Source organism: Carettochelys insculpta, chromosome 18 (assembly GCF_033958435.1).
Source record: "Carettochelys insculpta isolate YL-2023 chromosome 18, ASM3395843v1, whole genome shotgun sequence".
NCBI classification, from domain to species: Eukaryota; Metazoa; Chordata; order Testudines; family Carettochelyidae; genus Carettochelys; species Carettochelys insculpta.
The window spans coordinates 28,542,450-28,614,206 of record NC_134154.1 but is presented as its reverse complement, the minus strand read 5'-3'; the positions used below and the strand labels follow the sequence as shown (position 1 = coordinate 28,614,206).

Here is a 71,757-nt window from a genome sequence, read left to right as displayed (position 1 = left end):
CACCAGGCTTTTAGGCAGAGGGTTACACGCTCCATCATTCAGCTGGGCAGTTAAGCAATCTCAAAGTGGGGTAATTAGGTTGAAGTGCAATGTTCCCAGTAATCTTTTCCATCCATGTGTGGAATATGTTTTTATGTGCGCCAAGGCACGTGTGAACGCGCACCGCTAGGAGTAACAAAAAAACCTAGCTGTGGGCTCTCTGGGGTTTGATTCTCTCCTGAGCGGCTGCCATCTAGCTATGGGAAGTGTTAACACAGTTATTTCAGCTCACCCAGCAAGTGCCTACACATTTCCCAATAGTTTATTATAGGTGCAGCCTATTGTTATGTCCTCAGACAATGAAATCAAACCACTGGCTCACCGACCAGCTCTCAGAAGGTGATGAGATGCGTTCTGAAGAGCACTGTCAATGGAGTAGCATACTGCTGTCCTGGCAAACAATACTACAGACCGGAAAGTTGAATGACTCCATTGGTCTAGCTATAGATGCAAATGTGTGTCACTGCAGCTGTGGTCTGGATGGCTGTAGATGATCCAGAGTTTGCAAGTGGTGAGGGCAGCTGAGAGACATGCCTCATGCAGAGACCAGCAGATACAAGGAAGCTCCTTTTGATCTGGTTGGTGTCACGTTCATCCAAAAACCACTGCATCTGTTTTAGAGATGCACTCACAAAAGACCCAGTCTCTTGACCTGCCTTCAGTGTGTTGTGAACCAAATTGATTCTCACGGAATATGTGATAGTGGGGTCCAGCAAGTGTTTTCTGTGGTACATGTACAATGCAAGAGGGGATTGTTCTCTGAGGCAGGCTTGCACGCCACAGGTCTTGCATGCATCTTTCCAGCACCAATGTTGCTGTGTCCAGTCAGTTTGGAAGGGTGCAAGTTGAGATTCTGCAAGTGATCCAGAAGCACATGTTTAACATAACACCTATCACGCTGATAGTAGCAACAAAAGCCACAAAGTTCTGCCATCCAGATGATGAGCGGTCCCTACAGTGAAGAACCTGAGGCATTTGTTTCACGTGAAGCTAATGTCAGTACTTTGACATCCCAACAAGAAGAACCACTTAATGTTGCTGCGTCTAAGGCAGATGCCATCACAAACTGACTCGCTGCACAGGTTGATAACTTCCTTCTGTGTCTTGTGGCTCTTGTCCCTTGTAGACCCTTACAGTGCTGCAGTTAAGGCCTAATGATGTAATTAAAGCCAATTAGACTTCCAAAAATTCCTAGGAACCTGGAAATTCCACAAAAACTCCGGGCTGGCTCGCCAAACCTGTTGAACTGGGTGAAAGGTAGCAAGATGTGTAGGTATATAAATTTGGGAAGGCTCGCCAGTCTGACTTAAAGTGAAGATTATAGGTTCGCACCTCCCCCGAGTTAACGGTGAGATCTGAGGCAAAGCCTCAGGCCAAAACCAAAGGTGAGTTTTCAGGATTCCCAGTCACAACACAGACAATGATCTTAACAATATCTATGCTTTATTTAATAGTACAAGAGTACATATGCAGCACTTAGCCAAGACACTACAATAAAAATATATTGCGGTTAGTACTCAGATTACAATCAAAGATCCTACTTTACAATATTACTAAGCAATACCTTTTGTTTTACTGATTAATCTTATGGTTTTAGCCTATGTCTAGCAAACAGGATGCAATTTTCACAGTGGTTGGAACCAAACAACTATATGAATCTGAATCCAGTTTCTCGTCGGGATGCCCCCTATAGAAATATTTGTTCCATCCGTCCACTGACTTCTTTTGAACTTTTTAGAAGCAGAGACCAGCTCGCTTCCACCTGTCAAAAGGGAGTTATTGCAGTGGTTCAGAAAAGGAAGAGGTTAACTAAGAGTTCTAAGAAATAACAAGAATAAAATATAACAAGTAGAGAGAGACAGAGAGAGAGGGAGAGAGAGAAAGAGTTGGGGTGATAGGCACCCCGTTGGTGCGGATCCGTCTGGCACAGCTTCACATGTGTTGCTTTGGGTGTTCGCTACCTGCCCTTCTGTTCTCCCAAAGGATTGTTTTATACCCTTTTTCCCTTGTGCTGACTAAATTAGGGTCTGACATAATCGAATCTTGAATACCTACAGAGACCCCTGAATATATCGGATGACCTTCTATTCTTTCCTGTAAGTGAGAGATGCTTTGGGCATATTTTGCTATTTGAGAGGTGTTTTTAGATGGCCCAGACTGAAATGACGCACCATTACTGACCTGATCTTAAAACTACTTATAAAAAATACTTTGCCCAAGCTTTTCCCCCTTCATGCCCTACTTACTGGGCAGGCCCCTTGCATTTCTGCTGACAGGAAAGAAAGTAAGCATAAATTCTTCTAGGCCTCAATTAGCCAAACTATCATGGCTTCCTTATATCTACCCTAATTCTAATACTATAAGCTAAGCACAGGCAACAGTCCCCCCCTTGATGGGGTGGTTAATCTAAAAACTACTCCGTCATTCTCTAATTCTTAAAAGAGGCATGTTAAGTGGACGGAGGGAACGAATATTTCTATAGGGGGCATCCCGACGAGAAACTGGATTCAGATTCATATAGTTGTTTGGTTCCAACCACTGTGAAAATTGGTTTTCTAAAAAAGAAATTTTTGCCTTTAAATAAACAATGATAATTATAACAATCCCAATAGCTATTCCATGAATTATGACACCAATTCGAAAATTAAAGGTGTTTTCAAAAAATCCTAACTTGGGGCTGTCTTCTTCAAATAATTATATGACTGCCCATTGGGCTTTATTCATAGCATTAAGAATCTGGATTAACTGAGTATCTTTATGGCTTAATAGTTGTTTCGTTTCCAAATTTAGTGGGGGAATATGAACTAAGAAGGTTGGTGTGTTTCGCACCACCGCATCCTGATACAAAAGATTAGATGCAATAGTTGTGGTGTTTTCAAAGAGAGGGACAGGAAAGATTCCCTGAGCACCAATTGAGGCAACATGTCTTGGGTCGAAACAAAAATATGGATTTGTGACCGAACACTCCAGAGAGCCATATTGGAAAAACTTTCTGTTTGTGACCACACAAAAGGTTTCATTTCCAGCATAGGTCACCCTCTCCTTCGGTGTTTTCCACCGGGTAAGTTGAACTGTGCATTCGACCGCCTGGTTACGTGATTCTCCCTGTAGACCACAGAGGAGAGTATCCGCTTTGAACACACTACACCTGCAGATAAACTGAGGTCCCTTTTCGGAACAACAAGCCGTCTGAGGCACCTTCCATGTTTGAGCGTCCGGGTAATATACGACCAGCGGGGGCACGTTCACTCGCTCCTTGCAGATGTCATCTTCGAGGTGACCTATTGACTGGACTGCTGCCAATCGATCATAAACATCTCTTATAGGGTCAAACACAGGCAGTGAGACTGTGAATGATACATATAAAGATTGGGTCACAACACAGGATTTTTGGATGGAACAAATGTCCCGAACGGGGTGTGGGGTCACAGAACCAATCCGTCTCATAATACCAAATGAGGTCTGAGGACAAATGGCCAGGCAAATAGTTCGCTCTTTTCATCGTTTTTGAAAACACTGTGGACAATACCAATTTAACAATTGTTCATCCTTAATTAAATTGGGAACTTTTCCTTGCATTAGGGCATCCAATGTCTCAGTAATAGTGTTAATTACATATTCCCCATAAGCGAAACATATAATTTCTTTCCCCAAAGACAAATCCTGTTCTTTATCATTATTCTGGAAGATCAGCTGGTTAAGCCGATGTTGGGTCTCATTAAAAAGTCGGGCTATATCTTTAAGATTAAAAATCGTAAATCGATCTTCCTGAGACAATCGCTTGATACCCTGGAACATAGGGCTTAGGACATTATTGGCCTCCTCTTGAAGGACCTGATTTAGGTGTTTACAAATTTTCCAAAGGTCTACACGATTCCAAATTGACATGCCAGAGCCGAATAATCCAGAGATAGTGCCTAATGCCCCAAGGGGGTCTATACTACGTTTATGTCAGAATATAGGGGACTTTATCGGTGGATCAATAGAACTGGTCATTGTTAAATCTCGAACCCGCTGCTGATCAGTAGTGATTTTATCCATTAGGAGTACCGAATAGAAAGGAGACACTTCGGAATACTGACAATAACTGAACTCCCCCACCTGCCAATTAGACAAATTGAGTACCACAGGGATGTGCATAAACTGAACTTGATTAAACAGAACACCAGAGATAGGCATGGTTGTGAGACCACTTGCTAGGCTAGGTCTACTTATAGGGCATTCTGAGTTTTCATTTTCAAAGTCACTATAATCACAATCTACGAGGGGATTGCGCACCTTTAATCTATAATAAATGTTGATTGCATATCTTTTAACCCCTTTTCCTGTATTAAAGGTGGCTGTAATACACACTTCATATACCCCTTTATCTTCAAATTCTAAGTGATGTAAAGTTAGACTTCCCTCATCTATGGTATTCTCGCAGTGAGCTTTCCCTTGCCAACTTCCATAGGAAATCCCATGGATTAAAGGAGTTGAGTTGGCTGACACAAAGCAATTGCACCCTGCTCTCTGGGTATCTTTCTTTGGGGTTTAACTCTTACCCAACCACTGGTTGGCAATGAGGCTATCCCTTTTAGTTGGTATTTAAAAGTAACTTCCTTCCCCCTGCTACCAGTAACATTCCCGATCGGCTGATTTATAAATCCTGGGTGAGGACCAACTTTGGCGATTTCTAGGTCCTCCTTGCTTAAAGTCTGAAGGGTATTTCCCCTGCGTTGGACACTTACTGCAATATGGGTTAGCCAAATACAATTTAAAGGGGCAATACATATCCCAGCACGATATGTGCCACTCATAAAGCTGGGTATGTCATCAATGTTTAAAGATGTTTGGTTTGTCCAAACAGAGAATTTTACCTCTCTTTTTACCACAGTTCCCAACAACTTTTACCAACCTGTCTTTTTACACCGTTACCAACAACCAACAACTGTAGACTTACCAAATTTATATGCCTACATGTCTTGCTACCTTTTGCCCGGGTCAGCACCCTGGTGTTCACACGTAATCCTGCTTCCATCACCATTGGCCAGTTGCCATAGGGCGTACGCTTAGGCGAGTAGCACTCTGTCTCAGGAGAACCCTAAATATCACTCGGGAGGGTAAGTGCATGAACACGAGCATCCTTGAAGAGTCGAACGTCGAAGCTATTACCATTCACCAACAACTCTGCTGGAGGGGTCATGTGGTCCAAACGCCTGAGCAGCACCTCCCAAAACAGATGGAGTCGGAAGAGGGCCAGAGGAAGCGATATAAGGACATGCTGAAGGCCCACGTGGAAAGGTGCAGCATCAGTGTCAATATGTGGGAGAACCTTGCCCAGGACTGACTCTAGTGGAGAGCGGTGGCCCAGGAGGAGGTGGCACAGCTGGAGAGGTCCCACCGCAGTGCAGCTGAGGAGAGGTGGAGAAGGAGAAAAAGCAGCAAAACCTGCACCCTGTCCCTGCAAACAGCTACCAACACCTGCCCCTTCTGGGATCCGACCTGCGGCTTCAGAATCAGGCTGGTTAGCCGTCCGCAGACTCACAAATCGGAGGGAGACATGAAGACGTTCTCCTCGTTATCGAGTGACCGCCACGTGAGGGACCTGGTGCTGCACGATGCTGACCGCAAACAGCTACCAAATCCTCGATTGCTCTTTGAGCTCACTTACTGCAACCTGCATACTCCTGTTGGACATTATGCAAAGTGCTAAGTGTGGGCTCTTGCTGCTTATCGCAAGTGCGTGAAAATGGAGCAGCATGGTGCTAGGGATGCAGACGTGGTTTGGTCGTAAGGTGTTTTGAGATACTTTTCTTGGTGTTGCTCTAGTCCACAAGAGGCTGGGATCACAGTCCCGTTTGTCCTGTTCCGTCAGACACAAATCTCATACAGGCAGGACAAACCCTGCTACTTGCTTCACCGTATCACAGGGCCGGGCATAAGGTCTCATGAGTGAATTCATCTAGGACTCACTATGGCTTTCCAAGAGGTGTGTGGAACAGGGCTGCCCATCTTTACTTGGCTGGCATCTGTTTCAAAAGCACTTCATGTGATGAAGTTGGATGCTATTTTACGTACGCTTACATAATCACCACAGCTGAGCTGTCCTGCTGTTTGCTTGTCCGCAGGCCAAACTGATTTCTTGCTGAGGCATCTTGACCCCCGACCAATCCTTGTCTTGCAGTTCAGTGCAGCTAGAGCTCCCTCCAGGAGCAGAAGCAGAGCCCTGACATCCTGCCAGAGAGGCTGGAAATCCATGAGGACAGGAAACAGCACCAGAAAGCTTGTCTGTGTGAGACATCGAGGCAAATATTGTTGGCTACAGAGTTCTGGGCATTTCGGAGAAGCGTCTGAATGTTGCATGCTTATCTGAATTGAATGTGACCCACCAACCTCCCCCCTCTCCCCCACGGGCACTCACCTTCCCTTTCTCTACCTCTCATTGGCTGCTTGTTGGTGGGAAGGAAGTCACGGACCAAAGTGAAGCTGGTGGTGGAGGTGTCCTCTCCGCTGCACAGAATCAAAGAGTAACGATAAATCTTCTCGGTTGCAGATGCTGGCATCTCTGCTGTCGTGACTGCTGCCCTCCTGTAATCTAGTTATCTGCCATGTTTCTCCTTTTAACCCTTGGAGCCCAGCTATGAGTAATTCATTCAATTTCAACATTGATTTAAGCTTTAGCGTGTGGTCAGCAGCAGCCAGCTCCTTAGGGAGCACTGGGGCATATGCTTCCTAGGGAACAGAAGCTGCTAACTGAGACACAGGACTCTAGCAAGTGTAATTTGCCTTGAGCTAAGTTATTAATCCTGCATAGTTTTTATAGCCATTGCACTTGAATCACTTCTACTAGGTGCTGTGGTTTGCATTCCAAGAAAAATACGTCATTTGGTTTCAGGATTGATGTATTTTTTAAAAATATATATTGTCTGTATTACAGTAGCGGGGGTCAGCACCACTACGCTGGGTCTACACTACAGAGTTCTGTTGACAGAAGAGGCCATGCTACAGATGCGTTCTGTTGCAACTACTCTGTCAACAGAACACAGCAGGTTTTCCCGGCATAGTTCTGTCTTGACCATTCGAGGCATAATACCTTTGTCGACAGATTGTGTCAGCCACCTCTGTCGACAGAGAGGGCTTCTAATTCACCGGGCTTCCCTGTTTGCAGAGCTTCAGTTGGCTGTTCTGTAGACAGAGGGCCAGGCAGTCTGGCTGCTCTCTGTTGACAGAGGACATTGACAGGGGAGCCTGTATTAGGTGTGGATGTGTTCTGTAGACAGAGGGTCTGTTGGAAAATATCTGTCGATAGTGACTTCTGTTGACAGAACTCTGTAGACACAGCTAAAGAGTTTACAATACAAGTTCAAGGTAAGAGACAACAGATAACTATAGATAGCCTGGCAGGAAACAATGAGATATTGGTCAGCATAATGCTTTCAGAACATCAGCAACCTCACCTTTGTCAGTATTTTTGTAGGCATCGTGGAAAAGGAGAGTTCAAAAGAAGATTTGAAAAGCGCATAAAGAGTTCGTTTTGTGGGTACTTCTGGGGAGCTAGGAATTCAAAAGAAATAAAACACTGTTGAAAGGAACACATTCAGGGGTCTGGACTTGATGACCTCTCAAGGTCCCTTCCAGTTCTAGTATTCTATGATCCTATGCCTGGCTAAAACCTGCATGTGCCAATGCTGAAGCATGTGTCAAATGAGCCATGCTGTGCCCAGGCGCGAGTCATTTGAGAACCTATTGGTTGCAAAGTCAGTAATATCTTAACAGTTTTCTGGCCATTGCAAGGATCAAGCTTGTTTGAATTATTTACATGGTGTTTGTACTGTTCGCTTGCTGTTCTCAGGCAGTCTTATGTCACAGATCTTTGTGTAGTTCGCAGTTTCTACCTGCTGCATATTTCAGGGTATTTGTTTTAAGCTGCCTGTCATGTTTTGAGCAAGAGCCAGGGAGATACAAGAGCTGAATTAGAGAACAGAAAAACCCCAAAACACTGCCCTTACTGCTGACTTCCAGAGGAAGAGATGGCTTCCACTGAGTTTAATTGAAAGAAGTCAGAGCTAATTCCAGTCCTCTCTGCCTTCACGTAGCTTCACCCGGCAGGGCTCCTTGCAGGATCTTTGGGGACGTGTAGTGGATGGTTAGTTAATGTCTGTGAAGCACTGTCAAGATGCTTAAGGGCTGAGTCCAAAGGGGTGTTATTTAGTCTGCAGTCTTTAGCCAGATCTTCCACTGGGAGTTTGCCTGAGCAAGAAGAGGATCAGATGCTTTTTGTCATCACCAGAACACATGCTCATTGGTGGCACACGAGCCTGTTATTATCTGCCGTGGAAGCAACAACCTTTAGAATAGAGAACAGCAATCGAAATGATATTGTAGGATTAAATATAAATTATGATCATTGTGAAAAAATCCCATGGTTCTTGTTCACATTACTCACTAACTCCCACTGACTTCCGTGAGTATTTTCTTGGTGTAAGTTGAGGTAAAATTATAGTGAGAAAAAACCCTTCATATCAAGCCCTTTTATCTCAGTAATTTCATTTCTGGTTAGGAATCACCTCTGGAAAGCCTTTAATTTCTCAAAATTGTTCCATATGAGTAATTATTGACTGGGTAATTTCTGTGAGTATTTCATGGCCTGTAGATAGTTGCTGATCTCTGTTTTTACTTCAAGGCTTCGTGTTGTTATTCCATAAGTATAAAGAAAAGGAAATGGAATCTGTTCCAGTACTGTGAATATTTTTCTCATAATTACTTAAAATTCACAGTTTCATTTCAAAGGAACAGATACAACAGAGTATTCAGAACAAGTGCATAACATGATATTTGGAGTCACAGACTTTAAAGAGGAAGTGTTTATTTATTTAAAAATACACTAACAGAACACCACCACCACTACCACCAACAAAAAAACACCACAAACAAAAAAGTTTCCACATGGCTTAAATTCCAGCTTTGTCTCCTTTGTTTACCATGGATTACACCATGTCTGGAACTCTGTATGGCACACAGAGGTATCTAGTGGCTAAATAATATATGGAAAGTAAACAATATTGCAGAAAAAGAGTGCAAACATGGGCAATGTAAACTGAAAATTTTATGTGACCAAATATTTGAAGAAACTGAAAGAAACTTGCCATTTGGCTCTTTTTTATAATCATCTACTTCAGCTGAAAGTTTAGTGCTCTCTCTTGCGATGCTTGTGCATTATCTTGGACCCGCTGCTGAGAAAAGTTTGCTGAGGGAGCCAGAAACTTGGTAAACTTCTGCAGTGTAATGTGAAGCTTCTGGGTTTTTCTTTCAGGGCTGCAAGTAAATATATCCTAGGGACAGACAGTCCATTAAAAAACAAAGATAACAGAGGCACTCAGTGCATCTATGCTGGCAGCAGTCTGGCTTTCTGTATTTACTTGATAACATGATGGCTAGTGCAGCAGGCACAAATTTCTAAAAATAAATGAGAGTGCCTTTAACTTGGACTCTGGTTTGAGGAAAAAATGATGCATGGCCCAGTTGGAGTAAATCAGGCCTTTTTTTTTTTTAAATGTAATGTACAATTTACAGTAGTAGGCCTGTATAAATAAAGTGCAGCCAGTAATAAGATATTTATCACTTAGCACATCACGCAGTAGTTTATTTTCCATATATTCTGCCGGGGGTGAGCAATTTCTCATCACAGCTGCAGCTCCAGGTCTGATCATTTTCTGTGGTGATTAGATTTTGGTTCCAGTGTGCGCATGGGGAGAGTGTGTATGGGAGTAGTTCTCTCCTACACAGCAGTCAACACCTTCTTTGTGTATCCCGGTGCTGCTGTCCATCCATCCTAGATGGCAACATGATGGCCCGAGCACCTGCAGGATGGCTGTAGGTTTGTTACTATGCATAGCGTTGGCCTTTTGGGGACTCGCTGAGACATTCCACAGTGGGACTTCTCTGGAGCAATTTCTCACCATCATTTTGCCCAGACGCAGCCGAGAATCCTTAGCTGCAGAGGTGGTGTGACAGAAGTCCTGGCTTGACAAAGTCCTGGCTGGGATGATTTAGTTGGGGTTGATCCTGCTTTAGGCAGGGCGCTGGACTCAATGGCCTCCTCAGGTTCCTTCCAGCCCTAGAACTCTATGATTCTATGATTCTAAGTAGAACTGATATGTTAGGAATATTATAGGAAAGTGCCATTCAAGAATCTCAGAACATGGATACCTCACTGAGTTGTTAGGAGAGCATGTTAGCTTAGGGCAGGTCCACACAGCAGGTTGAATTGAGGTACGCAATTCCAGCTACATTAATTATGTAGCTAGAGTCAACGTTTGACCTTGATTCAGGATTCGGCCCAGTCTCCATGAAGACAGGTCCATGCTGCCCTGCACTTCCATTGAATTCCCTTATTTCTAACAGGGACCAGGAATACCGTGGTTGACCTGAGCGCCCTATAAATTCAAGTTAGCACATCCCCGGAAGGCACGCTAAATCATATTCCGGAAGATCAACCTCAGCAGGGTCGATCATTACTGTAGACAAGCTGCACCCTTGTACTGGGGTAGCAGAATGTTTATTCCATAGCCAGAAAGCTTGGATTTAATTGAGGCTGCTGCACGAAGATCAGATAAAGAGGCAACACAATGGCTTCCCACAGAGGACCATTTAGGTTAAAAACTTGAAAGACAATGAGACAAGCTACTGGTGTCAAAGATCCTGTCTCCAACCCTATCTGGCCAGAACTGGAGTTACCAGCTCAAAGAACTACAGACAGTTAAAAAGTGTCTTGATTCCTGTGAAAGGATTTTGTCAGCAGCTGCCTAGGCAGCATGCGTCAGCAGGTGTATTGTTTCTACGACCTAATTTCTTTGAAATGAGTTTGTTCTGAATAAATGGCACTTTGCTTTCAGGAGACCGTTTGGTCCCTGGTTACTATTGACTTCGCTTTGAAGGGAACAGACTTGCAAGGACTGCATGCAAGTAAGATGTGGTGAGGTGGTAATGGCTGATTCATGGGTCCTGTGAGATTCCAGTCCCGCTGAGAGATGACAGCCTGAAGCTGTGAGGGATGGTCTCAGAGAGAACGGGATGGATCAGAGATGCAGTTTCCCCGGTAACTGTGCCAGGTTCCATGGCAATGAGTATGGCATAAAAAGCTCGCTAGATCCTTTGCACCGGTTCCAGGAGCTCGGCAGGAGGAGGCTCTAGGCACCACAGGCCAGCAAAGGATCAGCTTCAGGGCCAGTTTGAAAGCTCTGAGCACCAATGGCAGCTGCCTCCATTTCAGCAGCAGATGGAAATGAGGCACTTGGGAGCAGGTTGTTGGTTTCTGACTTGGGGATTATGCCTGGAGGTGAATGGCAAATTCCCAGTGAAAACTGATGCTAGCTAGTACCCACGTGTTCCTCCCTCCATTAACACCTTGTGTGAGGGGACACATACCAGTGGAGCTCAGAAGGGGCTTATTTTTCAGAATCTCATGCTGAATGTCAACAATTATTCAGTGGAAAATAGGTATCTTCACCAACGAAGTCTGTGGGGGCAGGAGCCATTTCTGACTGGAATTTGGTGTCAGAGCGTCTGTTTTGGGCTGGAATTCGACGGTGGAGAGCCTGGTTTTGGTTGTAATTTGGGGGTGGAGCACCCACTTCCGATGGGAGTCTGGTGCTGGAGAGCCCATTCCTGACTGGAATTTGATGGCGGGAAACCAGGGTTGACAACCTTCCAGACTCCAGGATTCTGGTGTCTCCCAGGATCAGCACTGATCCCTCGGCGAACATTTAAAGCAATCTAAGACCTTTTGATAGGATATTTTAAGAAAATGGCGTTATGTCATATTGGGGAAGAAAATCTCCCAGAATAGCTTCAAGGTTGGCATTAATATGGGGAGCCCATTTCTGACTGGAATATGGTGCCAGAGCACCTCTTCCTGGCTAGACTTTGGTTGTGGAGAGGCCGTTCCTGACTGCAATCCCAAGCTGGTCTGTCAGTGCTGTCTCTCACAACCTGGAGTGTGCTTGGTGGGCTGTCCAACGCAACTGCACAACTCCCAGCCTGACTAGCACTTTTCAGTCCTTATAAGCCTTTTTCCTGGTGATAGTTTCAAGATCTCTATAGAGCTCCGTTGACTTCAGCATAGCTGGAACCATTCCCACCGGCGGAAAATCTGCCTATTGTCTGTTTTCCCCTTGTTGGTTGTAATGCTTTCTCTAGTGGGCTCCGGGGGCAAATGAGCCTAAGCAAACGTGCATGACAAGTTTGGTGTTTGTGGGCTGGGAACTCCCGTCACCTCTGACTGAAGCTGTTCCAGGAAAGTATCAGAGAGGTAGCAGTGTTAGTCTGTATCTTCAAAAACAACAAGAAGTCCTGTGGCCCCTTATAGACTAACAGATATTTTGGAGCATAAGCTTTCGTGGGCAAAGACCCACTCATGCATCTGAGGAAGCGGTTCTTTGCCCACGAAAGCTTATGCTCCAAAATATCTGTTAGTCTATATGGTGCCACAGGACTTCTTGTTATTCCAGCAAATTCCCGCCTCCCCCCACCCCTTCATATGACTTATCGTCATTTTCTTAAAATATCTTATTCAAATCCCCAGGACTGATTTCAACAGTCACCGGGAGATTGATGCTTATTCTGGGGGACTCCAGCCCAATCCTGGAGACGTGGCAACCCTCAGAAGCCCCTGCAGGTTCTTTCTGGATTCCTCCCCAGACAGTTGGATGGGTATCCTGGGAAGGCTGGAATGGAATCAATTGCTTGGGTTCTTCAGGTTCGGTGCAAAAGGTCTTAACACTTCATCCTCACCCCTCTTTCTGGTATGACGTGTCTTTGGAAACAGATAGCATCAGTCAGGTAGGCAGCAGCCCTGAACAGGAGTAGCAGTGCTGTTTTACAGAATATAAATTAGGACCATAAAGTGGTGGCTAAGCTGAAATGTACAGTACAGTCTAAAGAGCGTGAAACAGCATGATGTAGTAGTTGGCAACATCAGTGTAAGAAGGAACAAAGGTTACCAGAGTGATTATCTGCCAGTGCGTAAGGAGATTAGGATGTACAAGAGACAGGGCAGGGTGGCTTTCTGAGATGATGTCCTGAACCCAGTTGCGGTTGACAAGAAAATAGAATGAAAATGGGTTCATCTTTTTTATACTGCAGAATCTGCTACATAACGCAGGCTGGGGAAACCCTGCCTGTAGGCACAACAGTCAAAAGTCAACGCTACTGGCAGCAGGGAGGCTGCATTGTTCAGCAGTGTGTGGGAAAGAGAGATGCAGCCTTTTATTTGTAGGTCACAGGTAAAAATGGATGGAAGGGGTTGACAAAAGCAGCCTAAACCTTTTTCCTCTATCTTTCTGGTTCCTTTCTGTCCTGAAGGCGTGATGTGGCAGGGAAGGGGTGGCTTTGCAAAGGTTGCTGGGACAGGACAGAAGCCTTCTCATGTTTATCACTATTTTGTGCATATTAACATTGATGGCTTTTTATGCTGAGACGTTTGGAGAGCTCTGATTCTACATGGCACTTAAACACATGCTAACTGGGGACCCCATGCCCTTGAGTTCCAGCTGAATGTGCTATTCAGTGCACCCATTCATTCTGCAAGCCAGTGGGGGGTGGGAAATCACTCTCAGAACCTAAAATTATCCTTTTTCTTTCCTCACTTTCTCCAGTGCACCTGCACCAGCTTTGTCCATTTGTGAGAATTTTATTAATTTGCAAGAATGAGCTCAATTAACACAACCCATTTATTAAAGCAAATTAACTCACTTACCTCCTTTATGTAAGCCCAAACTGCTCCATCGTTTTTTAAAAAAGTCCCTTGCGTTTCTCTCTGAACTGCGTTGATAGATTTTTTCTCCCCTATTCCTCAGAATAGAGGACTGAATGTTGATCTGCAAAACACAGAGCTGGCACTGCGGGTGCTGAGCATTCATACTCTTCCTAGGCAGCCGAAATAAATTTTTCTGAAGGAAAAGGGTAAAGAAATATTTCCATGCCAAGCCACTGGCTATAAATTCAGAAGACTGGCAAAGAAAGCAGCATGTTTGTAGTCCTCAAATTCTTTGGCAGGGGCATAACTCTGTTGGCAGCTCTGCCAAAACATTAGATGCAGGAAAAAAGGTTGGGAAGGCCCCCATAAATGTCTGGGTCAGAACAGGCTTGGGCTTGGAGAAACCATTTACAGAGGAGGAAGAAAGGAGGCTCTGCATCTCATGCAATTAACATGCACAGGGTGGATTTAGGATTCTGCAACCTGCCAATAATTTAGAGCAGCATTTTCCAAACTAATTTGGCCATGGAACACTTTTGGAGTTGGAATACATTGAAGGAACACACACATGCTGGTTAACGGGTGGGGGGTGTTTCATCCCGAAAAATTGCCACATGCCATGCTTTAAAGTTGATTTAAAAGAGTTAGTTTTTTTAGATGTCTTTTATCTTACAAAGAACAAAAAATAGCAAGAGAAAATCATCCGAATGAACAACTAATGTCCATGTAATAGGAGAATGATTAGCAACCCAATAATTGAGTATAAAAGTTAAGTACAAACGCAAAACAAAACATCACTATAACAGCCGAAAGAAGGATGGTTAGTGCCGTTCTTTTGTCCAAAAATAGCGTAGTATTTTTGATACACACACCATTTCTTATGTAATATTTTAGAAGGAAAAATTCCACTAGCATTGACATTTTTTCACAGAACACCCATTCACATTGCGCAGAACACCAGCGTTCCACGGAACACGGTTTGGGAAACGCTGATCTAGAGACGGGGTGAAAATTTAAAAACATCTTTGGCAGACTGGTACCTCCCACCATTGTTTTTCCATGGGTGTTAGCAGTCTAAATGCTCAAAAAATGTTCCTGGTGAAATCTGGAGTTTTATCAAAATCAAAGTTTTTGAGAAGAAAGTATCAATTTTTGACCAGAGTTTCCAGTTTTTTTCCTAATGGGATAATTCTCAGAGGGACGTTTTGCTGTGATTACAAAATGTTTCTTTTGACATTTACGAATTGCAATGTTTTTGGAAACATTTTTGTGCTGACGTTTCTGATAGTTTGAATGTTTGTCCTTCTGGGGGAGAAAAATAGGAATTGAAATTTGTCTTTGCTGGAAACCCCATTTTTTGACCAGCTCTATTAAAAACCAACGTTGTTCTCTGGGAAACACAGGAAGACTGTTGATTAAAGAAAACATCTGGGAGTTGCCCAGTTTGCTTATGGGCAACTTGAAAAGAGGAAGTAAACTATGTATGAATAATTTTTCGCCTTGTGCTGTTTTAGAGAAGAGAACCTTTGAAGACACCATGGACATGTTTCTTAAGGCTCAGATTCGCTCCAGGCAGAGGGCCAATACAGGATCTACACAGCACGCAAGCTCTCAGGTTGGTTCATTTGTCCATCACGTTTGTATGGCTACCCTGACCATCTAGTTGGGTGCCTCACATCACAAACATGAATAAATTTATCTTTATAATGCTCCGGTGAGGCACAGATGGATTGTTATCCCCATTTTACAGAGTCCTGTTGGAGGAAACTGAGACTCGCCCAGAGTCAGTCACTCGAAGAGTCCAAGCAGCGCTAGGAAACGAACTTAGGTCTCGTGAACCCTGGTCTGGAGCTTCAGCTTCTAGTCCAGCTTTCCTCCCTGCTGCTTTTCCTTCTCCAGTCTCTTTGGAAAGGGTCAGCCATTTTTAAAAAAGAAACCCCACCCCACTATGGGCTCCAGGGACTGTTGGACAGGACAGTTTGCTGGTGTCGTAAAATCACGTAGGCCCTGCAGATGGCAGTTCTCCAGAGTGGCACATGCAGAGCAGCATATGGCTGGAATGGCTTTGCCAGCCAGATAAACCCTTGCAGTTGTGTTAGCTAGTGAGGGAAGTTGCCTTTAAAGCACCCACTGCGAATGTCTCATCCAGGATTTTAAGATCTTTCCCTCAGGGTACATCTACACTGCAAAACTTGAGTTAGCAGACACTGAGCCTGAAGCTCTACACTCATTTGTAGGGCTTGCTGAACCCTGGGTCCCAGCCTGAACTTTCAGTGCTTACACTGCTCTACGCAGACCTGAAGCCACCCACCTGTACCCTAGATTTCTGAGCACACCTCCCAAAATGCAGGACCGGAGGAACGTTTTGTGGTCTCAGCGCCAAACACATTCAGTGTTATTATTGGCCCCTTTCAAGTGTGCGCCTGGTTTTGCAGGGCTGCAGTATACCTGGTAATGAGTTTCAGAGGCATTTTGCGTTGCACACCCTTGCATGATTACATGTACCACTATACACAGCTTCCTCAGCCCCCTGCCTTTCTCGTTGAGCCATCCACCCATGTGTACACGGTAAGCAGATGTTTCATAGTGATTAGGGGAAACGCTCCACAGATTTAACTCCTTAATCGTCCAGAAGCGCCACAGCCAGGACCCTCCCTATTTCACCAGTCACAGTATGTGGTCCTGGTCTCAGCTCAATAAAGTTCCACGGCCAGCAGCTACCTGAACAATTTTGACAAGTCCCTCCCGCCACACCACATCCTGCCATGTGAGCAAGCCACTTGTGAACACCATTTCCTCAGGGTAGGTCTTGGGAACCCGAACTCACATGTCCTCCTCTTGTTGCTATCTGCTTACTAGCCTACTACCTGGTCACCACCACCTCTCTCAATACCTGTTCCCCTCTACCTTGGACATGTTCTCTACCCAGGAGGGGCTGTTCTCCCACGCAAGCCTGACCTGCGTCCTCTTTCCATGTTTCCCTTGACATGAGCTATTCTAATTCAAGAATCTGGTGGCAAGTTAGAAAACAGCTTGTTTAATCTGAGAGGGATTGATCCAAACACATCTACAAGTGAGACTAAGTGGGAGCCACCCAAGTCACCAGCTAATTCCATTGGTGCAGAGCAGACCACTGTCCGTAGAAATTGGCCCAAACCAGTCCCCAGTGGGACATTCATTGACAGTGGGTTTGTCCAAGGGACCAAAAGCCTGGAGTAGTAGATCATCAGACTGATGTATCATTGGCTGATCAATGATCCTGAGAGCAGAAGGGTGCCACCCACTGGCACTGGGCATCTGATTAACCCTTTCTTGAGTCACATCCACCACAGAACTCGGTCCATCAGTTAGATCCATGGTGTCCAACACACTAGCCATTAGCTATATATGGCTATTTGGCTGGTTGAGTGTGGCTAGTTGGCTTGAACAACAAATATATTTTCAGAATAATACGGATACTTCTTCAGAACTGGTTGGACACCATGAAATGAGACCATCAAGGTGTCCACATCTCCTTGTAGGCAAGGACAAGCTCAGCCTGCCACTGTGCATAAGATTTACCAGACAGGAAAAAAAATGTGTGACCATGGAGATGATTTTGTCTGCCCTATGGTAGCCAGGCACATAATGGGCGCAGACAATTTATGGAGGCTGGACTTTCTGCACATCATTTTAGCCAGGGCTCAAACTGGGATACCTATGAGTCACACACAGAGCAGAAGTACTGCAGCCAGAAAACACAGCAACGAGTGCGAACAGGAACACGGCTGAGAAGAAAGTGCCGAGTAAACACTCAAGATGTGAGAAAAAGTGAAAGGTCTGGATTTTATTTCCCCAGAGTTAGAAACTGAGACATTGCTAGCGCCACCAAAGATCATTCAGTTGGTACCTTTTCCGTTAAAATGGGTCATTTCAGAGCAAAAGCCGGACCCTTTTTCACAGTTTAAACTTTCAACTTTGAATTTGTGCACACGTCGGATGCAGAAACAGCTGTTATTTGTTGCAATTAGTGGAAAAGCAAAATTTGAAGGGCACGTGAGCCATAGGAGTGAAACAAGAGTTTCAGGGGTGAACTTCATGGGCTGTCTTTCACCAGGTCAATATGCAATAAGTGACAAGCCAGTACGCTGAATGTTGGTGCCTAGATGCTGTGGCCATGGGTGATTTGGAAACAGCGAGGGATCTCAGTGGAGACAGCATCCCTGAAAGATAAGTGTGACTTCATACAGCCCCCCGAGCAGTGGATAAACATCAGGGCATTGGAGTGGCGTTAATGAAAACAATCAGTAGGGGAATAATAGGCTGAAGATCAGTAAAACAGGGCATGAAGACTGAATGATTCACTCCTCTTTGGGGGAAGGGGGCAGAAAACCTTAAGAAGGGATGTGCAAGGATCATTAGGAGCTGATATAATGCGTGAACGTGTCCTCCTGTTTCCTGTGCTAACCGAGTCCTGTGACTAAACAGTCTCCAGCCGCTGATAATCTGACACTTTAAATCAGCATTACATTTACTTACCAGATCCATCCATGTGACCTCCAACTTCCAGGTGGTCACAGATTGTGCTTGCTTATTGTGAGCTTGGGGAAAACCACTCCCAAGAACGGGCCAGGCTTCTTCAAGCCACCTGGCTCCTTTGCAGATTTGTGTTGCCTTCGCGCTGCTTGGCTGCCCTGGGGCAGTGAATGAAGCAATATTTGGAACCAGTCCCCCCCTGCTTTTCATCCAGTGGCACCCAATAACTCTTTTGCAAAGTGATGGTCAAGTGGATGTAAAACATTGCCGTGAGTGTGAGCGAGTGGAGCCGTCAGTGCTTGTTGGGTGTTAGCAGCTGTTCTGTGCTGGTGGCACTGGCTTCATTTGGTGCGTTACAGGCATACATCAGCCCAGTGAATCTGCAAAATGCGAGTGTTTCTACGGGAGAAATTCCACGCTTAGATTAAAGAATTTGTCAAAGTTTAATAAAACAAGAGCCCCAAGGCCTCCATTAATTAGCAAATTAGCTCATCAAGAGTGTCCCTAATTTATCTAATATTAAGCAGCCCTATTAATTAAACAAGAGCATGGTTTTTTTAATTTGCCTTGCAAAATCACACATTTAACCGATAAATGACTCATTTAAGCCGTTATTGCAAAAGTTTCCAAAACAAGTAGAAACCAGAGAGTTACAGGGAATTAAGAGTAGAGGCTGCTAATCGAATGCCATTTATACCAGAAATTGAGCTGCCATTCTTATGCCCTTATTCCTCTCTTCGTCTCCACTTATCAGCCTCCTTGAGACAGAATTAGAGAATAGTGGGATGGGTATTTTGTTTGTAACAAAGCTACTGCATATCGCAAGATGGAGCCATGGTTTCCACGTTGCTCAATCATCCTCATGATAGCGATGTATTTCTCTGTTGTGCCACCAACCAAGCTCCATTCCTCAAACTGATTTGTGCTCCCCAGACACTGTGAACCAGTAAACCAGACCTTGTTTTATTGAACGAATGCTTTTACTTGGTGGGAGGGGGCTAAGTTGCAGGAACTAGAATGGATGTCAACGGAGGGTTATTTTCCTAAAAAAGGGCACCTGTGCTTTCAGTCGTCCACACACCCCACACGGTTCTGTCTCCCGCCAGTCTTCTGTGGACCTTGGCTTAGTGACGGGCTTTCGGCCCTCCCCAGTTCTGTCTGCTGCCAGTGTCCTGGAGCTGGGGAAAATCTTTTTTTGGCCATTCCTGGAGCAATCCTCTGCAATGAGCAGGGCCCACACAGCCCAGCAGCTTTTGAAAACTAGCTGCAACTGAATTATGAAAGATTTTTATAAAAATCAGCAAGTGTGTGTCTTGTCAGCTGGCCCTCCACCGACTATTCCCCCTTTTCTCGATTGCAGCTGATCTCTTAATACTATACAACTTCTGTGCACAGTCTGGGTTTTCAACCGGCCCTCCACCGACTGTCCCCCGTCCCTTGCTTGCATCTGATCCCTCAAAATAATACAGGGGACAATCAAAAACATTGTAAGGAATGTGACAGCAAGATATCAAACCTGCTGAAGGAATTTGAGGACTGTATTCTTTGGAGAGGCAAATGGGAAGAGCTGTTTGGTTGTATAGCCGCAAATGTAAATGGAGTATGTGCATATATGTGAATAGTTGCTTGTTTGCAAATGCTGCTGGGAAGGAGGAAAAAACAGTGGTGTTTTGCCCATTGTAAACAACTTGTCATTGTAAAGTCGGAAATTAAGCTATCACCCAGGTAGGAACTGTGGAATACCCCTAATCTTCAAATATTGTGGGGGTACACATGGCTGTGTAAGAGGTAGATCCCACAGGGCTTCTCTCAGCAGAGCCCTGTGAAGTAGAAGCGTGCGGGGGGAGAGGATACTGGTTGAACCAGCTGGCTGGGAGCCTTTTGGCCATACAGCCATAAGTCTGGTTTGACTAGTCCTCCCCCGACTGATCAAAGACAGAACTAAAGCCCAGACTAATGCTGGGGTCTGTAGTTATTTTGTGAGAATCCACCCTGGCTGGTATTGAGATTCTTGTGGCTAGGGCTGAAGCCACTGGTAGCTGAAATCATTTGTGGCTAGACCCATAGTTGATGCCATAGAGAGCTGAAATCACTGGCAGCTGAAACCACAGAGAGCTAGAATCACTGGGTTTTGCCCACAGCAAAACCCACCGTTCAGTGGGCCTGGTGGCTGGGGGCTGCGGCTGCCTGCTCGTGCCAGGGGCCGAACTTGGCTGCCCACCCCTGCATGAAAGTGTCATCCTTACTGTCCATGCTGTTGTCCACCTGCGGGATGTTCTGCATCCCGACCTTCAGGTATGAGAGGAGGCACCACCACCATCCCTTCAGGCACCCAAAGTCTCACTCCCCCACAATGTGGGCCTGGTTCAGCCAGGTGTTCTACATCTCCTGGCTTGGACTGACGTGGCTGGTATATGGCTGCATTAGCCACTACTGCAGGGAGTGGGCAGCATCCCCCACCATGCAGAGTGGCATAGTGATGTCTCCAAGTGGGACCTCTTGCTGAGAGATGACAGTCCTGGCCTCCATGCTGCCAGCAGAGGCCCAAATTCCAGCACACGCGTGCGTTGTCTGTCTGGCCCGCCCAGCCCACATAGATGTCCATGAACTGGCCTTTGCGATCCAGCGGGTCCTGGAGGACTCGAGTGGTAGCCCTTTCTATCGATGTAGTGGCTGGCACTGTGAGCTGGGGTTCAGATGGGGATGTGCGTCCTATCCAGGGATGTCGAAGTAGTTCAGGAAGCCAAGCACAGGGAACCCCATGACAGCTGCGTCCAGATCCCACATGTGGACAACCCCGTGGAGCAGCATTGCAGTGATGGCTTGGACGACCTGCGTGGGATGGAGGATGTGCACTCTCGTGGGGGCCATGATGGGGAGTTCCCAGCCCCTGCCCCTCTTCCCCCCCGCCTCCTGGCCTCCGCTGCTGCCAAGGGTTCCCCTAGCTTGTGAGTCCCCTCCCCTTGAAGGTTGTTGAGGGACCCTCAAGGCAACTGCTGCATTTTGTGTTCACTGCAGGCAGGAAAAGCTCTTTGTGCAGCACCCTGTGGTCAGGCAGCTGATTTGGCTGTCATTTCTACCTCTGCTTTAAGGGCACAATGAATGCAAGGGTCTCAACATTCAAACGATCTCTGCATGCAATTAACTGTTCATGCAGAACCTGCTTGCGAATAAGTGCCATGAAGATAAGGCCAGGCCAGGCATTTGGTAGGACTTAGGCACCTTGAGCAGAAGGCCTCTGAAATGATTGGAGTTGGATCTGTTTTCTCCAGACCTGAGCTGGGGGCCGGGGGCGTGGCTATCACAGCATCCAGGATAGCAGTGTCCAAACAATGCCAGGAGCTCCACTGGGTTGCACACTAGCCCTCTGGTTCTTGCATGGGCTCTGCTTGGCATGCGGCAGCTCGGCAGGCCTCAGCGTATGCAGGGTGAGGGTGTTGGGAGGGGCCCTTTAAGGAAGCGGCTAGCTGCGGCCCCCGGAAGGGCTTGTCTGCCGTGCCACCCTGTCTGCACGGGGCCCCGCTCTGTTCTTTTGAAAGAGCACCTGGGGCTGTGTGGACGCTCCCTTTCAAAAGAGTGGATCAAGGGTTTCATCCGCTTTTCGCATCGCTGCGCTGTTCACCCTTTCGAAAGAGCGCTGTCGTGAAGACACAGCTTCTGGGTTTTCGACTGCCCCTCTCCCTTGATTGCCTCTGATCCCTGCAAATGACACAGGGGCAATGAAAAGCACGAAGAAAGAGTGGATAGTAAAGATTTGGAAAACAGAGAGTTGCTGAAGAGGAGGGTGTTTGGCTTCCCAGTCCATTCTACAGCTTCTGTGCACAGTCTGTATTCCCGGCTGGCCCTCTGCCCTCTCTTCCTTGTGTGCAGGGGTAGAAGAAAGAGGATAGAAAAGGCTAGGAAAAAAGACTTTTGGCTTCCCTCGTCATTCCACAGCCTTTGCCACCACAGGGGATAGGGCTTGCCAAATTTCTTCGCCATTGTGAGGCGGTTTGGTATGTGGGAAGTTGAACGGCCAGTTGACATGGTCCCCAAAAATCTTTTTTGGCTGTGGGGTGCGGGGTTCATGGCTTGAGGGTCACTTGAACTGTTTCCTCCGGCGGCAGCCAGGCCTTGCAATTTCCAGCCAGTGGGGGAAATTTCCACCCAGCAACAGCTAGCCCCCCAGGTCCTTGTTGGGGCAGAGGGCCTCGGGGGGGTTCGGTCGGGGGGGGCAGTTGACGTAGTCCTCCCAGGTGGCTGCAAGCCCCTGCACTTCGTAGCTGCTGGGAGAGACAGCAAAAAGGCCTCAAAATATTTTTGGTGAGGGGCCAGTTGAAGCAAACACCCCCCACCCCCCCCGGACACCTGCAAGCCCCCGAAAATCTTTCCCGCCCTTGCAGCCCTAACTGCGTGCGAGCCAGGACATGGTGCTGCCTGGCAGCATGGTCAGCACTGAACGGCAGGCACGTCCTTTTATTGGGTCGGGGGCTACCCACGTGATGTGGTTGAGTACAGGAAATACCCCAACTGCGTGGCACTCGTGGAGGAGGGAGTGGGGGGGGTGCACAAATGTAAACCACTGAGAAGAAGTTTCTCAGCCTCTTATACCAGCACGACCCCCACGACAGCCTTGCTGCTGCGTGGTGCAGCAGGGCAGTGGCTGGCACCAGGCAGTGCAGAAAAAAATGGGTAGATGTGCTGGCAGCGCTAATGGCAAAGAAAGAGAGACATTTCTCAGGCTCTCGTACAAACTTGACCCCACAGTCATAGGCCTCCTGGTCCCAGTTTAAAATTCACAGTCTCCCTGTTGCCTAATTCCTGCACACCTGGAGAGCAGAGGCCAGAGCGGAGCAGCGAGGGGCATTGTGGGTTACATACGGGACACCTCTGGAGGCTAATAAATTTGATTTTAAGATGTGGCGCTTCCACACTGGCCTTTCATCAAACTTTTAAATTTGCACTTGCCTCTATGCCCAGCAGGTACCAACGATGTTATGATATCGACATTGTGCTTCCTAAATCGAGCTAACGGTATTTACAGTGAAGACAGTCACATGGTAATATTGAGCTAACTGCCTTAAATTCGAATTTATCTTGTAGTGTAAACATAGCCTAAGACTGAGCACAGTCCGGTCCTTTTGTGAAAGCTGCTCTGGCATGGCACTGTTCTCAGGCAGCCAAATGTCAGCTCGTGTCTCCCATTCAACTCAGAAGGAAACCTCCACTTCAGTCTTTAAAGTGCTACTTGACTGCTTTTTTGTTTTTCCACTTCAGTACCTGTGTGATGCTGTTCCCCAGTGGGAGTGCTGAGCATGTTGGCTCATGCTGAGACCTTGCCGCTGTTGCCAATCGGACGTTACTCGGACTGAATAAAGCTCCCAGTGGAGAGAGGGGCCACGTCTTAAGAAGCTGAATAACTTCATACCCTGACTTTGCATGCACCAAGTCGCCTTAAAGACACCGGTAGCCCAAGTATGGGGGTCTCTGAATTATAGTTTCTGGCCGATGACGCAGCAGGAGGGACTGAGCGACAAAACTGGGATTTGAAAGATCACAGGAATGAGGTTCCTAACTACCTTTGGCAGATCTGAGACTTAGTCCATTGGTGCCAATATTACAGTCACAGCCTGTCTTGCAGATCAGAGAGCAACATTTCCCCTGGAGGTTTTGGCAGCTCACACCTCTTTTAGGAACTGATAGCACGGGTTATCTGCCATATGCGGACGTGCTGCTTAACAGACCCACACCCTGATATGATTGTGTGGCCTGATTACACAGAACTGGTAGTTCCTTTCCCACTAAATGCTGCTGGCTTGGTCTTTTCTGTGGTTCACTAATTACGGGGCAGAAGTTCTCCACCAACTGATCCATCATGATCCTGTGGGTTCTTCTGAGACTTTCACAACTGTCCTGACTCCTGCACCCCCTCAGCCTCCCACTCTTCCGCACACACCCACCCTCCTGCCCTGGCTCCTGGAGCTCCCCTTCACACTACCAGCCCTGGCACTACCAGCCCATGCTGTGGAAGACAGCAAGATGAGGATAGGACAGGCACTTCTAAAGAGCATAAACTACTTAACTGTAAGTCGAAACCAGGTGTCCTGCATTTGGCATAGGGAAATATCATCGCCCTGTTCTTGGAGGTTTTGCTTGAGTCCAGGAACAGGTCTGCCCTGGGCAGGCTGCAGTGCAAGGGGCTTGCAGACCCATTGCTTCACCCTGGCAAACCCCTGAGGCTTGCCTGGCCAATGGGCCTCTGGGTATTTTGTTCCCCTGTTGAATAACTCAGGGCAAATGTCCTTTCACTCCCTCCCATTGCCATCTGTGGCACAAGAGAGATGGCAGCCGGAGGCCTGTGATCAAGCCAGGCTTTCTAGAAATTTCCTCGGCAAGTGAATGGGCAGGTGCCAGCAGCCTCTAGTGGCGCACGTACCCTGCGGGAGAGAACCCTCCAGAGCTGGGAACCTGCTCGGAGATCACGTCTTTCATGTCCCCATGCAACCCTGGATACAGACCAGTTGCAGAATAATGTAACCTCTGGTGTGAGCAGCAGGACATCTGCATTGGTTCAGGCTTACTCAAGGGATATGGCCACATCTGCTCAGCTCGTTCAGTGCATGGGGGTCCCCAGTGTTCAGCACAGCCTGCCAAAACCAATCATTTGTATCTGTCTCAGGTCTTCTCTTGCTAGGCCCGCTCCACCCTGATGGATTTTCCTCCCCTAATGTGTTGGGTCCCTTTGGGGAGCATGGTGCCTTATGCTGAAACTCCCTTGTCTGGCTCTCTCCGCTGACACCATAAAGCATTGAGGTAGCTTTCTGCGCCGGCGCTGGACAGAATCATTAAGGGCACCTCTGGGACTACTCACTAAAAGACTGAGTGAATAGAGGCCCGGCTTGCAAAGTTTGGCTTTGGAACCTGGGTCCAAACTTCCCCAGGGTTTTCATGGTGGTGGCTGGAACAGAGTGGTCAGGAGCAAGGAAGTTGACCTGTTGCCCTAGTTTAATGCACAGGAAGAGAGTTGGGTTGTGACTCATGAATCAGTAAGTCAGTAAACAGGAGCAAGGGAATTCCAGCGTGTATGGTGAATTGTCCGTCTCTCGGAGTCTTCGGATCACAATGCCATCCTGAAAGAGCTGCTTTCGCTTAGCACGGGGGCCAGCAACCAAAATACCAGGAAGAGCCATTTTTTTTCAAATTCAATAAAAAAAAATCAATAATTCAAGAGGCACAATGCATGTGAATACAAGACTGTCCTTAAAAAGTAATGTCAAACCAGACTTTTGTAACCCCTGTTTTAAGAACTGTGCAGACACAATGATTTGTAATGTGATACCTAGTTACTGCAGGACATTTGCAAATGTTTTACATATTCTAATTCCTCACACTTTTTGTGTGTTTGTAGCGCTGTCTTCCTGACTTTCACTCCTGAACGTGTTTTAATGATGCCAGTTTTACTTCACGTTTAATTTCAGTTTTCCTTCTGAAAATGTGTGTTGCCCTTCACAGCAGGAATGCTGCAAGCTGCCTTTTCCTTTTTAAAATCAAGACATGATCAGCAACATGATCAAAACACAGATACTGCATCATATCTCACAATGCACTGCACATATTAAAGGGGAAGTTATCCAACATTTCGAGATAGCATATTGTTTGCCATTTAGATACAAGTTGTTCGTTATTGGGTTTTCAGATGTTCATCATTTACCAAATACCCAAGAGGTTTGTGGTTTTTTTTTTTTTTTTTTTTACTTTGCAATTATAGCATTGGGAGCCAAAAAAAAGTCCTTACAAAGCTGCATGCAGCTCCAGAACAGCAGGTTGCAGCCCCTGGGCCTTAGCGCATATGACTGGGATCAGAGAAGGGCTGATATACAAGGTTCAGATTAGATGGCCTTTAAATCTGCAGCTCTTTCCTTCCATTCTGAAAGGCCCTAATCCAATCTGGGAAGTATTATTTAAAAAAAAAAAGAGGGAGAGAGAGAGAAACTGAACTTCCCTGATAGATTTAAAGGCTTCCAAGCTCCGCTGAAAGAAGGTCAAACCTAAGAGATGCTGGGGACAGCATTAATAGACAGACAGCCCTTTGTAGAGCAACCGAGAAGCACTCAAGGAATAAGGTTTAACACCTTAAAAAGCATTACAGTACTTTGCTCTAAGGTATTATCGCTCTGTCATTTCTCCTTCAAGGTGACTTCAAAAGAACTGCTGCATTTTGTGTTCACTGCAGGAAAGAAAAGCTCTTTGTGCAGCACCCTGTGGTCAGGCTGCTGATTTGGCTGTCATTTCTACCTCTGCTTTAAGGGCACAATAAATACAAAGGTCACTTAACATTCAAATGATCTCTGCGTGGAATTAATTGTTCATGCAGAACCTGCTTGCGAATAAGTGCCGTGAAGATGAGGTCATGCCAGGCATTTGGTAGGACCTAGATACTTTGGGCATTCTACAGACTTTTTGTAAGGGGGCAGAAGGCCTCTGAAATCGTTGGAGTAGGATCTGTTTTCTCCAGATCTGAGCTGGAATGTCAGACACTCAGGTGTCGTGGCTGAATGGATATAAATGTCCGGAGAGATAGACACTGTGGGTATGAGGCTAGCTAGATCTGCCCCTTCGTGGCCTGCGGGAAAAAGGCCCGTCACAGAATGGTTGTAACTTTGTCCTCTGTGAATGCAAAAATGCTGAGTGCATGTTCTTCACATTGCTTCTTCCTGCCACCCCTCCAATGCCCAACGCTTTGGCTTTGGAGCTGGCATCAAATATCAAAGGGAGAAAAGAGACATGTGCAAATCATGAAAGCACCAATGTTGCTTTAAGCTTGGACCAGGGCTCCCTGACTTTGGCCACATTCGCTGCTTACCTGAGAATCCAAGGCTTCCACCTCCCATAATAACAGTGGAAGATTGCTGCTGGTTCCATGCCTCCTAGTGGTCCCAGCCTGACTGCTGAGCTCAAAGGCGTAGCTGAGGATGCTGGGACCTGTAGTCTTCGTGACCTGCACCACCTGGGGGTGGTGATGAGGATAACTGCAGAGCTCCATGCTTCAAGTGGCCTGTGAGATGTGTGTTGTCCATCCCTGTCCTAAACACTCCTCATTCTGACCCGCTGCTTTCTGGTGCAGCCATGCAATAGCTGGCTGTGCTGGAGACTGGTTCTCAAATGCCAGCCATGTGATCTCCGTGGAATCTTTTGCCGGGGATCCACAAAATAAAAGATGCTGAGACTCAAGGAGTGGAAGGCAGTAGCATCTATACGAGGCTCTGAATTTTACCAGGCAGCCCATGGAATGGAAAGGGTTGTGTAAGGGAATCCCAACCCAGGCACTGTAAAGTTAATGTTCTAATCCTCCACAGGTGCCCAGCAAAGAGAAGCTGTGACCTCAGTAGAGGCTATATTAAAAGGCAGCAGAGGTTGGTCCATTACAGACCTTCAGAAGTGAGTGGTCGACCCGAGGCTCCCCTGTGTTCACACCATAGACATGGCTGTAAGGATTGTTGCACAAAGTAGCTCTGGGGGGGTGTCACTTGGACCCTAGTATTCCAGCATGCCATGGGTTTTCAGAGTTGTGCAGAGATGACAGAATTATGACTAAAGTATGTTTAAACTCCAGGCTTGCTTGTGGAGTTGTTAAACAGGTCTGTCCTAAATAAAGGAATGGGTATTTGCTCTGTTTCCTACCATCTCCTGCCTATGCTGTCTTAATGGTCCATTTACGCCTTAATTGTCAACTGAGATAATTTGCGTGTCAGCAAACATCAGCAGAGGAAGAAAGGGCATTGAGTTACCTTTAGCACCAGACCCCATGTTGCCTTCCTCACAGCTGGAATAAACTTTATGTTGAGGAGTATCAGCGTGTTAGCACTGTTAGTCTGTGTCTTCAAGAAGAACAAGAAGTCCTCTGGCACCTTATAGACTAACAGATATTTTGGAGCATGAGCTTTCATGGGCAAAGGTCCTCCCGATGAAGTGGGTCTTTGCCCACAAAAGCTTATGCTCCAAAATATCTGTTAGTTTATAAGGTGCCACAGGACTTCTTGTTGTTTATGGTGAGGGTTAATCCTGTAAACAATCCTTTTCAAAAGTTTAGTGGTCTATAAAGATGGAGGGGAGGGGAAAGCGAGTGGTAAAGAACTGAATGAATACAGTATTACTGTATTATTGAAGCATACATTGGGAGGTCTTTTTGGAACGCTTGTGACATAGTGGTGATTAATGTCAATTTTCAAATGTCTGTATGAGGAAATCTGGATAGTCAGTAATATTATGCTTTGAAGTCTACGGCCAAAGGAGGAGAATGATCCCTCCCAGCTAGTAGGGAAGGCAGATATGCACCTGTCTTGTATGTAAACTACCCACAGGGGAATAAAAACAAGGGCAGCTCCATTTATGCAAAGAGGGACAGGAAGCCCGAATGGAGAAATCAGCAAAATATGGTGGCTTGTCCCACGTCTATGAGCCTTCTTTTGTTGGGCAGGAGATGACGCCTCCTGAGGCCAACTGGTATTTCGCTCTTGGGAAAGCTCCTTTGACTAGGTGATTTACAGTTACAGAACAAACACTTAAAGATTACCTGATAACGTGGCAAATAGATATGAGACAAATGCCTGCATGAGCGTACAACTTCAGAGTCTAAACACTAGAACATTCTTATTAGTCAAGTACCTATTTTGAGCAAATCTAACATCTTGGTGAACTGGTCTAGTCTACCACTATGAGGTTTTCAGTTCTTAGCTGATGACTGCAGTCTAGGCTAGAGCTGGCAACTGGCCCGCCAGTGTCACCGACAGAAGTTGTTGGCTTTCTGGTGAGCTGTGTGTAACAGCATTCGTCTGCTGAAACAAGAGATGTAGAACTTGTGACGATAACATCGTCTCAGATCTGGAACATTATACAATCTCTGGCCTTTTCTGCCTCCAGGGTGTGATTATCTCAACCTAATCACATGTCTTAAGGCTATTATCACATTTGTTTCAGTTTTATATAGAGATAAATTAAGGAAATTACTCTGATTGCTGGTAACTGCTGTTTTCCTTAAGTGTTTTAAACTCTGCCATCCCTCCCAGGGATTAACCTGCACTTCAGAAGGCAGAACAGAATGCATCTGCAGTCAGAGCTTTGTTGAAAAATCAGGACCGGACTGGTTCGACAGTGTGGACCAGTTGAGCTAAGACCAGCAGTTGCAACAGAGGTCAGAATGTGCCAGGGATCAGCCCCTGCTGACATGGTCTGGATTCCAGATTGGCTGGCTGGAAGCTTTAGGAATTATTCCTTTAGGGTGAAACTCACCCTGGTGGAGATTGCCAACATGAGCTGTGTGCGCCATGTCCATCCACTTCTGCCCTGTTTTGCAGGGTTAAATGCTACATAAGTCTTGTCTTTGACACTCAAAGGCATTTCTTTAGAGCGCAGAGAGCAAAGTGAATCTGTGATACCACTCAATGGGTCTGCGGCATTACATTTATCATGGATACGTAGCCTGTGAGCTACTAGAGTATGAACTCTGAGGGGGAGGGATCATGGGTCCTGTGTGTTTGTGGAGTACTTGGCACAATGGGTCACTGAACCTGACTAGGATCGTTAGGCACAGGAACAATCATAATCTGCTCATAGCAGGTAGTGAAAGCGTGGCTGCCACCACTGCAAGCTGACGTTCCTCACAAATAAGGGGGGAAATCATTGCTCAACTACTGAACCAAATCCAAATATTTTGCCCCGCTTCCTGAACGTTCACTCCCTGGGCTCTGGGATGCCAAAGGAGAGGGTGAGCAAAGGCAGAAGAGCCTCCATTGAGAAAGACGAGCGGCTGGTCCTGCTAGTATAATCCATTGCAAATCCCTGTCAACACCCTCCATGGGAGGTCTCAGCAAAGACTCCCAGAACTGACTGGTCAGTGGAGAATGAACTTGTTCCTCAGCTCTCTGGTGCCTTCTCACTGCCTTTAGTAGGCAGGTCGTCGAAGAGGTCTCTTCAGGAGTGAGTTGAGACACCTGGGTCGGGGGGCAGCTAAGCTTTGATTTTCTACGCAGGAAGAGTCCAGCCCGACAGAGCTGGTGAGGGAAGTCAAGAATGCGTCTTTCACTAGCTCTCTAGGGCCGGACTTGTCTATAGAAAACCACAGCGTGAAAAAGCATTTTACCCAACAGTCAAACAACCATAAGAATCAGACATTTGCCCACAGGTGTGTCAGGCTGGGCTCCATCTGCAGGCTGAGTTGAGGAGCTTGCTCAGTCAGGATAGGTCTACACAGCACGGCTACCTGCAAATAGCGCTTTGGAAATCGGTGATGCTAAAAGAGGGAATAGAGCCTCTTTTGAAATAAGCCGTCGTGCGCCCAATGGCTCTGTTTTGAAATAGGCTCTCGGAGTGTAGACGCTGTATTTCAAAACAGCTGAGTGTTATTTAGAAATGCATTTTTGTATGTAGCAGGTTTCTTTCAAAATGAGCCTGTCCGGAATAGCCGTAGCCTAACTGCTTGCACTGTACAAGGCCAGTGCATGAAAACGGGGTACATTCTGTATCTCTGCCAACCGTTTGTATCACTGTAGTGCCTATGAGCCCTTCTCCTGGACCAGCCCTGCTCTTGTCCTGCGCTCTGTCCCCTGCAATCCTTGCCCCACGGAGTTTACCACCTAACATCTTTACCCAGACACCAGAAGCAGCATGAAATTGAGAAAGCCAAAACCAAACCTCTGTGGCGCAAGCCTCTCAGAAAGGTGTGGGTTGAGCTCATGGGAGAGGGGCCGGCTTCTCCTTTTCTCCAAGCCGATTCATTTAGTCTTTGTTATGATGCTCCCAAGAAATGGAAAATGGCCAGATTCTTGGCGCCAGGTGAATTCCAAAGGCTAGTCAGCAGGAAAGTGAAACAACAGAGAAAAGACAAACAGCTACGACAGAAGGGATCTACCTTCTGTTTAGGTAAGAACAGGAGGATAGTAAGGGAAGCTTTCAATAAAAGAATCAGAACATACAAGACAGATAATTAGAGATGCTGATGTTGGCTGGCCCCTCAGGCCTCTACAGAATGATTGGGATAAAGCAGAACATTCAATTTTTCTTCCAAGCTTGGCCAATATTTTTTCTTTCCAAAAGTACAGAAAAGTGTTAACAAGACAGTGGGAGAATTATGTGAAGTTCTGTCTGAGTTTTCAATTTAGCTCTATTGATTTATAAGGTCTTTTCAATTACTGAATTCTTCTTGTTGGCAGCATGTGGAGTATTTGTACGTGAGCTTCATACGCTATTGATCTCAGGAACTTAGGAAGGGGCATTTTGTGTCTCTCGTTTAGATTGATGAAGACACAAATAATGAGGATTTCCTATGCAACATTTATTAAATGAAAATCTGGAATTCATTAACACGAGAACTTGTCTGGTGTAAAAAAGGGACTGAAGGAAAATAGGAACTACAGTAGTTACCATGAACATAATATATGAAGCAATTTGAATTCAAGAGAAGGCAATTTGGAATCTTATTACCTTTTCGTCTCTCCTTTTTATTGTGCAGGCATGGTTGGGTAGTTTCTGGGGGAGTTGCAGATAAAAACATGGAAAAAGAATGAGCAGGTTCCAAACTCATTATTTAAGTTCTACTTTCATGCCCTCAGGACTTCAGATAAGAACTGGGTCGGTACAGTGTCTGTTTAGTCCATTACCCTGTTACCAGCAGGGCTCTGTGTCAGATGCTTCAGAATACAATACGGGCCTGTGGTATTTTTTGGACTGAGGATAGACCAGGCAGTTTGTCCCTCTGTCTAGTAATGAGTGAATATCACAAAGTCCAGAGGTTTAACTGGAATAAGCCATCAAAAATTCAGTCGCTCAAGTCCCTGGAGCGATATGCATAAGTAAGATGGGGAGGATTTACTGCTGGCATTTCTTACCCTGTGCCACCAATAACCTCTGGTTATTAACGTTATAAAAGGCCAGTTTCTCTGCGCAGTGAGGTTTTTTTTTTTTTTTATTTTTAACCATTTCTTGCTGCCCAGGCAGTGAGAAAATCAATGGCGTGAGTTCAGCTTTGCTTCAAGGTTGATTTCACTTTGAGACTCGGCCCGTGTAGTGTTTGAGTTGTTTTGCTGTCCAGGGAATTTCAAAGCAAAAGAAAACTCTGAGGGAAGCATTTCTATGGGCTCCCAGTTGGGTAGCACACTTGGTATTTTTTTTGTTTTTTACACATCTGCATGCCGAAGCTGCATGTAAATCATGAAAGGCTAGATCCCCTGAATGAGTCCATCCAGGCACCAGGATTCATCTCCTCTAAAAAATGGCACATTTGTTTCCAAAGCAACCAGGGCTTCATCCAGTACCCACTGAGATCAGTGTAAGCCTTACCAATGGACTTATCAATTGACTTGGAGCCGGCCTTAGTCTAGCTGCATCAGTGCAAGGCATGGTGACATGAGATGTGGAAAGGGAACTCAGGTGTTGGTTCCCCTTTCCAGCACAGAGGCTTTCTTGAAACGATGGTTAAAAATAAGGGAGCCTTGCGTCTGGGAGTGTTTCTGCCGTGGCTGGTTCCACTTCTAATAAAGGTGGAACATTTGCTGCGTTAGACACAGCCTGTGGGGCCCGATCTAGCTTCTAGTAATGTAGATGGAAAGACTTCCATTGAGTTCAGTAGAACATGGATTCAGCCCTTAGCATGACCGATCTTTACCTGAATCTGATCCCTGGATCTATAATGGGCAAGCTAGAGTGTGTGCGGGGGGGGAGGGGGAGTTCTTCTCCCTGTGTTGTCAGCATGATGTCCAGACCCCTTTGGGCTGAAGATGCAACTGATGTCCTCGATCAACTTGTGCCACCTAAAAATCTAAGGGATTGCAGAAGTCACCTTGTCCCCTCCTCCCTACCCCAGCATCAAAAGTGAAATGTTAGTGCTATTATTAACTTTGGAGATAAAACCACTCAGAAAGAGCAGCTATCAATGTGAACGTCAGACGATGACCTTTGAGGTGCCTTCTAGCCTGACGTGAATGTGACTTCGGTGGTTGTGGTGACAGAGGGACTCTTTTAGGTCAAGAAGACCAGGCCAGTGAAGAGTTTTAAGTGCCATCGGAGAAAACTTTGAATTGGACTGTGTATCCCTGGCATCCCAGCTCAGAATAAGCAGGTGGATATTCATGGTGACCTAGGCAGCTGAATAGCCAGTCTGCTGGGCTTTTGCTTTGCAAGGCTGTCTTCAGTGTTTTCCTGAAGGTTTTGTATCCAGGACTCTGTCTGGATTAGAACCTCAGATCAGGGCTCCACGCTGCAAATAGGGCAGCTAAACTCTGAACGTTACTAGACAGTCCGATCTAGGAAGCCATCTAGCAATAGAAGCAAATTGGGAAATGAGGCTGTCTAATGATTTAGAAAAAGTTCACAAGGTTAGCTGATGTGGCGTAATAGGCGAGAACAAGCCCGGTGACTGCTTTAATTGGGAATCGCTCATTACAACGCAGCCAGTGCAGAGCCCTGATGAGGGCTGATGCTCCCAAAGGCTCCGGTGGGAAATCATTAATTAGAGGTGCTCCAGGAACAGCTGTGCTATAGACACCGCGTGTATCAAAGACACCAAAAGCTGCCTGAAGCCCAGTAAAATGAATTTCAGCAGCGTGCTGTGCAACACTTCAGAATTGGTGTGTGCACTGTGGGAGCAGCCCTCGTGGGCACCCTCCGTGCGGGATGGCTTATCCCATCGCTAGCAGAGATCACCAGAGAGCTGCAGGAGTCCTCGTGAGGCCTCAAGGCAGCCATCCTTCGCCTGGTGGTGCCAGCGCTTTTGTAACACCATCGGCATCGAGCCAAATGAAATTACTCAACTGACGTGAAGGGTGGACCATACATACCAGCCGGGACCAGCTTAATTCCCCTCTCCCCAACCTAGCCTGTCAATATACAAGGCCGCAAATGGAGTGGGCTGTCTACTGCCCCTGCAATGCCCTGGTACCAGCCCCAGAGGTGCTCGCATGGGCATGCCTCTCTTAGCCTTTCTGATCTGCTGTCAAGCATGGGGTGGGTCCTTTTCCACAGCTGTGGGAGGTGGTTTCTCTTGCAGCTGTTTGGAGGAGGCGGGTGAAAGGAGTGACATTTTCTGGCTTTGGTGGAATCCTGTTGGCAGTGGCCTGGATTGTTGCAGTGCATCCTGGCACTTTGCCCTTCGAACCGCCCATAGCGGGTGGGGCAAGGACATGCTCGTTGGGCGTTCAGCCCGAACGTGGGGTCTCAGTTGTCATCGCTGACTGTGTGGGAAGCTGCCACGAACGATCCTCAGAACGTTCTGGGGGATTCCGAAGTGGTCTTTCTTGAGGAAAACAGGGATCCGCACCAGGGTTCCCTCTAATTTTTTTCCAAGTATGGAGAGAATAAATTTTGGGATGTGCACCACCAGTGGAAACACAGGCTGCCGGCTGCGGGGGCTCTGCTAATCAGCTGGGCAGCAGCTGAATCTTTCCTGGATGGCCACCAAAGTGCTCAGCTTACAGGGAATGCTGATCCCATCCATAGTTCAGGTTCCAGTGAGCCAAATGAAAAGTGCCTCTATCATCCACACCAAAGAGCAGGCACGTATCTAAGCTGATGCGGGGACATTGCAGTTTTAATCAGCTGTGCGTTACTGCCCGGCTCCTGCATCCTGCAGTGGATTAATAGGAGGGAAATCCAAATGGGATCTTTTTGGGTCTCTGTTTGGTATTGCTCGTCCTTAACAATTCCTTTTAATTAGCTTGGATTTAGCCCCAAATTTGCCTCCAGTCCTTGCTTTCCCTCCAACTGGTCCTTCTAAGTCCATGTGAGTTTCCTGGGTTTGCTGCCAATGTCTTATGCCGTCGGCACCCGTCTCTAGTTGGGTTAACACAGCCTCATTTTATACCAACATGTGTCTTGCTCCTTTGCAAACCCATTGCTCCACTGTTTGTTTTGCCATGGACAAATATTTCACTGCACAGAAATGGCCAGACCTCATCAGGCGACAGGTGCTTTTATTCCCTTTTCCTACCTCCCGCAGGAGCCAATACATAATGCTGCAGAGAAAGGCGATTCCTTCCTCCCCTCACCAGCACCCTTCTGCCATGGCCCATAATTTATCTGGCCATTTGTGCAATGTTATATGTGGCAGGGGTCAATTCCGTCCTCACCCCCTTCAGGCAATCAACTCCTACCCTGACGCATTAGCCTTGATTATCCTTGTCACTGTCTTCGCTTGCATAGCCACAAATGTTACCCAGTCGTAAAATTCTCCTTTGTAATATATAACCGCGGTGTTTGTCTCGGTGACCTTCTGCAGCGACGCCTTCCATCTGGTGTGTTGCTGACTGCCTGCTGCATAAATTTAACAAGGCATTTCCTTTTTATTGGTTCTGATTCCATTTCCTTTGATTTCAAAGCGTCGTCCTGTGCTTGTATTACAGAGAAAAAATGAGGGATGCACACAACAGAACACATAATTGGGCCAGCCTCTATAACAAGCCTCCTTCAATCCTTCCTCCTGTACAGCTTAAACAAGCCACGATTTCTTGTGGCAAAGGCGCCTGAGCATTCATCCCAGTGTCTCCTGCCCTCTGGACTTTCCCAGCTTCCACGAGGCCTTTTCTGGGGCAGGGAGGCCAAAACTGGACACAGGGTGGAACGTCTGGAACAGGCCCACATCAGAACTCCAGATCCAAATACCATGGGACAGCACGAAAGGTCAGACCTGGAGCAGAACTTTGTGACCAGTTTGGATCTCAATAATGGGCCTGGTCTAGCCTGCGAACACCCGCTAACTTTGGGGAAACATAAATCTGGATCCGGAGTGTGTGTGGGAGTGAATTTTGTGGCTTCCGTGAATCTATGCTGTTGTTGTATGTTCAAGAGCCCGTGGCCCTAATATAACCTTAATCCAGAGTAGCAGTGATTTATTCTGACACCCTGGGTCATATTTAGTGGCTTACCCCGCTGTTAATGTAATTGTCCCTGTTTAAAAATGTTAGTGCTGCTAAATAGTTATCCTCAGTTTCACGGATGTAGAATTTATAGTCAGCACTTTTAGGAGGCTACTGCCTGAAGCTCGATTTAGATCCCAGCTGGAGTGTGCTGAGCTGGCACTGAGAAAAGTCACCTTTCCATTTGGAACTTTATCTCCTTGTCTTGGGAGCACACACGGCACACCATGGGAGAGTCTTACTGTGTTGGGAGAGAGCGGCAATAGGGAGCCGTGTCAAGTTATTGCAAGCTCCCTGCTGTGGGTTGTCGCCGGCAGCCAATGAGCCCAGGTTCTTGGGCACCAAAAGCCTGTCAGAGCTTTGCCACTTGAGTTAAAAGAGTCTTTCTGCTAGCTGGCAGCAATGTTAGGCCTGTTATCCTCTAGAGCCGGGGTGTCTGACCTTTGTCCATTGAGCCACATGGCAATTTTTTACATGTCCCAGGGGCCAAACACAAGATAGCTCCCAACCGGTCCCGCCACGCCCCCAGGCTTAACCCCTCGCAGCCCCAAACCACCCCCAGGCTTAAAACCCTCGCAGCCCCCAAACCAGCCCACCACCCCCTTAGGCTTAAACCCCACACAGCCATAAGCTTCCCTCCCTCCCCCAGGCTCGACCCCTTGCAGCCCCAAACCCAGGATTATCTCACCTTACACAGGAGCTCTGGGTGCTGCTGCCCCCGCTGCCCCTTCGTCGGACCACCGTCTCCTCAGCACGCCTACGTGGCTCCCCCCAGCCCTCCTACAGCCTTCCTGACCTGCATCGCATGCAGCTCTCTGCATTGCCCTGCTGAAATAATGGGACTCAGTTTAATTGGTTTGATGGCTGCATCCCTCCTTAAATTGAGTTTTACTCTTTCAGCACAGCAGAGCAGGGCGCTGGAGGAGGAGTGAGCGGTGGCGATGGTAGGAGCTGCAAATGGCTCCTTAAAGAGCCACATGTGGCTTGGAGTTGCCCAGCTGGCTTTCAAAACGGTGCCACTGCCAGCTCCGCAGGCCGGATGAAAAGGCTCTGCAGGCCAGGCATTGGACACCCCTGCTCTAGACAGCTCAGCTGCTTCTGGGAGGACATGGCACGCTTAGGTGGTGTGGTTATAGTATTTACAGTCACTTTTCATTTACGATTGTGTGTGAGTGGCTGGGGTGTGTGATCAGCACTCATTCACTGCCTATCCAAGATGACTTGCTTGCTGTGTGACTTCCCCGTGCTGTTGCCAAGGCAACAACGCATGCCACAGCCATGCCGCCAATGGCGATCCCTGCCTGTCTCTTTATTCCTCCTAACTCGTTCCTTGCCTCTGATTCCTCAAAGTCTCCGTCTCAGCTTTAAAGAGTAGGATTTATCAGCTGTCTCCAGATTCAGGGGGAACATTCGTGTGTGGGCCATGAAACAGACTCTGTGTGTTTCCCGCCTCAGCGTGCATTGCCCTGTGAGCTGTCACAGTAAATCATTCAGGCCTTTGAAACAGCTTGGGGGGTTGGTTGAGCCATAATTCAGTTAATGGAGTCTTGCATAAATATTTGACAGGAGGCAGAGGCTTGGGGTCAGGAGGTTTCAGGTCAGCGGTGTGGAGAGATTCATATACATTCATCACAGGCGCAGTCCCTTCAGCAGAGCTGTGTGGCTTGGACTGGCAGAATCACAGGTGCATTCCAACCAGCCACAGGTGAACCTTAGACAGGGACTGAATGGTTTCTGCAGCTGTGATTATCTGAGAATGTTTCGGCTTTCCTCTCTGTTAGGGTCTGGCCAGATACTTCTGGGCATCTTCTCCAGGCCATAGCGTGCTGCAGCATGTCTCAAACGGCTCACGGAAACGTCAGTGAGCAACCTCTCTAATCTGGAACTCATCTGGCAAACTCCATAATCTGTCACGATTTTAGTTAGCTGCACGACCACTTATCACGGGCGTGGCCAAGTTTCCCGTCTCCCCATTAAGTTTCTTCGTAGCCGCCAGTCCTGGCTCTCAGTGTTCTGTGCTGTAATTTATGCCTAAATGTCTTGTAAGAGCCCAGTAAGCAGTGGAAGTGTTGGTAACGTGCCAGACAATACTGACCTCCTATTGTCCGGCAAATTCTCTCGTCTGGCACTGGTCAGGTCCTCAGGGTGCTGGAGGAGAGAGGTTCAACCTATACAACACAGGCCACCTGCTTTGTGGCAGAGATGCCTGTATAGCAGAATACCGGATTGGAACCTCACACCTTGGGGAAATTTGGGTTGGAACCTGCTCCTGGCACAATCCCATTTCCCACCGTGTGCACATGCTCTCCAAAGTCTGCACAGGCTCCTGGGTCTGAAATTTACACCTAGCCCCGAGTTTTGTATAATGGGCTGAACTGAACCGCCAGGGATCTGAACACCCTCAAACCTCACGGAGCTTAAAATCTGGATCCCAATTGTTCTGCTTAGTCTGCGCCTCTTAAAAAGATTCTTACGAAGCTCATGACATCTCTCTTCCTTCTTCTCTTTGTGAGGAGGTCATCGGTGAGGCTCTTTCCATACTCAACAAAGTGTTCCCTGGCTTGGGGAGTGAGAGGCGAAGCTCTGGGTTGCGTTAGAGCCCCATGTGTCTGTTGCATGCAAATTAGATGCCAACAATTCATTAAATGCCAACCATTCATTTTTATTTAAAAAAGTGGGGGCGGGTGAGGTTGGCGAAAGATGCATTTGTTAAATGAATTAAGTGTGGAAGCTATCTTATATAGAAGCCATTTCACATCCCTTACTTCTGCACGCACACAAGTGCCTGTCCTTTCCTTGACCTGTTTGGGAATGGCAGGGAGGACGAGCTCTATGGAATGTGTTAATGACCTGTTTGGAGTTGGGACTCCAGCTCCCTGGTACCTGTTTCTCCTGGCTGATAACGGTTTCTCTTTGGAAAGTGATTTACGATTCTCTAATTGCCTCTGACATTGGGCTTGTTTGTGTGAGGGTACGAAATACAAGAGTTAGCTGCATCAAGCAGCCTTGCTGGACCTGGTTTTACCAGTGTCCAGTTTGGCTCATCTGTTGCCTTATTGAATTCAATAAAGCTGAATGTTAGCCGCCTAAACTCAGAGGAGACTTGTGCTTCAACAATCGGGATAGTCCCCATCTGATGTCTCCCAGGCAGGACTGGCCTGTGGGATTTGGAGCCTGAGGCAAACTATGACTTTGCTCCACCCTCCATTCAGTCATCTGGGGGACGCGGCACGGCTGACTCAGCCTGGTGGCAGAAGGAAGCAGTTTTGTGCCTTGCTGCCCCCTTCCCCGCTCTCTGGCTAGGGAAGCAGCCGTGTGGGGAGGCGGTCTCCTGCAGGCTTTTCCCCTGCCGCTCCCATTGGCTGGATTTTTGGCACCCCGATGCACTAGCAACCGCCTAGTTCACTTATGTGGTCGGGCCAGGCCTGCTTCCAGGGCATGCAGCAAATCTTTTCCTCAGCCCTTTGAAAATGGAGGGTATTGCAAAGGTGAGAAGACGTTTTGCCTACCCAGCCCTTTCCAGTGCTTGCCATGGACTTGCCAGCTAAGTCTTCTGCTGGGCTAGAGCAGAATAACTACCTATTATTTTACAGCTGGGGAAACTAGCAGAGAAAGGTGGAGTGATTTGTCCAAGGTTATGTGATGAATCAGTGTCAGAGCCAAGAGGGGCACTCCTGACACCTGCCATCCATTGGCTTGATCTAACCAGTAGACTCTTTTCCTCTGTGCTCCTTCATCTTGAGATGCAACCTGTGGCAGAAGAAGCTGTAAAAAATATCACTGGTAACGTACAGGACAAATAAGTATCTGGTCTGGGCTCTCTGAAACCTGTCCGCTTCTCTCCTGTCTTACGTGAATGCTGCTCAGCACACAAATGTACTGTGGGTGCATCTTAGTTAAAGGTACGATAATACTTTCTAGGAGTCTTAATTTTTTTTCCCTCAAATGCATCTGGAACATTTAATTTTATTGCTGATGGGAAGCTAGCAGTCATCCAAGCTCCATTCCTCCTTAAAAGCATATATCCCTGTCTACGACATGGAGCAAGACAGAATAAGATTCAGGGAGGAAAATACAGAGAGAAATAATGATTATGCTGGCAGACAGTAGAACAACTAAATGGAAAGAAACTTGCCATCATGCAAATAAAACTTAAACGAGTCCTTGGGTTGTAGAAAAGAAGAGTTTTCAATAGCCTGGAGGAGATGTTTAAAATGCATTCGATACAGCAGGCAATAACATTGGGCCTGTGCTTCAGATAAACAAGCTATTCTGGTGAATTGCAACGCGATAGAAACTGAAGCAGCTTCGAAAGCAATCACACCTCTGAGACTGTGGGGAAAGCGTTTTGCAATCATCCTGTTGAACAAAATGTAAATGGAGCAAGCTGTGACAGCAGCAGTGTTTGAGGCGCTGTCATAAGTGCTCAGCAGCTGCCTGCCAAAGGCAGGGGACAGGTCCCCTGTAAGTAAAGGGCTAGGTATGTTTCACGGGGCTGGTGCCCATGGGTGGCCCCCAAAGGGTCGGCTGACAGTTCTGGGAAGTGGCACTGTCCTGCCCTCAGCACAGATAATCAGCCAGTGAGGTTTTGTTCTGATGATGTCATGGGTTAGCCTTCTACTTCATTGGTTGAGCGCGTTGTCAGTCAGTCGCCAGAACTCTTCTGCAGATGGCGTTGAATTAAGCTCTTGAATAAGGGCCCACCTTGTGGCCTGTCTTGCTCAGGTACACTGAGGCGGGTAGGGTGCTCCCTGAGCCAGGGCCAACTCTAGAGGGCTCTGGGGCCTGGGTCACATCCCCACCCCAGTGCAACACCTCCTGTGCTGCACCGCTGCAGGCCCCACCCCACGCCCTCCCCTGAGCCATGTCAGCTGGGGAGATTATGGGGGGTGGGGGCTTGGCACTGGGCGGGCAGTAGGAGGAGTCAGCCCACCCCCTGCACTCCCTGCAGTGGTGGGAGCTCGGGTGACCCAGAGGTCTGCTCCAGTCCGCCCCGCCCTGCTGCCCTCTCCCAGCCCACTGCCCTCTCTCACCCTCCAACTTACTCCTCTCCTGTAACTTCCCACAAGCTGCTCCAGCTCCCGCTGCTGCAGTGATTGGGGGACCGACTGCTGTTGCTGACCTGCCTGTAACCCTCGGGGCCGTCCGTGCCCCCGTCCGTAGCATGGGGGAGGTGGCTGCTGCAGGGGCCCCCAAAGTGCATCACCCTGACTGGTCCCAGGGATGGAATGGCTTTGCCCTGAGCACCCGCTCGTGCTGGCAGGAGTGGGTGGAGCCTTGGCTCTCCTTCCCCGCTGAGCTGCCCAACGCATCTGCCCTGCCAGGGCAAACACGGGGTGGGAAGCCGGGAACGAAGTGGGAACCGAAAGATGCACTGTGACTCTGCTTCCTGGCTTGCTCCTGGGCATTGGGTGAATGCTCTGCCTAGACGGAGGGTGGAAGGCAAAGCCCTTGCGGAGCCCTGCCGACGTTGCTTTTCTTATTCTGCTTGTGGACAGTTCTTACTCCGTACAACAAGCACGTGCCTAACAGTGTGGCTTTTGCCTGCACAGCACCCAGGCCTGGTTTGGCCTGGGAGCTGCCGGACGCCAGCCTCACTGGAAATGGCAGCGTGGGCCCAGCCACGTCGTGGATCGGATGTACAACGCTAGGCTGTTCCCCAGAGAACCACGGCCATTCAGCGGGGAGACTTCAGGAGGGACGTGTTGGCTGGAAACGTTTTCTCCCAGCTCTGGGGTTCCCCACAGGGAGCAGCACTGTAAGACCCTCTTCTGTTTGTTTCAGATGCCTGCATACGCTGAAGGCAGTGCCAGACAATTCACATGGGTTAAATGTAGCATCTGCCACCTCCATAGATATGGTGAGTAGGGCATTAATGTAACATAGGCGATTTAGAGCAGGAGTGGCCAACCAGTGAGGGACCAAGAGCCACGAATAGAGTGCAAAGAGCCACATAGTCTATCTATCTATGTATCCCCATCCACCCACCCACCCATCTATCTAATACTTGGCTCAATGCCCTTCCCCTCTCCCAGAGCCCGTCACCCCCAGCCCTCTGCTCTTCCACAATGTACCCACCCCTCCAGAGCCAGGCACCCTCACCTTCTCTGCTCTAACCCAGTTCCTTTACCTCTCCCCCACAACCAGCCACCCGAGTCCCCTCTGCTCTAACTCAATGCTGGCGACTCACCGGAGCCACAGCCACCGCCACGCACGTCCCCCACCCAGCGCTATTTGATGGGCACAGAATGGCGGACAGCGCTCACAGCGCGTGGCTCCAAGGAGGAGGTGCATCGAATGGCTCAGAGAGCCACGGATTGGCCATCCCTGATATAGATGGTTGCTGGGCAGGATCTATGAAGCTCTTCTCATCATTCTGTCCACTCACATCGGGTCTCCCCCACCACTTTGCACAGCTGAGATCCGTTTTGGAACTGGAAAATAGGAAACCTGTCAAAGCGAGAAGGAATGAACCCTTTGTACTAAGCACACTTCAGGAGGCCTTTGATGGCTCATGGGTGCTTGGAAGGAGGGTGTGTAGGACTCCATCTGCATTATACCACTTTATTTTTAGACAGCAAATTTGGGTAAGTTAGATTATTTGGTTTCCTGAACATTTTTAAGAGCAAACCCCAAGTGTAGCGAGCCAGTGGGTTACATCTTTTTATGAACAGTCACTCTAAATCACACCCTGAGTTTCTCCTTCTGCAGCTTTGTCAGTGGTTGGGTGTTTTCCCCAAACCAGAGTGATGGCTCCATCTTGCTGCATGCTCGGAAGAAATGAGACTCGTCAGGCGCTGGCAATCTCCGCTAGGTCAAGGCTTCCAATGTTGTCCTTGAATTACCAGGTTGAAATAGCAAGAAAGAAATAAAATTTTAAAAACTGATGAAAGGGGCAAAACCCCTCCAAACCTCCTCTCCTCTGTGGAAGAGAAGAGATGAAAAGAGAAGCACTACAAAAAGCAACTGACCTTAGGAATCTTCCGTCCCCAATTTCCTTTGTGTTATTAACAAGGGCCTGTGACTTCTCCTCTAGCCTAGACCTCATGGCTTTCATTTAAATTCAAGTGCTTCCTAAAGAGCACTTCATTTACACATATCTCCTATAGAAGGCAACTCACTTTAACTTAATGCAGCCTCTGAATGTGCTGCCTGCGCTGAAGTGACATTAAAACACAAGCTAGTGCTCTTGCTACTTTGTCCATGAAATTGCCTTCACAGAAGAGAGGAAACAAATTCACTCATGACACATTTTTAAGGTCTATAATTAATAGCGAAGACATCTGCTAGAGAAGAAAGAGAGATTGTCGCCAGCTTGGGTAGCGTGGAGGGCATTTTGTTCCGTTCTGTGCTATTTAAAGCAAAATATAAACACTCATCAAGTGGGAAACGTGGGTTCATGCGAATCCTGCAAAAGTAGTTCCAAATGAGTCATTCTGCATGCATGAGTGGAACAGTGTGTTCCTCGCATGGGGCAGCTCAGTCTGACGTGGACCGGCTAGAAAGAGGAGTGTTGCATCACTTACTTCTTGAACAGTCTGATGCAAAGCAAGTCAGTTTTCTGCTGCCATTTCTGAGAAAGGGATAAATAAACCCTTTGGAGATCCAGGGGAAACAAAGCTGCGTTATCTCGCAGTGACAGCCGGAGTTGGAGTGTGTGTTCCTGCCATGGACTCATTGTGTGTCCTCGGGGGAGGGTCTACCCGTGCCTCAGTTTCCCCAGCAAATGCGAATCATATTTGTCTCCGTCTCAGAATTTCCCATGCCCCCACACTGTGATACTGGGCTTCCTCTACTGTTGCATTATGAGCCTATTTTATACCTGAGGCGTCTAACAGGTAGCCTGGTAGCAAAGAATTCAGGAGGAGAAGGAAGAAATAATTGTGCATAACTAGCCTTTGAGATGCAAGGTGCTCTAGGGGTGCAGAAGGCTAGGACTGATTGACTGCAGTCTTTTGCGGTTCTTGAATTCCAAGCCTACAGAGGGCTTTACTAACCGCTCATGATCTGAAGATGACTACCCCTGCTCTTCATGGCTGAGTTGGAAAATCTTGTCCTCCTTTTTCCGATCCGCTTTCTTCCACGTCCCCTTCCTCCTTCTCTTTCTCCCATCTGTTGTTTTAAAGTCTCTTGAAAACAGATAAAGCGAAATAAGAGCTTCAGTCAGGAGCTCCCAACCCTGGGAATCATGCAGCCCCAGGTGCCAGGTGGAAAAGCCTCTTTTACTAAGAGAGTTGGAGTTGCTTTGTGGGCTTCAGGAGACTGAGGGGCGATATGGTAGAGGTATATAAAATCATGAATGGTGTGGAGAAAGTGAATTCAGAAAAGTTGTATACTTGTTCCCATAATATAAGAACTAGAGGACACCAAATGAAATGAATGGGTAGCAGGTTCAAAACTAATAAAAGAAAGTTTTTCTTCACACTGCTCACAGTCAAACTGTGGGACTCCTTACCAGAGGACGCTGTGAAGGCCAGGACTCTAACAGAGTTTCAAAAAGAGGTCAATAAATGTTTGGAGGTTAGGTTCATAGATGGCTATTAGCAAGGGGTAAGGTACAGTGCTGAGCCTTTTGTTGAAGGTGGGAGATGGATGGCAGGAGACAAATCACTTGAGCATTGTCTTCGGTTCACCTCCTCTGGGGCACCTGGCATTGGCTACTGTTGGCAAACAGGATACTGGGCTAGATGGACCTTTGGTCTGACCCAGTATGGCCGTTCTTATGTTCTCCTCTGGGGAAGTGACACAGGGGATTATTCACTTGCTTATAAATAGGACTCTTTTTCTTTAATCTACAAAAGAAGGAAACAGTGTGGTGGATGCTTGTTACTCCCTTACCCACCTTTGCGGGCCAGCAGCATCTGCGGCTATCACAGCGTTCATCACAGGCCAAAATTGTTGCAGGCTCTTGGCCAGTGATGGGAAAGTTGGGGTGGTTTAAAGGTACGCACAGGGCATTTATGGTGGGTGTGGGGAGCAGTCTTGGAAATGCAACTGTGAAAAGAGCTGATAACATCAGGGATCTTGAAGGATCTCCCTGTCTCGGAAAACCGATGGAAAGACTGGTTTTTATTGGGGATTTGGTTTTGAGGTGAAGTCAAGAAGGGAGGGAGGAACAGTACAACACACCCTTCACCTCATCCAGGGGCACCTGTACCAAAAATCTACAGAAAACCAGATGTGGAGTAAAACCAGGAGCTGCACTACATGCGGATGACACTAAGCTGGGGGAGGGGTAGATACTCTGGAGGGAAGGGACAGGGTCCAGACTGACTCAGACAAATTGGCAGACTGGGCTGCAAGAAATCTGATGAGGTTCAATAAAGGCAAGTGCAGAGTCCTGCACTTGGGCCGGAAGAATCCCAAGCATTGTTACAGGCTGGGGTCTGACTGGCTTGGTAGTAGTTCTGCAGAAAAGGATCTGGGAGTTGTAGTGGACGAGAAGCTGGACATGAGTCAACAGTGTGCCGCTGTAGCCAAGAAGGCTAATGGCATATTAGGTTGCGTCAAGAGGTGCGTTGCCAGTAGATCCAAAGAAGTGATTGCTCCTCTTTATTTGGCTTTGGTGAGGCCGCATCTGGAGTACTGTGTCCAGTTCTGGGCCCCTGTTTACAGGAAGGATGTGGATACACTGGAGAGAGTCCAGCGGAGGGCGACCAAAATAATTAGGGGGCTGGAACATATGACTTATGAAGAAAGGTTGAGGGAATTGGGACTGCTTAGTCTGCAGAAGAGAAGACTGAGGGGGGACTTGATAACAGCCTTCAACTTACTGAAGGGAGGCTGCAAAGAGGCTGGAGAGAGGCTGTTCACAGTGGTCACGGATGGCAGAACACGAAACAATGGTCTCAAGTTGCAGTTGGGAAGGTCCAGGTTGAACATTAGGAAAAACTTTTTCACTTGGAGGGTGGTGAAGCATTGGCACGGTCTACCCAGGGAACTAGTGTGTTTAAATCTTGCCTCGACAAAGCCCTGGCGGGGCTGATCTGATGGGTTTGGTCCTGCTTAGAGCAAGGGGCTGGACTCGAAGGCCTTTTTAGGTCTCTTCCAGCTCTTTTGTTCTATGATTCTATGATTCTATGATACATCCCCCACCTGAAAATAACCAACCCCAGTGCTTCTCAGCCATCCAGCCTCTCCTTCATCCATGCCCTGGCAGATGGCTAGACCTCACACTGAGCATAACGGTCAACGGACTCAGGCTATTTTAGATCATGGAGGAGCAGATAAAGTTGGGGTTTCCTCACGGGGCAGATGCTGTGTTATTCCAAGGGCGGGGGGCTCTGGCTGGAGAGACCATGACAACTGTAGCCATGGCAGCAGGGGGGGAAAAGAGGAAGCGTCTTTCAAGCAAGCCTTTTAGAGCTTTCTAGGTCAAAAATAGTGTCGTAAATAGCTCCAGGCACACAACAGACGGCAAGGGCAGACGCCAGAGCACCTGTAGCATGTATTCCTCAGGAGAGACTCTGCTGAAGGAACTGGCTGCCCAGTCAGCACCAGCTTGAGTTTGTGAGTCTCTTAAGGGTGCAGCTGGGGTAGCCAGGGACACATCAGACGGAGACAGCCTCTGCTGGGCAGATGACATGAGGGTTAATGGCTGGCAGGAATCACAGTTCCTCACAGATTGTGTACTCAGGTGTGGTGCACAGGGAAAGGAGGGGGAATCAGGCCCACCCACTGCTCTGGGTCCTGACCCATAGAATCTCTGGCAGCAGCCTTCTACTGCTGAGGTAGTGGAGTGGCAGCCCCACTCTGGTGGGGGAAAGGGTTAAAAGCAGGCCGGGGCAGGGGGGGAGCTGTGCAGCCCTAGCCAATCAGGCTAAAGGGAGAAGCCAGCCAATCAGGGCCTGGCTGGGCCCTATAAAAGGCCCTATGAAAGCTGAGGGGAGCTCACTCTTATGCTGACTAGCAGGGGTGAAGGATTTGCTGCCTGTGGAGACCAAGAACCTTGCACAGAGCTGTGCGGGGCAGGCTTGGGAGCCAGAGAGAAGCTCCCACGTAACACCTGCTGGGCTGTTTTGCCCGATAAAAAGGGCCAAGAAGGTGCACAGGTCACAGTGAAGTGACCTAGGGAATGGGAGCAGTCAGGGGTTGAGAAGGAGGACAGGAAATAGCTGCCACCACAGGGACACTGGCTTGGGACCCCCAGTAGCGGGCAGGCCTGGGTCCCCCTGGTTCCCACTGCACTGCAGCTCGACTCTGAGGAGCATGGACTTTATTGCTCCGGAGGCGAGGGGCTCGGCTTCAGGGCTGCAGTTGGCTATGGTGGCAGGTGTGAGACTGAGGACTGCTGAGGCCGCTGAAATCAGGAGGGACTGATGAAGGGGGCACTGCCAGAGGCTAGTGTCCTGAAGAGGACACTGAGGTCCAGGGTGCGACATGGATCCGCAGAGAGACAGTGGAGGCAGGAGAGCAGAGAGATGATGGGAACCCAGTGGGACAGGGGTATTCTAGAACATCCCCTCGCATTCTGGTTGGAACCAGGAGTTGCAGAGGGAGCAGCGGAAGTGGGAAAACGCATTATTATTTTTATTGTTGTACATAGGTACATCATCGTTTATAAGGCAGAGGAGGGCCCGAGTCGAAGAGCCGGCTCTGATCTCCCCTCTGCAGTTTGGATCCAGACAGAGCCAGAATGTGAGCTGGGTGGCGGGTTATTGGTCTGACCTGTACTTGTAGCTGTTTTCTTGAATAAACTGTTGGAGAAGTATCAGAGCGGTAGCCGATGGGCCTGAACTTCATGAATTTATCTTTTTTGAACCTTGGTAAAGGCCTGGTCTTCGCAGCAGTGGAGATGCCAGGGGTTGAACCCAGGACCTCACATGTGAGCTCTACCACTGAGCTTGATCCGCTCAACAACAGAAGGGCCCAGTTCCTGGTGTATGTTACACTGCTGTTAATTCAAAGTAACCCCTGATGTAATTTTGCCTTTAGTGGACTTTATCCAGCTTGAAACCCACCTTATTTATTTATTTATCCCAGGTTAAACCTCTTTCATCCAGCACCCTTGGGACCTAAACAGTGCCAAATGAGAGAATTTGCTGGACCAGGGGAGGTCAATACTGCCTAGAAGCATCACCAACCCTTCCATGGCTGACTGAGCTCTCAGAAGACATTCAGAGTTAAATTAGGGCTAAATACAGCACCACACACTGAAAGCCAGGACTGGTGGCTGTTAACAAACTTTATGGGAACCTGGGAAACTTTGTTGCACTCATAATTAGTGGTCTTCCAACTAACTAAAGTCATGTTGGATTAGAGATGTTGCTGGATGAAAGAGTGCTGAACGAGAGAGGTTCAACATGTAGTGTTATTATTATTACACAATTTCCTTCAGGAGATCAGTCCTTGGGGACTCCCAGCCCCCCACAGCTGCAGTTCACATGCTGCTTATACCGACCTGAACCCCATTTATCTGCCCCAAACCATATTTACCAGGATAAATGCAAAGACCCCTCATTCTTGAGGGCTTGGAACGTCTCCTGTGTTATGGAGTATTTGTAAAAGCGATGAGAAAAGAAGTAAGCCATAAAGATAACAAGAGGCCAAGGAAAGAAACTCTTCTTCAGAAAAGACATAAGCGACCCGTATGCCTATCTCTGTCCCATCCCAGCCTTGATATGATCTTTTCTTCGGTAGCTGCTTCAGTTAGCGGAAATGGCCACTGTGGGTAAACAGCTTTTCAGAGTTTCTGGGATAACAGCAGTTAGTGGCTTTCTAGCCAGATAGCCCAAGTGGTATTGAGTAGCACTTTTACCCAGAATATGTGTCACGTGACCTGCATTACAATATATAGGCATTTGCTGCTGGTTCTCAATGAGTTGCCTCTAGCCAGCATGTACTGCAAACAATTAGATGTGATATGTTCATAATCATTTCTGATTAATGCTGTTGTGAGGAGCTGGTTCTATTAGCTGAAGCTGAACTCCTAGCTATAAACTTAACTGATATTTTTGCCTAGATTCCACTTATCCACTCATGTTCCAGCTCAGCCTACAAGACCCCAGTAAATATTTATGGAGGTTGGAGACAATGGCACCTTTGGAGCTGGCTTTGGTTTCTAAGTTTACAAATTGTTCTCTGCATAACAAACACTATCAGTGGGAGACCTGGACTGTGCTTCTATGCTTTGTGCAAGCAACTGAGTGTGCACATTCCCTTATCTTGGGCATAGTGAGGATTTCAAACTCATTTCCAGGCTTTTCTTTTTAATTAAAAATAAATTTAAAAAGGAAAACTCTTTGTTGATGACTCTCTCTAAGCAGACAGAGCACAGAGTGTCTGGGGGGAAGGTCTGCATATTTCTTGGAAGTATTTTAACAAGGTGAAGGTGTAAATGGGGTCATGAGGGAGAGTCATTTAGACCCGGGGTGCTCAAAGTTGGGGTGGACTGCCTTGGAGGGGGTATGAAGTTTCACAAAGGGAGACACAGCACCATCAGCTGCTGGGTCTCAGGCTCATTCATCTCATTAAAATGTTGAAATATGCGACTGTTTTTATGTCTGTGTACTCACATTAATATCCCAATTAATACAATTTTTACATTCTACAGACTTATTTTCTTATACATGTCAAAAGGGTTTTTTTTCTTATGAATTCAATCAAAATTTCCATCCGTTTGTATTACGTTAGACAGATTGGAGAGGGAAGGGGAGCTGCTCATTGTAGGGATGAAGAGGGGGCCCAATGGAAAAAGTTTGCTCACGCCTGATTTAGAGAAAATAAAGCAGCAGAAATGTAGCACTTTAAAGACTAACAAACTGATTTATTCGGTGATGAGCTTTCATGGGGCAGACCCACTTCTTCAGATCAATTTCATTTCCAGTACAGACTGACATATATAAGTATAGAGGACCAAAAAAGAAAAAAAAAAGATTGCAATAAAAACCGACAGATCCAATAGGATTGGAGGAAGGGGCAGAGAGGTGGGGGATGTTAATTGTCCTGACTGAGATAATTATGAGCATCGCAGGAAGGGAAGCGAGAGGTTAGAGCTGCAAATCTTGTCTCCTGAGCTCTGTTCCTCCTCTGACGCTGATGTTAGCCTACTCATATGCCTGTTTTCATGTGTGTTGCGAGATTTGTTTGTAAAGCCATTTGGGAAAGGAAGCTGTAAAGGGCTATAGAATGCAAAGTATTATTATTTTAATGGCTCATTGTATGTATTATGAAAGAGCCACCATCCCTCCTTTAGCATGCTAAAAAGAGAGATGTATGCACACGGGGAAGCATTTTCTTTGTGTTTGGGAGATTCATCAATGTGAAAACAAATGTAAACTGCCAAATCACCTACAGGCTTTAATGCGAAAGTGTTAAACTAATGGCTCAGATGCACTCAGAACCTGGCTCTGCACAACTATGAAGCGTGACTCATTTGCGAGTGTGGATCAGATATTTGTGTGTGCAAGAGGATGGGTAGAGGGAAATATGCAGTTGACACATTTAGTGGAAGAGTCTGCTTGAAAAAGGGGTAGCTAATTTCCCCTGCGTTGCAGGTGATTTGCAGAGAGAGAGGACAACAGCTTTGCTGTACTGAGGAACTCGCAGGAAGGAAAGGGGGTGAAGTGCTGTAGATGAGGTACAAGGAGGGCCAGTGAGCACCTGAGGTCACGCTGAGTTAGTGGTGGTAGGTGGGTGGGGAAGCTGACAGGTGGAGAACCAGAAACACACACTCCCAGTGGAGTCTCTGTGACATAATGTGGGTACCAGTGGTTAGGGTGCTAACCAGGGACTTGGGAGACCAAGGCTCTGCTTCCAACTCTGCCACAGACTTTCTGTGTGACTGTGACCAAGTTGGCACCAAGCAGCTAAACATTCGGGCCAGTTGAGGATCTGCCTCTCCGTTGATCTGTTTCCCCTCTGCATAATGGGGGATAATTATTACGGATCACAGTTATTGTGGTAGCATCTCAGCACCAACTGAGAATGGGACCCCACTATGCGAGGCTGGGGACAGAACAAGCATGAGGTATTTGGATTGCCCCCGCCTCGAAATTCCGACCATCTAAACATTGAAACGGGAAGTGACTTTAGATCCTGGCTCAGTTTGTCAGCTAACGAGGATGAGTTATAATTTTGAGCCATACAAAAAGGCAGTCGCTGTAATTACAGTATGGACCATGGCTTGAGCACTCAGTGGCTTTCTCGTCCCTGCCTTGTGGTGTTTGTATTGCCCGTAAAAAGGATTCATGTTCTGAGCGTCCCTAGACTGATCTGACGCAGTGGGTCCGTCCCACGAAAGCTCATCACCTAATAAATTATTTTGTTAGTCTTTAAAGTGCTACAGGACTGCTGTTTTCATCCCTAGCTTCTGTTTGCCTGAAGCTGGGACTGGATGACAGTAGATGGATCTCTTGATGATTGCTTGTGCTGTTCATTCCCTCTGGGCACCTGCATTGGCTGCCGTTGGAAGACCGTCTAGACGAACCATTGCTCTGACTCATTCTGGCCATTCTTATGTTAGGTGTTGTTGGCCAAGTGACATATTTTCAGGAGGAGGGTTTGCCCAGGTTCTGTCTAAAGCAGAAATGTTTACACGGCCTCTAAATGCAGCCCCCAGAGGCCACCGGAGGTTTTCCAGGCAGTTGAAGAGCTTGCTCTGGGCTGAGACAATCTGTACCTGTGGCTGTTCCCGGTGCGATGCACAGAGCTGTTTGGGGGTGCTTCTGTTGCAGCAGGAGGTTGTGCGTTGGGCTTTTGTCATGAGTCCCAGCCTACTAAAGATCAGCTTAGAGAGAAGTATGTTTGAAGGTGTTTATGGGAAAGCTTGGGAGAAAAATAGAACGAAGGAATTCTCCTTGGCATTATTGTTCTTGCATTATCAAAGTGATGCAAGAACATTACCAGATTTCTACTTTTTAGCTGGTTTTGATCAGTGTCCAGACACTTGCCTACCTCATTCCAAAGCCATTTCCAAATGTTTGTGAGAATCACAGCACCTGCCCTGAATCGGTCCTGCCTCGAGTGCATGCTGTTGAACAGCACACAGAAACTCCACCAAATGGGCTAAGACAATTAGGGGGAGAGTTAAGAAACCCTTTGAAAGCGGTCCAAGACATGGGAGGAGACCCCTTGCCTTGAAAAGGGTGCCACTAGATTGTTAATGATCACTTGTGGGCAAGACCTGGGATTTCCAGTCCATTGCTGTGCTGGGACACTTCTTTAGGGAGAACACCACGGCGGTCAACAAAGTCACTTTCCTAACTAGCCAAGGGACCAATTCTTAGTTCAGGACATCTGATAACATCTCAGGCTGTGGTGGGTTTGGTGGGTCTAAGTAGAACCTTTTGTTCTGCCCATGTAGAAATTACTAACCATATTTTTCTACCAAGCAGGGATGTGAGGAGGATGAAAACAGTCAAGACCGTGTGGGGGCCGTACAGGCTGGACCTCTCTGGTCCAGCACCCTCGGGACCTGACCGATGCCATACAGGAGAATTTGCCGGACCATGGGAGGTCAATATTGTCTAGCAGCATTACAAACCCTTCCACTGCTGACTGGGCTGTTAGAAGACGTTAAGGGTAAATTAGAGCTAAGGAACAGCACAAAACTCTGAGAGCCAGGCCTGGTGGCTGGAAACAAACTTTATGGGAGCACAGGAAACTTGGCCACACTCAGGATAAGTGGACATCCAGTGCACTAAAATCATGCCAGACCACAGATATTGCTGGATCAGAGAATGTCAGACTAGAGAGGGTCAACCTGCATGAGCATAGTAGCTAGACAGAGATAAAATGCCACAATTAGCATATTGGTATTAAATGACCTTTCTTCTATATTCCCTGAAGGTGGTGTTTGCCGGCAGTGGTGAACCAGTGCAAGCCACGTTATAAATACACTGGATTTCCATTTTCTGCAGCGGTTGGTAACGGGTACAGTAAATGTACTGTATGTATTATTCACCAATGTGGTTTATACACATAATTTAGCAGGGATTCAGGTTAGAGGCTTTCTTTTAAGTTTAAAATAAAAAAGCAAAATGGAAGTCATTTGAATAGATAGTTTATGCTGTTGGTGTTCCAGTAGCTAGCAGCAGCTCGGCTTGGTGCTCTATGTATTATTTATGAGATTTTATTAATATGTAAATGTTTGCCAGTTGATTGGCTCTCCTGGCAAGGTTCCAAGTGCTCTTATAAATTATATAAGTGCCTGGCTGTGTGGCCTGGCTGCTTCGTGACACTTCAGCTGCTGGGAAGTCTGGCGGCTGGGCACTGGGTGCTAAGTGAGAGAAAGGACCCCCACACCACAGCTGTCTGTGCTCACAGAAGAAGAAGGGTATTTGACGGAGGCTGGTGAATTTTTTAAGGGAACCCTTATATAGGTGTAGCTCAGGCTTTTTGTTTGTTCTGCAGCAGCTAAGCTCTACCAATGGCGTAGTGTGCATTGACCTAGGTGATGCATTTTTGGGACAGGGTTGGGAACATCTGAGCAGATCCCAGAGATACTCTGGGTTATGGAGGGTCTGGCCCGTCATTGGAAATACCAAGGACAATAAATCCTAAAATAGAATAAGAACATAAGAATGACCATTACTGGGTCAGCCCAAAGGTCTATCTAGCTCAGTGTCCCGTCTGCTGATCAAAGACAATGATCAAGCAACTTGTCTCCCGCCATCCATCTCCAGCCTCTGACAAACAGAGGCCAGGGACACCGTTCCTACCCCTTTTAATAGCCTTTTATGGACCTAACCTCCATGAATTTATCTAGCTCTTCTTTGAACTCACTTATAGTCCTAGCTTTCACAGCCTCCTCTGGGAAGAAGTTCCACTGGTTGACCGTGCACTGTATGAAAAAACTTTCTTTTATTAGTTTTAAACCTGCTACACATTAAATTTCATTTGGTGTCCTCTAGTTCTTATATTATGGGAACAAGGAAATAACTTTTCTTTATTCACTTTCTCCACACCGCTTGTGATTTTATAGACCTCTGTCATATCCCTCCTCAGTCTCCTCTTTTCTAAACTGAAAAGTCTCAGTCTCTTTAGCTTCTCCTCATAGGAGACCCGTTCCAAACCCCTAATCATTTTAGTTGTCCTTTGCTAAACCTTTTCTAATGCCAAAATATCTTTTTTGAGGTGAGGAGACCACATCTGTATGCAGTATTCAAGATGTGGGCATACCATAGTTTTATAAAGGAGCAGTAAAATATTCTGTCTTAAAAAGCAGTCAAGTAACACTTTAAAGACTAACAAAATACTTGACTGCTTTTTTGTTTGATAGTATATAGGCGAGACTAGCATGGCTTTCTCTCTGTTACTATTCTTTGTCTTATTTTCTATCCCTTTTTAAAGGATTCCTAACATGCTGTTTGCTTTTTTGACTGCCTCTGCACACTGCGTGGATGTTTGCAGAGAACTATTCACAATAATCCCAAGATCTCCATGTCCCTTCTTACCCACAAAATACCCTCAACAGAGACATGTGAATTGTTCTCCCTTTGACCCTGTCCTGAATTGGACGATGAATTGTGCAGAAGCTGCCAGTCGCTGATGATGGGTTTGGCTGCAAAATGACCCTTAGGAACATCAGCTAAAATTGCCATTGCAGAGCTAGAAAAGCTCCTACCGTGGTGCTAAATGGCCAAGCTGACAGTGGAGCTGATCCTAAGGCAGGTGTAGCCTTTCCATTCCCTTTGGTTGGAGCCAGAGCCAGGCTTCAACCCATCTCTCTTTCCTGCAGCGCAGGCAGAAAATGTTTTTTCTGGTTTCAGACAGCTGATTGTTTTGGACTTCTGGAGACCGGAGTAGGGGTATGTCTTCACTATACGGAATATGGGACCCGGTCAGGGTTAATCTTCCAGGGTTTGATTTTGAGTGCTGAGTAGGGATGCACCAAGTTGAAGTATCTGGGATTGACCCCTGTACTCCTCAGTATCATGTCCCCAGTGAGGACGGCCAGGAAAGCCGATTGTAGATACTCACTTCTAGCTATGGCAATTGCGTAGCTAGAGCCGACATCCACAATCGACTTTAACGTCTAGTGTAGACGTGGCCTAGGGTCGCCACCTTTCTAATTTCTACTAACGGCCTGCAAGGCTCCAGCCCTTTCTCCACCTCGTCCCTTGAGGCCACACCCCTTCTCTGCCTCCTCCTCCTCCTAAAGCCCAACCCCCATCACTTGCTCCTCTTCCGTGTCTCCGCCTCCATTGCTTGCTGGATTGTCTCCATCTGCCCTGCCCTCATGTGGTCTCCCTTTGCTCTGGGTCCGGGATGGGGGCTGCTGCAGCCTGACAAGGAGTCTGCCTGCAGGTGGGAGATGGCCTTGGCTGAGTAGAGGCTGGTGCAGGTTCATGACCTGGTGCCACTCCCCACCTCATGGTAACAGGACTTTTGGTGTCTGCTCGGTACATCTGACTGGACACTTCCAGGTCCCATCTCCAACCAGTCGAAAGCCACGTTATATTGCTGAGGGCTCAGACTTCACCCAGATAAATCAACTCCTTGACTGTTGTGACGGCATGTTCTGGCAGTCAGGGAGTTAGGAGCTGGGGAAGGTAGGCACCCCACCAATCCCAAGCGTTCTTGTCTCTCTTACGTTGGTTTGCTATTGAGTCTGCCCTACATGCCCCAAGCAGAGTTCTGAGTTTCAGAGAGAGCTTTGAGAAGTCATTGTGTTCTGCAACTGACCCCAAAGTTCCGGGAGATGAGTTAATAAAGAAGAGACTTTCCACAAGTTAAAGGGGGAAAATAATCAGCACAAGCCCCTCTGGTTGGCAGTTTCTGTCTGTCTGCACAGCATGGGCCACCATCACGGTGTTTTACACAAGGTTCCTACAAAGGCACAGCAGGGCAAATGGAATTACAAACGCTCCCTGCCTCCCTGGATAAAAGGTGTGAGTCAGATGTGTTTGCAGCCTAATTAGGAGTGAGACAATCATGTGGTGAAAGCCCTGTTGCCAGGACTCCCTGCTAAAGATTTACCCCAAGCTTCTGAGAAGAAAGAGCTTGGGAGCCAGGGTGAAAAAACATCTTGCATGGATAAGGAGAATAAGGACGGGAAGAAAACCAACCACCCAGCTATAGAAATTGTTTCCTTGCTAATTTTCCACCCCGCTGGGAGAGCGTGACAGAGATATGCTGTGTAGGTAGCTGTAATCCATCTAGGCCAGGCGGCTTCCAAAGGCTGGAGGGTGTGTTGCTACAGGACGTGAAAGGAAGATAATTGCAGAAGCCCTCTAGCAAGGTATGTAACTGTAGTGCTAATTTAATGAACATCTCAGGGCTGAGCTGCCCAGGTAAATGACGGGGAAAGGGTGTTCTCTCTCAAGCCATGCCATTGGGTCAGCTTTACTGCCTCTCCCCCTCAGTCCTTCTGCTAGCATTATATGAACAATCTGTGGAGCCCTGGGACTCAAATGTGTTGGCTTGGTGACATGCTTGAAATGAGCGTGGCGGTCCTCAGCCCAGCTTCACTGGAACCTGGTTATATCACCACCACCTGGGACTGAATGGATTGTGAGCCTGCCCCTCTCCTTTACTTGGCTTGAGCCCAGCAGGGGTATTTGGCTTGTTCCACTTTTTTTCACGCTGCCTTATACTAGTGGTGGCAGAGTCCGGAAGCACTGAGCTGGCTTTATGAGCAGACATGAAGAATGGCTTTTGACTTCTTTTATGGGCTCGTTTCCCCTTCCTGGAGGTGAGATCATTTTTTTGCATTCCTTAATTTACTTTACTGGAGAGAGATTTCACCTCCTTGCCTGCCTTGGGTCCCAGGAAGCAGCATAGTGTGGCCTAGTGGTTAGAACAGGGGAACTCAGTTCTGAGTTGCCATGGAGCCTTTAATGCTTATGTCCCTCACCTTGCCTAGGTGTAGAATGGGGTTATCATTATTTACCCACTTCTGGAAGGGCGACATCAAGACTGGAATGAGAGATGCGCTGGAAGGACAAAGTGCTGTTATTATCAACGCAACAGCTCATGAAACCCACGTCACTTACAGCGAAAACTATTCTAGTCCTTCCGAGCTGGGAAGCCCAGCTCCTGACACAGCTACTCCAGGGGCTGCTACTGCGTGTTACTTGTAAGACGGCGCCAGTCCGTGCCCTCATTGAGAGCAGGGCCTGCGAGGTGCTGTCGAGCCACAGAGTGACAGAAGGAGAGTGCACTCTACAGAGCTGGGAAAAGAGCAGTGTTACGATCCCAGTGCTACAGCAGGGAAACTGAGGCACAGAGCAATAATGGCAACACACAGGCATTATTATCTGGACTATTGTGTCCAGTTCTGCCCCACCTCCCCCAACCAGTATAGAAAGAATGTGGCCGCACTGGAGCGGGTCCTGCAGCGGGAAACCAGAATGATTTGGGAGCTGGAACTCATGACCTGTGAGGAGAGGCTGAGGGATCTGGGCTTATTTAGTTTGCAGAAGAGAAGACTGAGGGTTGATTTGATAGAGCCCTGAAGGGGGCTCTAAAGTGGATGGAGGGCGGCTGTTCTCAGTAGTGGCGGATGGCAGAACAAGGAGCAATGGTCTCAAGTTACAGAAGGAGAGGAGCAGGTTGGATATTAGGAAAAACTGTTTCACCAGGAGGGTGGTGAACCACTGGAGTGCGTTGCCTAGAGAGGTGGTGGAATCTCCATCCCCGGAGGTTTTCAAGTCCCGGCTTGACAAGGTCCTGGCTGGGATGACTTAGTTGGGGTTGATCCTGCTTTAGGCAGGGGGCTGGACTCGATGACCTCCTGAGGTCCCTTCCAGCCCTAGGATACTATGATAAGAAATGGTGGAAGGGGGGAGCCATGTCCCCAGTGGTGGGGATGGGACATGAACTAGATGGGGCCCAGATTAGAGGCCTTGGGTTGTACCCCCATATCTGCTCCTTTGTATAACAAGATAGCCTAGAGAGTGCTCTGGGAACGGAGGGGAGTTGTGTTAGGCCATGTGCATACAGATGATAAGAGACAGGCCCTGCCTCCAGAAGCTTATCATCTAAACAAGACAGCCAGGGGAGGGACAGCTGGCAGCTGGGATCTAGAAAGATGAAAGGACTTGCCCAGGCTCCTAAAGGAGTCAGTGGCCAAGCTAAGAATTCCACCCATATTCCCCTGACTCCGTCCCAGCACTTTAACCCCTAGATCACCCGTCTTCTCCAGGGTGCGGAATGACTCCTGGCGCCGTGCAGGACTGCAACACTGCCAAGGAGAGAGGCCTCGGGGTGCCTGGTCTCGGCAGTCATTGGCTCACGCTGACCACAGATGAAGGAAAGTGAAGCTTTCTGCCAGTCCCGGGCATGCCAGGACTGTGTGAGCTGAGCCCCAGGACGCTTCACTTAGGAGTCATAGCAAGTCACCTGTCTCCCTGCTGCCGAGCAGTAGAAGTTCACATGCAGCTGCACCAGGACCAAGAGCTGTGGGTGTGGGTCCCTGCATTGGCAAAGGCACATCTAATGTGTGTCTCCAGCCCTGAGAGCCAGCAGCGCGCATGGTCGCAGGGTCAAAGCCATGCAAAAGTTCCTGTTTCTTCTGAGCGGGCTCAGCCCCTGTCGTGCATATACTGCAGCTCCGCTAATACCCCTCCCTGGGGCCTGCAGGTTGGCTCAGTGAGACGTGCCCAGCACATATCTGGAACTAGGACTCGGGCACTAGTCAAGATTTTACCCAGGTTCTTTTACTCTGAAGCGCTGGTAGGAAGTGTGGGAAAGAGCACTCTGGGGAGCCATACCTAGCAGCTGTGCAGAAAGAACAAAGGGCCTGTGACTATGTCCATATAAATCAGAATTTGCCTTTCTCTGGGCCGTATTTTGCTCTCTGTTGCACTGGCGTAAATGCAGAGTAGCTCCAGTGACCTGCAGCTGAATCACTCCAGATTTAAACCAAAGGAGCAGGATGAAACCTACTCCACCGCCAATCAATCATCTCCATTCCTAGCAGAGACAGAGATGCTCTAGGCTGGACAACATGGAAGCAGACTCCCTGGAGTGCTGGTCATGTTGTATCCACAAAATGCAGCCATCTCTTGGCTTGCATCTTTGACACGCAGGCCCGCTCTGGAAGATGGCCCTCTGGGTGGTGCCCCAGGATGCGTACGATCAGACCGTCAATCTACCTTTAAACACCAGGACGTACAACCTGGCAGAAAGAAAAAAAAAGAGAAGCGTTAAGAGGAAAACACGATGCTGGAGTCTAACTTAATAAATCTTCCCGTTATTGATTTGATGAGGGACAGAAAACTAATAAAAATGCAGACGTTATCTTCCAACACTCCAGGGCTACGTCTACACTAGCCAAAAACTTTGAAATGGCCAAGCAAATGGCCATTTTGAAGTTTACTAATGAAGAGCTGAAATACATATTCAGCGCCTCATTAGCATGCGGGCGGCTGCGGCACTTTGAAATTGACGCGGCTCGTCCAGACGGGGATCCTTTGTGAAAGGACCCCGCCTACTTTGAAGTCCCCTTATTCCTATGAGCAGATGGGGATAAGGGGACTTCGAAGTAGCTGGGGTCCTTTCGAAAAGAAGCCCCGTCTGGATGAGCCGCGTCAATTTCGAAGTGCCGCGGCTGCCCGCATGCTAATGAGATACTGAATATGTATTTCAGCGCTTTATTAGTAAACTTTGAAATGGCCATTTGCATGGCAATTTTGAAGTTTTTGGCTAGTGTAGACACGGCCCATATGTGATTAATTTAAAATAATCTCATTGAGCGATAATACAGTTGTTTAAGAATGATTGCACTGGACAAATGATGCACATCCTTGTGAGTGGAAGGACACATAGGGTGCATGTTTGAGGCGGCTTGAATTAAGATGGAGCTTTTCTCTGCCCCTTTTTGCCTTTCCTCTGCCAGAGCTGCACCATCAGCATCTCGCTCAGGGCTTCCCTGTGGGAACAATGTCACGGACTAGGAGCTGTGCTGCTTGTGAATCCTTCCTTCACCCCTTTGCTTTACAAACAACCCATTTCCCCCACACCTCGGCACAGAGCTGGATGGGATTGAGCCTGGGGCCAGGTGAGTTCATGACCGAGTTTGATGTTTCATCCCGAAGTTCAGGGAAGGTTGGTCTTGTCTGTGTCCCCCCAGGCCTCCAGCATTCACCTCTGCAGACCTCTGCAGCCTGGCACAGCGAGCTGCCCAGCCAGAGCAGGCAGACTTGGGCTCTCCTGATTCTGCTGACTAGACAGGGCTTTGAAACTGCCATCTGGGCTGGAGCTTGGGCTCTGAAGCCTCCTTCGCTCATACCCTCCTGCTGGCCAGGGTTCAGAGTCTGGCGAGCTGAGCAGGGAGCCTTGTCTCATCCCCCACCACGCACTCCCTGTCCTACGGCACGAGCGAAAAGCCAGCTGGTTCCCAGCGTCCTGGATGGCAGCCACTCAACCCCTGTGTGCTGCCCCGGCCTGGCAGTGGGTGGGGATGTGCCTCCAAACAGTGCTGACCCCCATCCCCACAGGCTGCAGCTGCAAGCGCCGGGAAGCAATGTCCGCGTGCTTCTCTCACTGGGATGCTCCACCCCTGTGGCTCCCATTGGCTGGCAGTCATGGCCAATGGGAGCTGTAGGAGGCGGAGTCTGCAGCTGAGCACAGTGCAGCGCACAGAACCAGCTGGCTCCTCCCCTCCCCAGGATCTGTGTCACGCTAACCCTATGGAGCCCCCTCCTGGCCCCTAAACCCCTTATTCCTGGCCCCTAAACCCCTTATTCCCAGCCCCACCCTAGAGTTTGCACCACCAATTGGTGCACTCACCCCCTCCCACACCTACCCTCCTGCCTCAACCCACATTCCTTTCCCACACTCTGAACCCCTCAATGTAGGCCCACCTGGGAGCATAGGGGGACCCACATAGCCCTGGGCCCCCAGAAAAGTTAATCTGGCCCTGCAAAGAGTTTACAATTTGCACCAGTAAGCCAGGCAAAGAGAGCCAGAAAGGAGTCCAATCAGCCCCATTTTACAGGTGAGAAACTGAGTCACACAAAGCAAGTGGCAGCCAAGAACCCGTGGGCCAGTGGCAAAAGGAATGATGCTCCAGAGCTGCAGTCACAAAAATGTCTTCCTCTCCGCCCACCTCTTTGGGAGCTGTAGCCCAGGGTTCCCCCATTGCTAACACCGGCCTCGGAAAATGCAACCGCCAGTCAGGCAGCAACTTAGCAAAGGGTGATGCAGGAGAGAGTCTGAAATGTCTTGTGCAATCACAATGGGCTGGGTCTCACCGACCTCATCTACTCTCTGACGGAGAGCAGCTCCGTTTTCCGCCAGGCAGCTCTCCCTTAATGAGCTCCAGCCTGATTAAAATCACACTTTGAAGACAACGTTCCCCTTGCTCCCAATTAACTTGGTGGCACCTTCGAGAGATTATGGTGGGATTTCCCCCCTCCCAGCTTTGAACTGGCTCTCATTAAAGAAAAAGCAAAGCACGACAGCAATTATCTTCACGGAGCTGATTTAATACCCCCACAACAGCAGGCTGCCGGCGTTCAAAGAGCATTCCAGCAGTGGAGGAAAACCCACAAAAGCACCGGCCTTTCAGAGCTTGTGCTTGAGGCCCCGATTCAGCTAAATTCTTACGTGCCTGTTCAGCTGGCGGCAAATGCAGAAGTTCCTTTGACTTCACTAGGACCTGACGCAGATGTGGGTTTTCTCGGCGTCTTCCTATGGGCTGGGGACTCAGAATGCAAGTATCAGTTTGTTTAGAGGCAGGATCCGGGTGACGTCAAGGAGTGAGGCCTCACAGAGCGCACCGCTCATGAGGTTCTTGGCAAATCATTCGGACAGAATCTTGGAGGCCTTTGTGACTGTCTGCGTCTCACTCCACAAAGCACGTGGGCTGCTAGAGCTTGGAAAAAAATAAGGGGGTTGGGGAAGAATGCACCGAGACAGGAAACTGACCCCATAAAGGACATTGCACCGCATTGGCGAGATGGTGAAGATCTGGCACCTAGCCTAAGCCATCGCTTACATGAGAGGCAGAGGGCGGGAGGCCGTGCTGGGCAACCGGTAGCCCATCGAGGTTCTGTGCGTGACCTGCGAGACATTTTGGTTCCCACTGCCCGCGTGCACGGTTGCCAGATTCTGCTGGTTTCCTCCATGTTGTTTTTTTTCTCCTACGGGTGCTGCTGCAGGACACCCCCGTAAAGCCAGGGCACGTGGTGCGAGGTGCGTGGTGATGGCCCACAACGCTGCCTGTGGGAGCGGGGCACTCCCTCCACACCCCTCTGCGCCGCTACGGTTCAACCGTCCCACCCCGCAAATTCTGGGTCCGCCAGCACAATTATCAAATCCACCCCAGGAGACCGTCTTGGTTACGACAGTCTAGCGGCTCTCTGAGATGAAGACGGGCCACTCATGCAGCCCACTCGCTAGCCTGGGTTGCCCATGGCTGGCATGAGGGCAGCACGGTAAGCAAAGGTGTGCAGAGGAAGTCTCATGCACCCCCAGCATTGGGTCCCTCCTACCCCGCACTCCCCATCAGTACTGAGCTACTTCTGCATGAAGAGGTGGGTCAGACCAGGGGGAGGAGTGGAGCAGGGGAAGGAGAGGGTGGGACATGGGTGGAAGGAGGAGGGGTCAGAGACGGTCAGGACCACGTGTCCTGTGTGCCCCCCCCCGGAATCCCCACACCAGCGCCTCTGAAGGCACCTCCTTTCTTGCACAGCACCATGAAGGAGGCTGGCTTGGAAAGCAAGGAGGGCGGGGATCAGGGGAGGCGCTGGGTGAATGTCGCGTCAAATGGCCACAGGCAGCTTTGAAAAAGTGGAGGCGGGGCTGGAGCCCGTGGGCTGCCATCCCCACTATGTTCACTGCCCTGTAGCTGTCTCCTGGACGGGATGCTGGATGGAGCCAGTGGGTGCTCCGCCACGCCTGTGTCTGGTAGCTGGGTCCCAGCAGCCCGGTAGATGGGCTGTTGGTCAAGTCGTTTTTGAACGTCATTCGGTGAAGTTGAGTCTTCTAGAAAGTTTGGTCCTTTGCTGAGTTTCCGGGGTGAATTGGCAGCTGGTGGCTTCTGTCACCCGAGGAACAGGAGCCTCTGGAATCTCTTGGAGATAACGGCTCTCATGTTCAACAGCTGTCCTCCCTCTGTTCTGCTGCGTCTCCTGGTTGGTTTGCAGTCCTCTTGGTTGGCACACGCGGAGCAGAACTTGGAAGCCTTTTTTCTCAGGCATGAGGCTTTTTTAAATACTGAAAGTGGGGGCAATTTTCAAAAATGGTCTTGTCTGGCAGCTCCCCCACCCCATGCTCACATGTGAGGATGGCAGCTCAGGCAATGCTGCTGAAATCTCATTCATTCCCTCCCTGCTGCCTTGGGGACCATAACCATGTCAAAATATCATGGAGAGCTCATCTGGGTTCCTCTCGCTCTCTGGTTTACCCACACACAACAAAACTGTCTTTGGCTACAGATGGGTGGGGCTCAGATTCAGGGCTGAATTAGCTCCCCCTTTCAAACAACCTGGACTCGGTTAGGAAAACAAAGGAGGACATGTCCTTTCTCCCCGGGGGAACTGGCATGAGCTGGACACCATGGGCCACATTTGGCTGGTCCTGGTGAGGAGAACTGTGCTCCATGCCCCATTGTCCCACCGAGTTTCCTTAAGGCTGACGATGTTACTGAGAGTGAATGTGAGCAGCGTGAGCTCATCCTGTGGTCAGGGGGTTCAGCAGCTGGCACTAGGGAGAGAGGCAGGCAACCACTCTGTAGTGCCATGGAGAATAATAGATCTGTTGGTCCAGAAAAGAGAAGAGCTGAGGGACCTGTCCACTGTATGGTGACTGGCAGGAGGAATCATCCAGAGCCTCCCGGCTGCAGTGGGGGCTGAAACGGCCACATATTTGCCTGGTCCGGGCAGCAGCAGTGGCCAGCCAGTGCTTGGCAGCTCACGTCTGAGTGTCGATCATCTTCCCCTCTGGGTCTGCCCACACCAGCTTCCCCCAGCCCAAATGCAGCTCCTCCTCTTTGTATGCCTCATACTTCATGACACTCTCGAGGTACTGGGATGACATTCACTGTCCTGCACAGAGATGCATCCCTGAGTCCAGGCTGAACCTCTCTAGTCTGGCACTCTCTCGTCCGGCAACATCCATAACCCAGAATGATTGTAGTTAGCTGGACGACCACTTATCCTGGGTGTGGCCAAGTTTCCTGCAGTCCCATAAAGTTTGTTTCCAGCCACCAGTCCTGGCTCTCAGCATCCTGTGCTGTTATTTAGCTGTAATTTACCCTAAAACGCCTTCTGAGAGCCCTGTAACCAGTGGAAGTGTTGGTAATGTGCTAGACAAGATTGACCTCCAGTGGTCTGGGAAATTCTCTTGTCCAGCCCCGGCCAGGTCCCAAGAGTGCCAGTCTAGAGAGGTATCAGAGAGGTAGCCGTGTTAGTCTGTATCTTCGAGAGCGACAAGAAGTCCTGTAGCACCTTATAGACTAACAGATATTTTGGAGCCTAAGCTTTCGTGGGCAAAGAGAGGTTCAACCATGCTATTGAATACCCTTTCCTGACATTCGTAGTGCTGTCAACCACGAACCCCTGCAGGCTGTTCTCCCTGGCACGCTAGTCTCCTTCCAGCCTCTTGCACTGGGTCCCACTGTCCTACTGCTGGCTGCTGCCAGCTGAAGTATGAGTGCTCTTGGTCCCTTCACTCCCACCTGTGATCGGGAAGAGAAGGATGTCCAAAAATGAAAAATACCAGGGAAAAAAACGGTGTGTGAGTTTGGACCTGATGAATTCTGGGTGAAGATTCAGGGCAGTTCTTATTGTAGTGGGTGGCTCGCCACTCTACGGGATTTCTTGTTTGTTTCTCTTCCCTTCAGGAAAAATTTAAAATCTCTTTCCTATTCTGGGTTTCCTTGGGTGTATGAGAGAATGAGCTATGAATGGAATGGGAAAGGAAGTGTATTCCTCTCCTGTTTTCCTTCTTCTTCCACTGAAGGCATCTGTCTTTCTTTCCATTCTTGGAAAACTAGGACCAAGACAACCTGAGGCATAGGACAGAATAATTCCCTTCTCCCCACCTCCTAGACAGCACAGGAGAAAAGGACCAAGTACGGAAGCTGTAGTTCACAACGGCTATGGCTACACGACAGCGATCTTTCAAAGAAGTTCTGGAAGATCTCATCGGAAAAAAAGTTCTTTCGAAAGAGTGCATCCACCCGCAAAAAAGCGGATAAAAATATCGGTTTGCTCTTGCAACACAGAGCAGCCACACAGTCCCCACTCTTTAGAAAGAAAGAACTCTGGTGCCATGCGGGCTGCTTCTTTGGAGAAGGTCCCCCACGGTATCTACACACATTTTTTCCAAAAGAATCTTTCAGGACAAGGCGCTCTTCCTCATCTGGCAGAGGCAGAGGGCCGCCGGAAGAAGTGCTGTGTTCTTTCAATTTGATATATAGAGAACGCATTTTGTGTGTAGACACTCTGCAGGATTTTTTGAAAGAGCCCCGGCTTTTGTTTGTGAGCCTCACGTTATTGTGAGCAGAGCTCCTTGCGTGAGTTATGGTGTAATTTATGATAACCTTTCTTGCATGGAAGGGTTTATTTTTTGTTTAAGGTTTTTTGAGGGCTTGGGGCCTCTTTCCCAAAAGCTGGGAGAGGATAAATTAGTGCAATTTCTTTCATCCTTCTTGAACTTGGGGATCTCTGCGCAGATTTGATCTCTGTGCCTTTTAGCTAAGCAGGAAGCTTCAAAACTGAGCCTAGGAATGAATTTCCTGATTAGAAGTGGACAGAGCAGTTGCAGTCTATATGGAAAAGTCCTGGCAGGTTCATTTAGGGTGAAACTAATGAGGTTCTATTGAAGTGTAATAAGGTTCTGTAGAAAATACCGTGACACTTTTCATGTAATGGAAAGTGACTCTTCGTTATGGCGTCAGCCTTCTGATGGTTTCCAGCCCTGCTGGAGGGGGACAGTGTTGGAAGTGAATTCGTCTTTGTCAAATCAAGTTTCTGATTTTCCTACCCAGCCGATCCCATTTTGACGCAAGCCTCGTAACTGGTAAACGATAATTGCAGCTGGCTTTTTAAAAGGCATAAAAAGTGACAATACCGAATGACTCTTCTATTGTCTCCTGATGGCAAACCATAAATCATACAGTAGAGGATATAGAGCGGGTATATATCACGGCATGGTCAAGATCCAAATTTTTGGCGTGTAATGACACCTCAGTAATAGTCTGCCCTGGAGATAAAATTAGCTGAGGGCTTTGTTGGCTGCTGCGAATGTCACAGGTGAATTCTCTCACCTTCATGTCGGCCATCGATCCAGGAAGAGAGAGTCTTTGTGAGGTGACGGTAAGACAAAACCTTGCACCTGTCAGCCTGGAATCCCAGACCCCTTTCTGATCACTAGTGAAGTAGGGGCCACATGCCATGCTGAGATGCAGCGAAATGCTATCCCCTCTGAGGGAGTGCAGGAAGGAGGGTTCAGCATCCCAGGTCCCAGCTAGCCCCATCCTGCTCTACCTGCAGCCAGGGCCAGGCCTGAAGGAAGGAGAAAAGGAGGAGCCTGTATCAGTTTGGGGCTGACTAGACAGGAGACAGGAGCAGCTGCAGCAGGCCCATGACAGGAACCACAGCCTGTCTGCTCAGCAGCCACGGGAGCGAGTAAGCCCCTGCCCTACCCCTCTGAGAAAAGGGGAGCATCCACTCGGACTCCCTAGCTAAGGGGTGTCTAGACTATTGGAGCAACACCCCAACCTTAGGGACCAACTAGTGTGTGGTTCAGGGTTCCTGGGCCGGGAGCAGAGGAGGCAGGGGGCCAGCACCCCCTCCTGTGTCTTCCCACCTAATCCGTGATCTAGCCACTAGGCCACCCAGCCACCAGGGACCCTAAAAGTAGGGAAACAGAGGTACAGAGCAGGCAAGTGACTTGATCCTAGGCCACTGCCAGGGTCAGGGGCAGAGCCAGGGGTGGTAAATAGGCCTCCTGCTTTCCTGCCTTGTGCGTCATCAGACCAGCCTTTGGGCGTGTGATGGGATGGAGGAGATCTCTATGATGCCAAGTGAGGGAGACGTAGCCAGGAACCCCAGCAATCACACCTGGGGGTGTCCAGAGAACGAACCTGCCCCACAGTGTAGGAACGTAGGCTGTTAGTCTTAAGGGGAAGACAGGAGTGTGGCGGGGGAGCATTAGAAAGCCTTGTCTGCAATGCTCTATTTCTTAGGGTGCGAGATTCTCAGCCAGCAGCAGGGAGAGAGCCAGGAGCTCAGGTGGGTTTGAGCCACAGAAAATTCCCCCCTTTCTAGCTGTATTTTGGGGATGGGAGATATTAAAACTCGTTCATCACATTCCTTTCTTCCTGGCTTGGCTGTCCCCCATGCCAGCTTGGCTCATTATCCCTGGCCCCGAAGCCAAACCGAAGCCCAATCTGACGCCTGGTTTTAAAGAAGAGAGTTAAATGTTTACCATGCAAGGTGGAATCTCCATCGTTGGAGGTTCCAAAGAGCGAGTTAGACACACGTCTGTCAGGGAGACCCTAGAGCAGTGTTTCTTCCACTTTTTGAGATCATGGCACACCAAACAATAGTATTTCTTATGCAGGACACCTTTGAAAATTTACGAGAACAAGAAGAAGTCCTGTGGCACCTTATGGACTTCTTGTTGTTCTTGAAGATACAGACTAACATCGCTACCTCTCTGATACTAAGAAAAGTCACTTCACTCGTTGATGGTACTGGTTCCTCAGCAGTAGTATTTTAACTCGCTTTTTCCACTGGCTTTTTAAAAGGTAGATGTAACTGACTCTGTTTACTCATATTGGTGGAAATAATAAATTCAGTCAATCATCCCGCACCACACAGGTGCGTTGGTGGACATCGAACAGCTGATTGACAGCATAGCTGCCACGCTGGTGTAGGGCATGGACTGCACGTCATTGCTATTTGCTAAGCTGCTGCATACACAGGAGAAGAAGATTGCAAGAGAGGGAGGCGAGCGCAGTGTTAGCCAACCTTGCTGTACTGGCAAGGTAACTCCTACCGCTCTTGCCAGATGTAGAACTAAAATGATGTTCCAGTATTTTCCATTACTGTTATCATCGGAAGATGGTTATTTATTGTAAAACTTTGAATTATGTTTTCCAAACGCTCGCGGCGCACCTGCGAGTTGCTCACGGACCACCAATGTTCTGCGGAACATAGTTTAAGAACCGCTGCTCTAGATAATACTTCATCCTGCCGTGATCGCAGGGGACTGGACTAGAAGACCTCTCAAGGTACCTTCCAGTTCTACAATTCTGTGATTCCATGTTTGTGACTTTCTGCCTGGTGGCCATCGAGCTGAGAACTGAAATATAGTGGGAGAGACCTCCAGAAAATTCTGGCCCCCAAGTATAGCTCAGATCTGTGTTCTAAGCCTCATCCTCTCTTTATGGATGACTGATCATAATACTGGGTTTCTATGTGAGCATCAATGGTGCGTTTGTGGGGGGGGGGTCACAGTGAACGGCAAAGTTCTTGATGGCACCTCACAAGCTTACCATGGCTGTGCGTGAATTTAGCAGCATTAAAAGTTTCCCCTCCCAGAGCTGGCTCCAGACCAAGGTCTTGGAAGACCTGCGGGAGAATGAGAACAGTCTATTTCCAACTGAGAGTGACCAAGAACTCTGTGTATTTAAACAAGCTGGTAACGTATAAATGATTCATAGGATGTTTCTTTTTTTTTTTTTTTGCTGTGAGTCACAGATGCATCGTGGCATATACTCAACTCTCGATAAATATTTAACCCAGCTGTTCCCCTCAAGGACCTGCGTTATTCAAGATGAACTAATTGGGAGTGCCAGAGGTTATGTTTCTTAGAGATCGGAGCTGGACAACCTCTAATCTTTAGTTCTAGTTAATAGTCCATTTTTCCTGGCTTTAGTGGATTGTGTACTCTTGGGATTGCAGTATCTCCATGCAGAAGCCGTCCATCTGGTCCTACCCTATTCAGGGAGGATTTCTGATGATTTTCAAGCCATGCACGTTTACTCTGGCAGTGACCACTGGAGCAATGCACATCCTCCATGAGTCAGTCCATTGAGGATGGGGTGCGGTTTCCAATTGCTTAGGACCAGTTCACACTGTGGGGCCAGAGCATAGTGACTGTTGAGGGATCTCTGAGCAGTCAGTCTTGTTGCAGCTGGAATTCTTCATCCCAGTGTCCCCCAGAACTGTGCTCTTTCTGGGTCAATAGAAGGATAGCACTGAAGTCATCGGTGGCCAGGGACCTTCTTTTTTGTTTCGTGATTGGACAGTGCCGGGCACTCTGTCGGCCTGCTCCAGGACTGGCTCTCAGGCACTATGATAAACCAAATAAAGAAGCCATCCTGGAGCACCTCAAAGACCAACCCTTTTATTTATTCGGTGATGAGCTTGCGTAGGTAAGACCTACCATCAGCTCTGGAGCACATAAGAAAAACCCAGGGGTTATGTAGCAGCAGGAGTGGTGGGTGGAAGGAAGTAGAAGAAGAATTAAAAAAAAAAAAAACCGGGGGAGTCCCTTGCCTTTAAGAGGACCCGTGGAAGGAGTAAATGAAGTTCAGTGGGGTGGGGCCATTCCTGCAAATATCAAAGATGGGGAAATTTTGTGATATTACAAATGAACATAGTGACTCTTCTGAGACTTTACCATGCAAGGCATTTCGCTGTGTGGAGTGAAACTTGGTCAGCTGCCTGAAACCGCATTGCAAGAGTTCCCCTGCTGTTTCGTTGGCTTATCCTAGAATGCAAGCCCCGCGTGGGACCCAGAAGCCGTACCCACCACGAGCATTCTGCTTGTGTGATGTTTCCTTTCCCCCCTTCATCGGCTTCTGAGACTCAGCTCAGTGAGGCAGGAGCTGTCTTGCTGTCGGTCTGTACAGCACCTCATGGGCTCTACTAGTAACAACGAAGAGTGGAACTATGGATGTGCATGGTTGGTCCCACGGAATTGCTGGACCCCAAAGTGTATGTGGGGGAGCGTCTGTGCTCCCATAATGGGTGGAGCCTATGATGGAAGGGGCGGGGCCTTGGTTGAAAGGGGCGGGGCTGGGCCAACCAGCTCTCAGTGCTGCCTAGACTGTAACCCTTCAGAGCTGCCTGGCCCATGCCATCTGGGGCTTCAGTGGCAATTTAAAGGACCCCAGGGTTCTGGCCACTGCCGCAGTAGTAGCAGCGGTAGCTGGCAGCCCTGGGTTCTTTGAATCACTAGGGCTACGTCTACACGTGCACCCAAATTCGAAATAGCTTATTTCGATGTTGCGACATCGACATAGGCTATTTCGATGAATAACGTCTACACGTCCTCCAGGGCTGGCAACGTCGATGTTCAACTTCGACGTTGCTCAGCCCAACATCGAAATAGGCACAGCGAGGGAACGTCTACACGCCAAAGTAGCACACATCGAAATAAGGGAGCCAGGCACAGCTGCAGACAGGGTCACGGGGCGGACTCAACAGCAAGCCGCTCCCTTAAAGGGCCCCTCCCAGACACACTTTCATTAAACAGTGCAAGATACACAGAGCCAACAACTAGTTGCAGACCCTGTATATGCAGCACGGACCCCCAGCTGCAGCAGCAGCAGCCAGAAGCCCTGGGCTAAGGGCTGCTGCCCACGGTGACCACAGAGCCCCGCAAGGGCTGGAGAGAGAGTATCTCTCAACCCCCCAGCTGATGGCCGCCATGGAGGACCCCGCTATTTCGATGTTGCGGGACGCGGATCGTCTACACGTCCCTACTTCGATGTTGAACGTCGAAGTAGGGCGCTATTCCCATCCGCTCATGGGGTTAGCGACTTCGACGTCTCGCCGCCTAACGTCGATTTCAACTTCAAAATAGCGCCCAACACGTGTAGACGTGACGGGCGCTATTTCGAAGTTACTGCCGCTACTTCGAAGTAGCGTGCACGTGTAGACGCAGCCTAGGCCTGGGGGCAGTCGCCCTCTTTCCTACCTCCTCCTGCCCATCGGCAAGCCTGTAGGTTGTATTAGGAAGTGACTCCAAAAGAGCCCTCCTGACCTGATCTGAGATACCATTGCCTGGCCTAATAGTCAGGAAGTGTGGTGCACCAGGCTCTGAAAATCAGGCCCTTTTAAGCATCTCAGGTTTAGCACCTTGGCCTCTGTCAGCCAGGCAGTGTCAGTCTGCATTATGGAAATGAGAAGTGAAACTCGGCTGTAGAGGCCTCACAGCTGCAGAAGCAGGCCAAGCAAGGCCCCCTGCCTATTCCTTCCAGGAGAGTCTGGCGTTATTCACAATGCACATTAAGATGCTCTGTGCATATTTCTGTATCTGTAATGTAATTTATTCAGCAGCACCACTGAATAAACAAGATACATCCAGTCTGTCTCTCCAGGGAAGTCACTCGTGGCTGGTGGGGAGAATGCGGAGCTGCCCTCATGCAAAACATTGGGAGCAAAATTAGAAACTCGGGTGGGGATATGGTAGAGAGCTACAAAAATATAAACGGTGTGGGAAAAGTGACAGGAGATTTGTTATTCTCCCATTCGTAGTGTCAGAGATCAGTTTTGCATCCGTTCTGAATGCTGGCCCCTTAGATGGAGCAACACCACCTACCTGCACGTAGGGGGACGACCTCGCTGGCACTGATTCAGGGACAGGGTGATAGCAAAAGGGGGGAGACATTGGGAGATTGCAGGGCCTGTCTGGCATTTTTTTGGAACAAATGAGACAGCAGCTGGCCAAGTG

At 48.2% G+C, this 71,757-nt stretch overlaps 1 long non-coding RNA gene across 1 annotated transcript; it reads left to right on the top strand.

Annotated features, from left to right (window-relative positions):
* The first annotated feature begins 24,151 nt into the window (after positions 1–24,151).
* LOC142022611 (uncharacterized) lies at positions 24,152–53,573 on the top strand. Its single transcript, XR_012647998.1, has 3 exons — positions 24,152–24,355; positions 52,509–52,629; positions 52,963–53,573. It is a non-coding gene; the product is annotated as an uncharacterized LOC142022611 (long non-coding RNA).
* Positions 53,574–71,757: the final 18,184 nt, after the last annotated feature.